General features: G+C 39.3%; 2 protein-coding genes across 2 annotated transcripts; one reads left to right on the forward strand and one right to left on the reverse strand.

Moving 5' to 3' along the window:
- Nucleotides 1–1,550: 1,550 nt before the first annotated feature.
- Nucleotides 1,551–15,011, reverse strand: psmc6.S (proteasome 26S subunit, ATPase 6 S homeolog). The gene is given in 14 exon segments (NM_001097000.1): nt 1,551–2,012; nt 2,851–2,922; nt 4,584–4,664; nt 4,756–4,876; nt 6,263–6,324; nt 6,849–6,972; nt 7,261–7,322; nt 8,026–8,113; nt 8,368–8,482; nt 9,432–9,499; nt 10,854–10,906; nt 11,275–11,314; nt 11,708–11,787; nt 14,921–15,011. Coding segments are annotated over 14 exon segments (1,170 nt in total). The 5' UTR covers nt 15,006–15,011; the 3' UTR covers nt 1,551–1,893.
- Nucleotides 15,012–22,801: 7,790 nt separating this feature from the next.
- On the forward strand, nt 22,802–23,657 carry arf6.2.S (ADP ribosylation factor 6 S homeolog; the record flags this gene model as incomplete). The annotated part of the gene is given in 1 exon segment (NM_001090625.1): nt 22,802–23,657. A coding segment is annotated over 1 exon segment (528 nt). The 5' UTR covers nt 22,802–22,941.
- Nucleotides 23,658–72,089: the final 48,432 nt, after the last annotated feature.

The raw sequence follows: 72,089 nt of genomic DNA on the forward strand, positions 1-72,089 counted from the left end.
TATATAAATATTTTTTTTTGGGGTTATAGAACTGCACATTATGCCCACAGTGAAATGAAGGCACATCTTAGACTTGGAACCTCTCTATGTCTGCGTTTGACACAAAAAGTTCTTTCAAGACCTAAGGCAGGCACACAAAGACGGGATTTCATGGCATACTCTTTTCTGCTTTATGCAAGCTCCTCCCATTAAGGCACACTCTATAAGGGCTTAAGGAGCCTCCTGGGCTTTTAAGGCTCAAGCTATATTGAAAGAACATCTGTAATGCTGCACCATGGTCAACCATATATCTCAGCTTTAAAAACTAGATATAGAAGCAGCAAAATGGGCATCTTTTGGTCATAAAGCATCGTCTTCAGAGTCCATTGTCCTTCTATATGGCAGTGGTCACCAATCAGCAGCAGAAAATTCTATTCACTTGAAACTCTGTGGCTCTTCCTAATATCCCAGTGTTCCCCTCAAGTTGGTTGGCCTGAATGGAATAATAGAAAGGTGGCCATATATGTGTATGGCCCCTAAGGTTTCCGCCTGTCCGGATACTGTACAGGCCATCTATACCAGGTTGTCGGTGCATAGCCACCTTTAATTACCAGATCATCTAAACAATCAGATGCTAAGTGCTCTTTGTAGGGCTATACTAAGTGCAAAGTAATCAGTGCAGCCCAGTCTGAATTTTTTAGAAGCGTTCCCAATTTTTCTTAAAGGGCATGTAAAGTCTAAAATAGAATAAGGATAGAAATGCTGTATTTTGTATACTAAATATAAACATGAACTTACTGCCCCATAAGCCTAATCAAACAAATAATTTATGCTTTCAAAGTTGGCCACAGGGGGTCACCATCTTGTAACTTTGTTAAATATCTTTGCAAGACTAAGACTGTGCACATGCTCAGTGTGGTCTGGGCTGCTTAGGGATCATCATAAACAAAGCTGCTTGAGTTCTGCATGGCTGGGAAGTAAGGCGGGGGCTCCCCCTGCTGTTCATAAGTCTGATTGTTTCCCTGCTCAACAGTTAGGGACTGTCTGACAATTCCTATCCACAGCAGTAAATGAAGGGGGAATTTCACTGCATACAGTCAGGTTTCTTATAAAAATGGTGCACATTTTTTAATTAAAGTATATTGGAGATAGGTTTCTTTTTCATTAAAGAAAGTAAAAATGGGATTTTATTTTTTTGCCTTTCCTTGTCCTTTAAGCTACAGTTCTTGACCAAATGGGTCAAATTGACCCAGAACATATGAATGGGCATACGTGTGTCGCCAGAAAGATCTGAACAGCAAAAATCAACAAACACATCTTTATTTTGGACAAAATTCGCAATCCACTTGAATCGCAGGTTTATAGGTTGAAGTGTGACCCTGATTTTCCATAAATGGCCAGATGCTTGGGAAGTAGGATATAAAGTGGCCAAACTTCCTGATGAAATATCAGCATGTATGGGCAGCTTTACAGGAGGTAATTTGCAAGTGGTTGTCTTGGCTACTATATCACATAAGAATAAAATTCAAGTGAAAAAGAAAAAAAAAAAAAAACTCAATGCACACAAATTCCGCATTTAAATGTTATTTATTTTAGCTTGGAAAGAAAAAGACAAAAGTCAGTCGATATAAAATACTTCTTACGAAACACATTAACTTTCCTTAAATCTGCAATGATGTTTCCCTTTTAGCGCATCTCTAACTTGATCACCCAGTGGTTTGCAAAGCAAATCATTCTGTAACAGGAACCGCAGTGGATGCGCAACTACTGGAATACAGACACAATAAACATTCTGTGGCAGACTTGTTCCAGAAATGATTGGATTACTAAATCGGATAATAAAGACCAGACCCAGGAGGAACATATGAACCTCTAATATAACCACATATCACCCATGCAGTCTTTTGTCTTATCTTAGACGGGTTTGTAGTCTAGTTTCGACTCTAGTTTCTTAGAATCTGCAACTTTTCGAACGGCTTTCATGAAGTCTTCCTGGACAACAAAGTCATGATCTGCTCGGATTGCAAACATCCCTGTTGGGAGATCAAAACAAAGTAAATTATAGTTTAAGGGAGCTCTTTGGGGAAGATATGATTCTTCTTCTTCATATAAATGTGGGATTTAATTACAAAATGTCACATTGTATACTAAATAAGGCTCAAATCCTGTGTCTATACCTAACAGAATTGTTATCAGAGAATTCATGCCTCGTCACAACAGAGATATATAGAAAGCTACGGCAATGATACACAGTGCTACTTGTTGTCTGTGATTTGTCATGGCTACAAAACACCAGATTATTCAGTGCCAAATATAATACTGTGAATTGTTTCTGCTAAAACAATAAAATGAGGCTTTGTATGCATTTTAAATAGGGATGCACCGTATCCAGGATTCCGTTCTGGATTCGGCCTTTTTCAGCAGGATTCGGATCCGGCCGAATCCTTCTGCTCGGCCGAACCAAATCATGCTGAAAAAGGCCGAACCGAATCCTGCTGAAAAAAGGCCGAACCGAATCCTAATTTGCATATGCAAATTATGGGCGGGAGGGAAAACAAGGAAGTAAAAAAAAAAAAGAGTGAGACAGCATAGAAATGATGGTGGGTGCTCTACATATTTTTGATCAATCCTTAAATGGGTATTTCACCATTAAATGGTGAATTTAAGTGGTAGGTGGGATTGCTATTGAATCTGTGCCCAGATGGCAACAAATATGGAGCTATCTCTGAGCAATTAAGCTGAAACAGTTGGCTTTCCTGCTATATAACTCAATGGGCATCTTCAAAACACAACTGGTGATTTCATAAGCATCTTTATAAAGTATTTTTTTTACATGTTTTTATATACTAGCTTTTACAAAATCATTCTTACCCGCTTCTGTGCAGACGTTCCTAAGGTCGGCTCCATTAAACCCATCCGAAAGCTTTACTATGGCTTCATAATCTAGAATTGGCATACAATTAACTTTCTTGCATATGTATCATTTTAAATGAAAAGGAAAAAAATCATTAGCATAGGTGTGTAAGATTTTATATCTAACTTTAAACGTGGATATGTTTTAGGTTTTTCCCCCACAACATGTATTATGGAAGGGAAAGTAAAATAGCAGTGGATACCTTATATGAGCAAAATGGGTTTAATTGTGCAGATTGTGTTAAAATAATTTTATGATATTACATCACATTGATGCCACAGTCTTATTCAAATGTGATTAGTGGAGCTCAGTAACTTCTTCTGAAGAGTCACTGATAGTTCAAGTAATCTGATAATGTTACTAGAAGAGGTTTATTGATGGTACTCTGTGCATAGAGCAGTGGTTCCCAAACTGTAGGTCTGGCCTCATATGTAACAAACAGGTGTAATATAAATACACAACATACACAAGCTAAGAAAAGTTAAAATATTTATAATTAGAGTGATACCCTTTATAGTACTTCCTAAATACACAGTTGCGTGTATTTACAGCATCTGTTATCCTACAAAAGGAAAACTATTAATTTCTTGATAACTATAAGGGTGGTGACACCCAGCGACAAATCTCCTCTTCTTCGGGGAACGAATCTCCCCAAAAAGCCTTCCTGCCGGCTAGAATGTAAATCGCCGGTGGGATGGCACTCGGAGTGCTTCGTTTTCCAAAGTCGCCTGAAGTTTCCTCGTGAGGCAACTTCGGAAAACGAAGCACATAGAGTGCCATCCTGCCGGCGATTTACATTTTAGGCGGGAAGGGTTTTCGGGGGGATTAGTCGCCCGAAGAAGAGGCGATTTGTCACTGGGCGACTAATGTCCCCAGAATCTTAGCATGTGTCCCCACCCTTAAAGGAGAAACAAACCCGTATTAGAAAAAAACCCTACCCTGTGTAGACAAACTTCCCTGTTCCTCCACAGCCTAACTGCCCCCCGGGCAAATGCCCCTAATTTTTTTTACTTACCCTTCCGTGCAGATCTGGCCTCAGGAGTTCACAGGGGCCATCTTCTTTTTTCGGTATTCTTCAGAATCTGAACAGAGTTTCCAAAAATGTTTGCGACTTTTGGCGCATGCGCAGTTGTTCGGGACTGGAACTTTACTCCAACTGCGCAGGCGCCGAAGCTCCCTTCAGATTCCAAAGAAGACCGAAAAAAAGAAGATGGCCCCCGAGAACTCTCGAGGCCAGATCTGCAAGGAGGGGTAAGTAAAAAATTAGGGGCATGAGGGAGGTTGGTCTACGCAGGGTAGGGGTTTTTTCTAGTACGGGTTTGTTTCTCCTTTAAGGTGGATAATATCCCTTGTTTAATATGAGTTTAATGAAAAGGATTTGTGCTGAACATATTTTACCTGTTTTAATCACAAAAAAGGTATTGAGCTAATGAGATAATTCTCTCTCAAGGACAAAACATGGAATAGCTTCAATCTCCTTGTTTGCCCTGTTAAACCAATAAAAAATATATAACAAAAGTTGTTTAAAAAAAAAATATGTTCAGAACAAGTCCTATTCGTTGAACTCATGCTGACCAAGGGGTACACTATCCATCTAAAAAAAAAAAAACATAAAGGTTTTAAAATAATGAACACAAGAAGTATTATATTTAAAAATTGGATCAGAAAAAAATGATTTTACAGCACTTACCAATTTCACCATGTTTTGTTATGGGACCAGCATGGATTTTCAAAATATCTAACCTTGCCTGCTCATTGGGCAACTCAATATCTGTATAATGATTACAAGAAAAATACAATTAAAACCAGGAGGGAAAAAAACCCCTAGAACAATACACAGAAACAAAGGGTTTCAAACTCACGTATTTTTCGGTCAAGTCTTCCAGGACGCAACAAGGCCGGATCCAAAGTGTCAGGTCTGTTAGTAGCCATTATCATTTTTACTCTATGCAAAGTATCAAACCCATCCATCTGATTCAACAACTAGAAAAAAAAAAGCACAAAATGATACAGAAGAAAAAAAAAAACCAGAGTAACCAATCTATAAACGTGTATAGATTAAATATTGATTTTGTGGAAGATGTATCAATGAAGCAAGTGATAAGCAAGATATTGTAGTGCTGATACTAAAGGTGTATACTTTGTGTCAACATTGGTAGATCAGTACTGTACTAAGTACATTTATAATACCATATATTATACAAACAAGGGTAGCACCTTCCATTGGATGTAATATACAAAAAACAAAAATGGGGTGTGCAGGGGTCAAAAAACGATAAATCAAAAATCAAAAGAAGAGAAAGAATGACCCTTGTAGTTGACCACCCCACAATATATATGTCAGCTCCCTTGATGAACGCAACTGCTTCAGATGCCTTTATTAGAAACTGATACTTCCTGCCTATAACTGCTTCTAATAACATCGATCAGCGCAAGAGCCGCCCTTCCTAATAGTTTAAAAAAAGGTGTCTAAACTTTTTTTAGGCTCTTGCGATGATCGATGTTATTAGGCAGAAGCAGTTATAGGCAGGAAGTATCGGTTTCTAATAAAGGCATCTGAAGCAGTTGCGTTCGTCAAGGGAGCTGTGTGGGTGGAATATGGGCAGTAGTCTAGCGATATACGGGCTCATTAATTTACCCAGCAGGACTTTACCACTCTGCTCCGATCCTAGCATTAAGTATATGTATTAACGCTGCAATCCTATACTGATAACATCTCTACCCACAACCGCTCTGTTAACCAAGCTAGGTCACCTGCACTGGGAGATCCCAGTTTGAACAGCCATGTTTGAACACATGCGCATAATGAGTGAATGCTGCACGTGATGTCAGAAGAGCATTATGCACAACAGTAACATGGCCGCTTGCACCAGGAGCTCCCTCTCACTGCGAGTGTCCTAGCGCTGGTGGGGGACAATTTAAAAAAAAAAAGAAAAATAAAGAAAAAAACTAATGTTACCCCCAACCGGAGTAGGGGCTCTATTAATAAAATGATCTCATCCAAAGAGGGCAATGGAGCTCTTGAGCAGGTTGTTTACTGCAATCTTGGGCAAAACCTTGTATATCAAACAACCTGAAATAGTGGGCAGCCAGTTTATTTTTTTTTTTTAAATGACAGCAGGAGCTACACTGCCATTTAGCACAGAGGTCAGTATTCTAAGAGTCAGATTCTGAACAAGGTGGGGAAAAACAGCCCAATTTTAGGGCAATGCCACATGAGGAAATTGCCAGTTTGGTGAGTGGTTCTTCAAAAATGCACTGGCAGGGTCCAGGCAATTACAATTTTCCCCATATGCCACTGCCCTTAGGGGAACACCCCCCTTCCACACACCCCCCACCAATCAAAAGTGTTTTTTTAAGATTTATTACCTCCATTAGAGTTCTCTGAATTTCTCTGTCAGCTGAGGTCCCTTCAGAAAACCGCCGCCCACCTTTAAATAAAATATTGTTGAGATATGACAAAAATGTTTTTTTCTACAGATGTTTCCCCCCTCATAAAATTTGTAAAAAAATAAATAAATTATAAATACATCTATATATATATATATATATATATATATATATATATATATATATATATATATATATTTCTACAAAAGTAGAAAGTAGCGACACTCACAGGTTTTTTAGAGTTGCAAACGAGTGTATAGGCACTGTATACAGTAGCTGATTGACAGCTTACACGGTTGCCTAGCAGCAGTTCTTGGCGCCATTTTCTGAGATGTGGGTTTAAATTCAGGGGAATTATGGGTTGCCTGAATGTTTGTTTGTATACTCCTGACGAAGATCCCTGTGGGGGATCGAAACATTGAGCCATAACAAACAACTTTTTTGTTTTTGCAACTCTAAAAAAACTTGAGTGTCGCTACTTTCTACTTTTGCATTTATCCCAAATTGGCAGGCACCCAGGTACTTTAATACGGAATAAGCACAAGATACATTGCAATATGCTTACCAATGGCATCAATTTCATCCATAAAAATTATACATGGCTGGTGGTCCCTGGCATAGTTAAACATTTCGCGAATTAGTCTTGCACTTTCCCCAATGTATTTGTCTACAATTGAACTAGACACAACCTGAAACAGCAAAGATATAAGTTATTTTAAAATAAAAAGTGTTATACGAGATATACAGTAAAAAGATCCTCTCATTGGATGAGGTCACAAAACAAGCAGAACTTTGTCTTGGCCCCCACAGGGTGGGCTATAAGGGTCCAAGTTTTGTTACCACAATCAGATCATAAACCGACCAGATATTGCTTTACATGCATTCATTCTGGCCCCATGCTACAAATGAGATTTACAAACAAATGTAACACGTTGATATCAAGTTTTTATTTATAAAAAAAAACTCAATGATTGTACCTTTAAGAAATTGCAATCCAGTTGACTGGCAACAGCTCTTGCAAGTAGAGTTTTTCCAGTACCTAATAAAGAACATTCGGTGGGTTAGGCAGGTAATAATGCAAAAAATAAACAGAAATATAAATATATATTTACTCACTACCTTACTGTTACTTATATTGTTCTGAACCAAGAAGAGCATTTATTAAGCAAACAAGTTTTGCTTCACTCCAAAAAAATTCAGATTTTCACAATTTTTTCTGAATTTTCTCCCGAAAACACTGGGGGGTATTGCACGAAACCCAGGGCACATCAAAAAAAACATTGGGACTTATGCAACCTCGACAGGTCTGAGATGATGGATTTTCAGATTCAGTCTTTTCCATCCTCAGGGTTTAAAAATCCTGAAGAATTCGTGATATTTTTTTTAAAGTCTGATTTTATAAAAAAAAGAGTAAATGGCCCCCTTAGTGTCTTGCAAAGCTAACACACTTATAGCAGAGGGACTTGATTTTAGATCCCAACATATAAAGGCAATTTTTTAAAAAAAAATTTGCTTGATCATGGGGGGGGGGGTTAGAAATTTGCATCAAATTTCCTCCAGAACAATTTTTTCCCCATGGTTTTCATATTCATGTACATTCTTGCTGAATTGCTGAAAACCCAACTCTCTTTTTTTATATTTTTATAGAATCATAGCAGGTTTTACATGGCGGGAACTTGTCTCTTAATATTTTCTCAATTTACAGCAAAGCAAAAAGAACCGAAAGAGCCATAACTACATACCTGGTGGGCCATAGAGAAGACAGCCCTTTGGAGGTATAATTCCTACACGCTGAAACAATTCAGGGTTTGTAAGTGGCAACTCAATTACCTGAAAATGCAAAAAAAATTTAGAGGTGTTCATGGATTCCAGAAATCAAAATTACATTTTGGAAACTTGTTTGTATAGTGAAACATTTACAACAAGTTTACAATGAGAACCATGGTGCTTCACATGAAATATTTCTAGGGACATTTATTTGCCCTATAAGAAAAAAAAAAAAACTTGTAGCAGCAATTAGTGACAAGTGAAAAAAAAAATCCACACCAATATAACATATTATATAATACACAGTGTTAGGATACCTCTCGAAGTTCTCGGATTTGTTCAGAAAGTCCACCTATTTCAGAGTATGACACACTTCCAGGGTCCTCATGAGACATGTTGTACACAAGAGGATCCACTTCTCGTGGTAAATAACTGCAAGACAACAACAAGCATAGCACTAAAAAATGCACGCAAAATGTACATCAAACCAAAGCACCAGTACTGGAAACACTAAGATCTTTCCCCCCCACATACTGCCTAAATGTGGCCTTTTTCTGCAGCAAAAAAAAACAGAAACCCATTATACAGAAAGCTCTCAATTATGGGAAGGCTCCCACAGAATCTATACTTCAGATTTTTAAAAATGATTTCCCAAAACAGTACAGTACCTTGTACTCAATTCCATTGAGTAATAATCCTTATTGCAGGCAAAATACCCCGATTGGGCTTAAAAGTGTTTCACCTTTGAGTTTTCGTTTAAGATGGGGGTCAGTGACCCCCTTTTGAAAGCAGGAAAAATTTAAAAGAAGGCAAATAATTCAAAAACCATAAATAATGAAAACCAATTGAAAAGTTGCTTAGAATTGGCCGTTCTACAACATAAAAGTTACCTTAAAGGTGAACCACCCCTTTAAGTTCTGTACATCAATTAAATCATCTCTAGCTTTAAAGGGGTGGTTCACCTTTGGTATGTTATAGAATGGCCAATTCCAAGATACTTTTCAATTGGTCTTCATTATTTATGGTTTTTGAATTATTTGCCTTCTTTTAAATTTTTCCTGCTTTCAAAAGGGGGTCACTGACATCCATCTAAAACGAACGCTCTGCAATGATACAAATGTATTGTTAATGCTACTTTTTATTACCCATTTTGTATTCAGTCTCTCTTCATATTTCAGTTTCTTATTCAAATCAATGAATGGTTGCTAGGGTCATATGGACCCTAGCAACCAGACTGATGACATTTGCAAAATGTCTCAGAATATCACTCTCTACTCAAAGGTGAACAACCCATTTAATATATTTTAGACTTTAATTCTCCTTTAAGCTCAATACACACAGCACGATATTTACAGGCGAATAGTAATAAAGGCGGTCTTACCGCATTATAGTCAGAGTAGTCATATCTAGTGCAACTCTTGTTCCAGCCTTCAGTTTACTTTTGTCAAGCTATAAGAAAGCAAAACAAACCATTTAATGTAAATTAAAAGGCAACCCAACAATAACAATATATATTTAGAGTAGAAATGGAATGGAATTGTTTCATGTTTCTAAAGGTTTAAAACCTCCTGTACATTATAGGGCCCTTTCACTAACTTGGTGTAGCTGCAAGGATGTTAAAGGACACTGGCAGTTAGGCAGGTTAAAAAAAGTTAAAAGGTTGAACTTGATGGACACGTGTCTTTTTTTCAACCTAACTTACTATGTTACTATGATACCTGTGGGTTCACAGCCCAATAATAAACAGAAAGGAGTTCATGTAATTAACCAGTACACAAGTTTCCGTAACTATTTTTATACCAATATTGTGGTGCAAGACATTTAGGACAGAGACACATAATTCGGGGAGATTTAGTCATCCGGCGACAAATCTCATCTTCTTCAGGGCGACTAATCTCCACGAACTGCCTTCCCGCCGTCTAGAATCTAAATCGCCGGTGGGATGGCACTCAGAGCACTTCGTTTTCTGAAGTCGCCTCACGAGGAAACTTGGGGCCATCCCGCCGGCGATCTACATTCGCCGGGCGACTAAAGCTCCCGAATCTTGGTGTGTGTCTCTTCCCTTAGTGCCTTGCAAATTCATTTATGAAATATTGCGTAGTCCAAGTTTTAGGTGAAACCTCCCATTATAAAGTAGCACAGGGAACTGTATTTATACACAAGTACAAGTACCCCTGAAAGCTATACTGCCCAAAAGTGCATGAAACACACTGGAGCTCATTTATAAACAATGGGCAAATTTAGGGATGCACCGAATCCACTATTTTGGATTCGGCCGAACCCCCGAATCTGGCCGAATACGAACCCTTATTTGCATGTGCAAATAAGGGGTGGGAAGGGGAAAACATTTTTTACTTCCTTGTTTTGTGACAAAAAGTCATGCAATTTCCCTCCTCATCCCTAATTTGCATATGCAAATTAGGATTTGGTTCAGAAGGGAAGAAGGATTCGGCCGAATCCGAATCCTGCTGAAAAAGGCCGAGCCCCAAGTCGAATCCTGGATTCTGTGCATCCCTAGTAAGGCTACATATTTATTATTGCTCATTTTTATTACTCCTCTTTCTGTTCAAGCCTCTCCTATTCATATCCCAGTCTCTTATTCAAATCAGTGCATGATTGCTAGGGGAATTTGAACCCTAACAACCAGATTGCTGAAACTGCCAACAGGAGAGCTGCTGAATAAAAATCTAAATAACTCAAAAACCAGAAATTGCCTCAGAATGCCACTCTCTACATCATTTAAAAGTTAATGTTAAGGTGAACAACACCTTTAAAACAAAAGTGGATGAAATTCTAATATTACCTGCCGACGACAACCAACGACATATCTTGGACCGTTTGTTGCTTTAACAATAACTGAAAAAACAAAACCACATTCTGATGAAAACTTTAAATAGAAAATGCCAAATGTTAATTATCATGTGTTAAAGAGGTTCTCCTCCACAGATAAAGTTTTTTGCACAATAAAAGAAAATGCGATTCTAACAAATGTTCAAATATGAATTCATTTTGTTTGGAATGGTTTCGAAGTTATATGTGACTTTAACTTCAACTCAAAGCAGTATTTGTTTGCCCCTTTCTGTTCATTGTTTTTGGGTGGAAATTGCCTTTAATATTTGCAGCTCTGAAACGTCTGCTAACAAATGAACAATGCTGGAAAAAAAGTTAGCATGTGTATTTATATATTACAAGTATACAATAATAATAATAAAAAGGAAACTTACATTTTTCTTCAGTTAGCTGCTTTAGAACTTCCCCAACAATCTAAAACAGAAGGAAAGAAAATTATACAATCATAGGTATTGAATCCATTATTCTGAAACCAGTTATCCAGAAAGCTCTGAATTACAGGATGGCTCCCATAGCCTCCATTATTATGAAATAATCCAATTTTTTTTTCTGTAATAATAAAGCAGTACCTTGTACTTGATTCAAACTAAGATTAATGTTAATTAATCCTTATTGGAAGCAAAACCAGCTTATTGGGTTTATTTAATGTTATATGATTTTCTATTAGACTTAAAATATGAAGATCCAAATTACAGAAAGATCCATTTTCCGAAAAACTCCAGGTCCCGAGCATCCTGGATAAGAGGTCCCTTACCTGTACCTTAAATATTAATATCAATATTTCTGCATACAAATTTGCAGCCATACCTGCCCAACGCTCTGCAGTGCTTTAAGGTCATTCTCTGACTTCTCGTACTGTTTGGTGAGCTCCTTCAATTGTTCTCTTACTGCAGAAAAAAAAAAAAAAAAAAAAAGAGATGTCGTTTTTCCCCTTTAAATAGAAACCAAAAACCCTACAGCTTAATCTGATTTAACTTGTAAACTACCCGGAGGTCATTAATGAGCAACCTGGTTCTTGTTAGCATGTTTGGGGAATGCCAGCAACAGAAGTGTTAATATGACATTTGCTTACAAGAAAGAGCAAGTGAGCTTTTGGCACAATTAAAATAGGAACTAACAGCACAGTAGTTATCAAATTTCAAAGAAGAAATGGATTACTTGATCTTTCCCAAGAATCCCCTTTTAATAGAATTAAATGCCATCACTACCTGTACACAAGTGCACTCCAAGCAACTTATCACAACAGTGATCCACTGTGTAATGTAAAAGTAAGTCTGCGTCCGAGGCACCTGACTTGGGCTTTAGGATGCTGATGTTCTAGGTTCCGTATGCTGTTTTGGAAATATATTTGTTACATTTCTGCTGTCCCACTGGACTCAAGCTTTACAAAAACAACAGTTTAAAGGGGAACTATTGCAAAACTGAAAATGTAATATAAGCTTCCTCATACTGAAGCAAGAAACTTTCTAAAGACAATCAATTAAAAATTCTGTACTGTTTCTGAAATAATCAAGTTTATATTCACTATTCAGCTCTCAGCATCTGTTTCTCTTCATTCTGTCTTCATGCAGCAGTTGGGTGTCAGATGAATGGTCCAATATATCTTACAGCGGGGGGCTTCCTTTCCTAGCAGATAAATTAGAGCTCACTCAAATAACTGATTCCAGTACAAAAAAAAAATCTAACAAAATAACTGCCTTTTGCACAAATTCTGCATGTAGAGACATGATGTCTGGTAATTTTAATAGAGTGAGCTCTAATACATCTTCTAGGCAAAAGGAGCCCCCTATAAGATATATTGGATCATTCATCTGACACCCAACTGCTGCATGAAGACAGAATGAGGGGAAACAGAAGCTGAGAGAGGAATGGAGAATATAAACTTGATTATTTCAGAAACAGGATTTTTTTTATTGATTGTATTTAGAAAGTTTCTTATTTCCATATGCTGAGGTTAATATAAAATTTTCATTTCTGTGATAGTTCCCCTTTAAAAGGAGAATTCAACCTTAAAATTAAAAAAGCCTAAGTGTTAGCCCGGGCAAATGCCCCTAACATTTTACTTACCCCTCGGTGCAGATACAGGCATCGGAGTATAAGAGCGCCATCTTCTCTTCAGAAATCTCCAGAATGAGACCGGAGTGCTGGCGCAATCGCAACTTTCTGTCTAGCGACAATTGCGCATGCAGCCCAAACTCATGAATATTCCAGAAGCGCAGGTCTCATTCCGAAGATTACAGAAGCGGCTAAAGATGGAGCCCGTGAACTCCGACGCCTGAATCTGCAACGAGGGATAAGTAAAACGCTAGGGGCATTTGCCCGGGGTAACACCTTTGTTAAGGGAGGGGGGGTCTATGTAGGGTAGGGGGGTAGGGGTTTAGGGTTGAATTCTCCTTTAAGGTTTTAGTTGCCATTTTATGAAAAAACTCTCTTTGCATAAGAGAGAAACAGAAGCCAAAATTAATAATTTTAAAATAAGCCGACAATTTAAAAAAAAAAAAAAAGCACAAGGATGTGTTATTAGAAAACTATAAATGAGACTGATAGTAGGAGGATGCAGTGACTTTAACACATCCCTATTTAATCAGGACAACTGGACACAACGAGATGAATGGAAAGTGTTTGTATTGAGGAAATGTTGCCTCTAGTGACAGCAGCGAGGAATTGGCCATGACAAGCCATTCACAGACTGACTGGGACCAGGAGTTCCTTGACACAGGGATAAGTGGGGTACAGCAGGGACACGTGGGGTGACACAGAGAGGATAAGTGGGGTGACACAGGGATAAGTGGGGTACAAAAGGGATAAGTGGGGTGACACAGGGATAAGTGGGGTGACACAGGGATAAGTGGGGTGACACAGATAAGTGGGGTGACACAGGGATAAGTGGGGTGACACAGATAAGTGGGGTGACACAGGGATAAGTGGGGTGACACAGGGATAAGTGGGGTGACACAGGGATAAGTGGGGTGACACAGGGATAAGTGGGGTGACACAGGGATAAGTGGGGTGACACAGGGATAAGTGGGGTGACACAGGGATAAGTGGGGTGACACAGGGATAAGTGGGGTGACACAGGGATAAGTGGGGTGACACAGGGATAAGTGGGGTGACACAGGGATAAGTGGGGTGACACAGGGATAAGTGGGGTGACACAGGGATAAGTGGGGTGACACAGGGATAAGTGGGGTGACACAGGGATAAGTGGGGTGACACAGGGATAAGTGGGGTGACACAGGGATAAGTGGGGTGACACAGGGATAAGTGGGGTGACCAGGGATCAGGGGGTGACACAGGGATAAGTGGGGTGACACAGGGATAAGTGGGGTGACACAGGGATAAGTGGGGTGACACAGGGATAAGTGGGGGTGGGACACAGGGATAAGTGGGGTGACACAGGGATAAGTGGGGTGACACAGGGATAAGTGGGGTGACACAGGGATAAGTGGGGTGACACAGGGATAAGTGGGGGTGACACAGGGATAAGTGGGGTGACACAGGAATAAGTGGGGTGACACAGGGATAAGTGGGGTGACACAGGGATAAGTGGGGTGACACAGGGATAAGTGGGGTGACACAGGAATAAGTGGGGTGACACAGGGATAAGTGGGGTGACACAGGCATAAGTGGGGTACAACAGGGCAGTTTGTGGCTTCCCGAGGGGAGACTGCTGTACAGTAACGCTGTGTGTGACCGGCCGGAGCAAGAAGCCGCTATCAGTTTCCCAGAGCTTCGCTCAGTTGAGAGAATCAAAAATCTCACCTCTCTACAAACAAAGTGCGGCTTTACCGGAATAACAACGGGCAGTACCTTCGTATCTTTCACGACTAAGTAGGCTGGAGCATGAATAGAGCCCTCAGATAAACTATACAGCTGTTGCCACACTGTGGTTCTTACTGACAGTACAAGGCCCAGGCCGCCATGACAAAGCGAGAATGAGAAGAAGCGCTCACACAGAATGGCAGCTTCACATTAGCTTTACTTAGATCTGCGGTTCCCTGGGCTTTACCAGGCACTTACATTCCTTCAGCCGGCCATCTATCTCCTTGTGCTCCAGCAATTTCTTCCTGTAATCCTGCAGCGCCTTCTCCCGAGGGTCCGCCATGATGAGAAGCCGCTGCTCATAGGGAATGCCGGGAAGGGCCATAGCCTGTAGGGGAGCTCAGCAACAAACGAGAAGCGAATCTCAGCGCATGTGAAGCTAGAGCGGCCCTTTCAGTGTAAATGGCATCGGTTTATCATTGCGCCCTCTCTGGAAGGAGGTTGTATTACATGGCAGGGAAGAGGGCTTCTGAGGTCTTGGGGCGGTTTTTTTTTGCTGAAAACTTGTCCTGCAGAGACATCAGCCGACTGCGTCTCCTCTGGGACATAATACTGCAGTACAGGCATTTGTGACAGCACAGATTTCTGAGACAGTTTCAGCTGGGCTTCAATCTTTATGTTTTTTTCTCATGCTCAATAGGCTCTGAGCAGCTGTTGAGAAGCTAAGCTGAGGGCTCGTCACTAATTATCCAGCAGAAAATGAGCTTCCCCTGTAATATAAGCTGATGCTACAGGTCTGCTGATTATTTAATTCTGATGCTAATTGCACTGGTTCCTGTGCTCCCATGTAGTAATTATGTGTATTAATTACTAATCAGACTTATATTGTGATATTTCTATTCTATGTGTACTGTATATTGTGAGTGGGTCCCTAAGCTCAGTAAGTGACAGCAGCACAGAGCATGTGCAGTGAATCAGCAGAAAAGAAGATGGGGAGCTACTGGGGCATCTTTGGAGACACAGATCTTTACTGCTAAAGGTCTGTGGTTGCCTTGGGCTGGTACAGAAGCACAAAACATAATGTACAACATTTCTACCTACTTCTTTAGTTAGGCTTTAGTTCTCCTTTAAAGGAATTGTTCAGTGTAAAAATAAAAACTGGGTAAATAGATAGGCTGTGCAAAATAAAACATGTTTCTAATTTAGTTCGTTAGCCAAAAATGTAATGTATAAAGGCTGGAGTGATTTGATGTATAACATGTCAGTCAGATCACTACTTCCTGCTTTTCAGCTCTCTTGGTTTCCACTGACTGGTTACGCTGGTTACCAGGCAGTAACCAATCAGATACTTGAGGGGGGGCACGTGGGTCATATCTGTTGCTTTTGAATCTGAGCTGAATGCTGAGGATCAATTACAAACTCACTGAACAGAAATGTCCCATGTGGCCCCCCTTCAAGTCGCTGACTAACTCAGAGTTATAGAGCTGAAAAGCAGGAAGTTGGATTCTGGCTGTTTTATTAGACATCTGTCCACTCCAGCTTTTATATTTTTGGCTAACTAACTATATTAGAAACATTTTTTATTTTGCACAGCCTATCTATTTACACAGTTTTTATTTTCACACAACTGTTCCTTTAAGGAGTGTTTGGCAGACAGTTCCATAGACAGGTAGAAGCTTGAAGAAAGTCTGGAAAGGGATGAAGTGATGAGAGAAGAAGAGAGGTGAAGGTCAGAAACAGAGCATAGTTTGCATAAAGGAGTGTTATTTTGAGCTCAGAGCTGAGCTATGAGGAGGGGCTTAATTGTTAAGGGCCTTGAATATATTAAAAAATTGAATTTGATTCAAGAGGATACTCGGAGCCAGTGAAGGTGTATGCATAGGGATTAAATTGATGAATAAACAATTTATTAAAGATGAAAGCATACTGGATTTTTTTTATCTAGATACTACTGTTCCTAAGGGGTTAAACTCTGCTCGCTACATTGTCATATTGGTATGCCATTAACAGATGTGTAGAAATGATTGAAGTATATAGTTACAATGTATTTTGTGTTTATATGAAAAATTGCCTTGAGGCATGCTTATTGTAAATAGCAGCATATTAAGATCTGTCTTGGTGGGGTTTCCCTGCTGTAGTATTTTAACTTTTGTAAGTGTTTTAAAGGAGAAGGAAACCCCCTGGGTGCAAAACCCCTCCCCTGTGTTGTCCCCCTCCCTCCTCCCCCCGGCCTACCTGTCCCCCTGGGCAAATGCCCCTAACTTGTTACTCACCCCTCTGCGCAGGTCCTGTCCACGGAGTTCACAGTCGCCATCTTCTCCCACGCACGTCTTCTTCCTGCTTTGACTGGCGTCTTCTGGCGCATGCGCAGTAGGAACATTTACCAGTACGGATCTACTGCGCATGCGCCGAATGTCACGAAGTTTTCCGATTTCACTTTGTGACATTCGGCGCATGCACAGTAGATCCGTACCGGTAAATGTTCCTACTGCGCATGCGCCAGAAGACGCCAGTCAAAGCAGGAAGAAGACGCGCGTGGGAGAAGATGGCGGCTGTGAACTCCGTGGACAGGACCTGCGCAGAGGGGTGAGTAACAAGTTAGGGGCATTTGCCCAGGGGGACAGGTAGGCCAGGGGGGAGGAGAGGCAACATAGGGGAGGGGTTTTGCGCCCAGGGGGTTTCCTTCTCCTTTAAAGTATGCATGTATGCTGGTAGTGTCTTTTTAATTCATTTCCATTTCAGGGCCATGTCAGATGAGGCATTTACTCTGCCAGGGAGTAAATATAAATCCATTTTCCCCACCCAAACATAACTGTACACAGATCTTATCATCCTGAGAGTTGGATTCCAGAGCAGAAACATTAAAATATGCATTTGCGCATGAATATCTGCCCCATCTGTGCACTAACGGGCCTTATTATTTCTAAAGTTGAGCGTTTGAGGAAATGCCATGCAGAAAAACAAGTCGGGAAATTGGATATCTTGTTTAAATAAACCTGTATAATTTGATAGTGGTCAGTGTAGAATCACTTTGTATTGGTTGTACATTCCCAAAGCAAGATAATGCAGCACTCCATTAATTCTGACTATATTTCATACTAGCATAATCATGGTGGGCACAATCCACTGATTGCAGCCAAAATGAGAGTTGTATTTACAGAAGGAATGCTTTCGTTTTTTTCTATTGTTTATACATGTCCAGATGTTCAGCCAAACCGCCCCAACCAATTGGCGTCAGTAACAGAACATATTGCTTTCTTTCTTAGCAATCTGGCCAGTCCCTGAGTCAAAATCGTTCAGTAATATCATAACCTGAACAGTTTCTCACTTTTTAAAAAAAGAATCCAACCCCTTTGTGAAACTATTTAGTATATTTACAAAAGCAACCACTTGAGGGAGTGAACAACTTTCTACTCTTGCTGTAAAAAAAAACAACCCTTGTCTTGTCACACCTTAAAGGGGAACTATCGCGAAAATTAAAATTTAATATTAGCTTCATCATACTGAAATAAGAAACTTTTTAAATACAATCAATAAAATAGTCTGCATTGTTTCTGAAATAATCAAGTTTATCTTCACTATTCCTCTCCCAGCATCTGTTTCTTCTCATTCTGTCTTCATGCAGCAGTTGGGTGTCAGAGGAATGATCCAATATATCTTATTGGGGGGCTCCTTTTGCCTAGAGGATGTATTAAAGCTCACTCTATTAAAATCACCAGAAATTTTTGCAAAAGGCAGTTATTTTGTTAGATTTTGTTTGTACTGGAATCAGTTATTTAATTGAGCTTTAATTTATCTGCTAGGAAAGGAAGCCCCCCCCCCTATAAGATATATTGGATCTAACTGTCAATGACTATCTGACACCCAACTGCTTCATCAAGACAGAATGAAGAGAAACAGATGCTAAGATAGGAATTGTGAGCATAAACTCGATTATTTCAGAAATGATGCTGAATATATAATTGATCGTATTTACAAAATTTCTTACTTTAGTGTCAGTATCACTTTAAAGTGATACTGACACTAAAAAATGAATTTTTAGCATATGAATGTACATTAACTGTTACCTATAGGTCATGGTGATCATTTTTTGCTGAGAGGTTTGTTTTTGTATATAATTGTTAGTTGAAGTTCCTAAGCCTGACTCTCTGACACTCTGACTTTGCCAACCTGACTGTCCCATCTCAGCCTGTTAGTTACAGTTTCTAATGCTAACGGACTCCTGCTGCACAAATATGGCAGCCCCCTCATACAGAAACATGGGGGATCAGACAGGTAATATAAAAGCTTCATGCAAATACTTTATGGCAAAGTTAGAAGTAGCTTGCAAAGCCAATATTATAATAGATGTAAAAAAAAGTTTAATTTCAGGTGTCAGTATCTCTTTAAGTTAACTTTTAGTATGGCAAATTCTAAGCAACGTTTCAATTGAGCTTCATTTTTTCTTTTTGTAGTTTTTTAATTATTTCCATTCTTCTGACTCTTTCCATCTTTCAAATAGGGAGGGGGTCACTGACATTTAAAAACAATGCTCTGTAAGGCTACAAATTTATTGTTAATGCTACTTTTTATTACTCATCTTTCTATTCAGGCCTCTCCTATTCATATTGCAGTCTTATTCAAATCAATGCATGGTTGCTAGGGTAATCTGGACCCTAGCAACCAGATTGCTGTAATTGCAAACTGGAGAGCTGCTGAATAATAAGCTAAATAACTCGAAAACCACAAATAATAAAACATGAAAACCAATTGCAAATTGTCTCTGAATATCACTCGCTACATCATACTAAAGGTCAATGTAAAGGTGAACAACCCCTTTAAGAGGGAATCTTTTTCTAATCTCACGGGAAGCTTGTGCATCAAATGAAAAGCTCCTAAGTGTGTGGCATTTTCACACTGCATTTTTGTCAAGTCCAAAGCCTATCCTATGTCATTCAGAAGTCAGGGGTGGTTTTGAAGTGCTATAGTACATACATAAATTCCTTGCAGTATCTAGTAGAATTAAGTTAAAGGCAACTGGACATTAATGGAAAAAACTTCGAAATTCGAATTCAAATAGACCAACCAAAATAAAGTCAAAGTTTTTTTTTTTGGTCGCATAGGGCCGTTTTCGATCAGATAGGTCCGTATTCGGCCGAATTCGAATCGTACGCATTGATGGAGTAGCGCATTCTATCGAATTCAATTAGAAGGTTTTACATAAAAAAAAAGTCCATCAATTAACTCCAAATAGGTTCTACGAGGTCCCCCATAGGCTAAAACAGCAACTCGGCAGGTTTTAGATGGCGAATGGTCGAAGTCGAATTTTTAAATAGACAGTACATGATAAATTTTGATACTCAAATTTTTTTCAAATTCGAATCAAATTTGGTCTATTCCCTAGTCGACAAAAATAGCTCAAAATTCACCTCGACCTTTGATAAATCTGCCCCTACGTATGTCGTGCCAACATCATTTTTAACAACAAAATTTCCTTACCACAAAGAATGTGTCAAGGAAAAATGACCCTAGACAAGTATAGAGAAGAATTTTTGGCACACATGCACAATAACAAATATTTACAGTTTAACAACATCTACATATAATCTGTCAGCATTAGGACAAAGCCATGAAACAATAATTTACTTGCGGTCATACTTTTAGACTACTACCAACACTTTTGTGATTTACCCCCAAAGGATTACTGTCTAAAAATTGGCTAGGAAATTTGTATATGCAGGAAATTTAGACAAATGCCTTATTTATTTGTTTCTTGATAAATAATACAACTGCTCCCATATCAAGGGGTGCTGTATATAATAATGGAATGCCTTGGTAAGTTAAAGCTGTCATTTCTCCTACAACTGGTAGGTGGCATCCTACAATCGCATATTGTGAAGGAAGTTTTCAGTATTTCATTTTCCAATTTTCCACTCCTTCAAGTAGTTTAAATCTTGTATATTTCAAAACCAGCCTATTGATGCTTTTGACGCTTCCTGCAATAAAAAAAATAAAATATGTTTAAACATACACTGTCTGGAATTTCAACCAAAGCCTGCAATAGGTAGTGAATGAAAGCTTTTTTTATTTTATTTTAACTAAAATGCACCTGTGTAAATAATGGGGCAGATTTATTAACGGTCGAATTTGCGAATTCATAGGAGTTATTTAAAACGCCCATGACCTCGAAATTCGACCAATTGCAATTTATAAAAAAAATAAATTTTTGGAACTCGGGTGAATAGGATCGACACGCATTTGATTCTAGGTTTTAAAAATTCATCCCAGGACGTCCTCCATAGGCTTAAACAGCAATTTGGCAGGTTTAAGGTGGTGAATATTCAAATTCTTAAAGGGCCAGTGTATGATACATTTCGAAAAATCTAATTAAAAAAAAAACGAAAAAAACAAGAATCGAATATAACCATTCCCTAGTTGAATTTTGCAGTTTTGGCCATAAAAAATAAACAAAAAAAAAACAAATTCAAATTTTAAATTCGACCCTTGATAAATCTGCCCCAAAATGTCGGATGCCTGCATAGTAACGTTTTGTTTTCAGTGATACAAAGCGATCAAAGGGGTGGTCCACCTTTAAATTAACTTAAAGTATATTATAGAATGACGAATTCTAAGCAAATTTTCAACTGGTCTTAAACATTTATTTTTTTTTATAGTTTTTGAATTATTTGCCTTCTTCTCCTGACGCTTTCCAGCTTTCAATGTGGGGGGGTCACTGACCCCCATCTAACAACAAATGCTGTTAGGCTGCAAATGTATTGTTATTGCTACTTTTTATTGCTCATCTTTCTATTCAGACTCTCTCCTATTCATATTCCAGTCTCAATCAAATCAGTGCGTGGTTGCTAGGGTAAGTTGGACCCTAGCAACCAGATTGCTGAAATGCGAAACTGGAGAGCTGCTGCATAAAAAGCTAAATAACTCAAGAAACACATAGGGGCAGATTTATCAAAGGTCGAATTTCGAGGGTTAAAAAACCCTCGAAGTAAAATCCTTCGAATTCGAAGGATTTTAGCGCAAAATGTTCGAATCGAACGATTTTAAGCGATCGATCGAATGATTTTTATTCGATCACGAAAAGTGCACAAAACCTATCTACAATGTCCCCATAGGCTAACATTCAGTTCGGTAGCTTTTATTTGGCGAAGTATTGAGTCGAAGGATTTTTTAAAGAGACAGTACTTCGATTATCGAATGGTCGAACGATTTTTACTTCGAATCGATCGAATTTGACCAATTCGATGGTCGAGGTACCCAAAAAATTACTTTGAAAATTCGAATATTTTTGGATTCGAACTATTCACTCGAGCTTAGTAAATATGCCCCATAATAAAAAATGAAAACCTAGTGCAAATTGTCTCAGAATATCCCTCTCTACATCATACTAAAAGTTAACTCAAAGATGAACAACCCCTTTTAAGAGAAATAACCATAATACACCCCCCTCCCCCACACACAGAGCACTTCCTTTCCCATTGTCAGACAGAGACATAAACTGCTGACAGGAGCTGAAAGCCATTTACACGTCACGCCAGTAATTCAATACCAGCTGACGACATGTAATTGTCGACAAATGAGCGGACTAATGCGAGAGGAAAGTTTACTGCGACCGAATACTGATTAAGACGTATACTCTCTGCGCGCCATTTCAAACTGGCAAAGCCTATATGTGAGTGGTCAACAAACTCTAAGGGAACTATTGGCTGTAGAAGGCGGGACCTGTCAGTAGTCCAGACGTGAGCTACTACCGACCACTCACAGGGCAGTATATTAGCGAGGAGATAGCGCGCTCTCGGCTTTTATATAAACCCCAGTCACGTGGCAGTTCGACTCTTTCTTCCGGGTTTGAGTTTAGCCGCTCACGCATGCGCAGACAGCAAAAAAAAAAAACCCGGCGCAGCCTCGACAGCTTATTCTAGTTTGCTGAATGGTTCGGAAGCGGCCTATCCCTGTAGCGGCGTGTGTAAGTAAGTAAGGCTTCCCCCACATGCCCGCCCACAGCTCCTCCTGCCAGTCACTGAATCCCTGAGCCTACGGGACCCCTCCTGTCCGCAGGCACCGGAAGCGGCCCGTGAAGGAACGAATGACTGGCGGAAAGAAGGACTGCGCTAGTTTGATACTTTGACAAGAGGCAGTGAAAGTCGACTGAGGGCCGCAACTTCTCTCCACCTGCCACGGAAGTATTCTCTCTCCCCGGACAGCTTCTCATGTGGCTCCGACATCTCCACAGCCGCTTCAGCGCAGCCCAGACGGTTTGTTTTGCTTCTGTTTAATGCGCAGCCATGGGGAAGATGTTCTCCAAGATCTTCGGTAACAAGGAGATGCGGATCCTGATGCTCGGACTGGACGCCGCCGGCAAGACCACCATTCTGTACAAACTGAAGCTGGGCCAGTCCGTCACCACCATCCCGACCGTGGGCTTCAACGTGGAGACCGTCACTTACAAAAACGTCAAGTTCAACGTATGGGACGTAGGGGGCCAGGACAAGATCAGGCCGCTGTGGCGCCACTACTACACCGGAACTCAGGGCCTTATATTCGTTGTGGACTGTGCTGACCGGGACCGGATAGACGAGGCGAGGCAAGAGCTGCACCGTATCATTAACGACCGGGAAATGAGGGACGCCATCATCCTAATATTTGCTAACAAACAAGATCTCCCTGACGCCATGAAACCCCACGAGATCCAGGAGAAACTGGGACTGACCCGGATCAGGGATAGGAATTGGTACGTGCAGCCCTCCTGTGCCGCCAGCGGGGACGGCCTCTATGAAGGACTCACATGGCTGACGTCCAATTACAAATCCTAATGACTAATAATAACTGCACAGTGATCAATCTGCTTCTCAGAAGAGGGGTAAAAGCAATGGCATTGGATTTTGCCGACCCCCACCGCTTTCTGTTGGAATATGGGCTGGAATACTTTTACTTTTTTGTTATGTTAGGATTCCAATCTCCTTGTCAAGATACAAATACGTTTCAATACAAATGATCTGGGATAAGCCTCGCTCTTTTTTTTGCTTTGTAGGGGTTTGGTTTAACGGGGGTCGTCGGTTCTGCTTCTCCGCATTCTTTTCCCCTCTATTGTCGATTCGCCTTCACACGGGGTGTGTCGCTAGTAAACTTTGAAAGTCTTTGATACTAAAGCCGTTTGTAATAAATTGTTAGGTGGATTATAAAATATTAGGGATGTACCGAATCCTTCTGCCCGGCCAAACTGAATCCAAATCCTAATTTGCCTATGTAAATTAGGGGCAGGGAGGGAAATCCCATGACTTTTTGTCTCAAAACAAGGAAGTAAAAAATGTTTTCCCCTTCCCACCCCTAATTTGCATATGTAAATAATAAATATGTAGCCTTACTAGGGATGCACCGAATCCAGGATTCGGTTTGGGGTTCGGCCTTTTTCAGCAGGATTCGGATTCGGCCGAATCCTTCTTCCCTTCTGAACCGAATCCTAATTTGCATATGCAAATTAGGGGCAGGGAGGGAAATCCCATGACTTTTTATCTCAAAACAAGGAAGTAAAAAATGTTTTCCCCTTCCCACCCCTAATTTGCATATGTAAATTCGGTTTGCTATTCTGCCGAATCTTTCAAGAAGGATTCGGCCGAATCCAAAATAGTGGATTCTGTGCATCCCTATAGAATATATTACTGGGTTGCTGGCCTTTTTATTTAAAGGAGAAACAAACCCTTGCTACTAAAATTCCCTACCCTACATAGACTCCTCTCCCAGCCTAGGTGGTACCTTTGCTAAATACCCCTGACTCTTTACTTACCCCTTGGTGCAGGTTCTGTCCAGCGGAGTTCACGGGCGCCATCTTCAGCTGCTTCGGGTCTTCTTCCAGCGCTTCGTCAATTTCCATGACTTTCGGCGCATTCACAGTTGTCGCAAAACTGCAACTGCGCATGTGCGAATATGGCACTTATTTCACAAAGATTACCGAAGAGAAGAAGATGGCTGCCGTGAACTCCGCTGGACAGAATCTGCACCGAGGGGTAAGTAAAGGGTTGGGGGCATTTAGCAAACGTACCACCGAGGATATGGGGGTGCTTGGAGGGGGGTCTATGTATTGTAGAGGATTTTATTAGCAAGGGTTTATTTCCTTTAAGGTCTACCTAGTTATAAGACCCATAAAAAAAGAATGCCACAAGTATTTTTTTAGATGCAAATCTTGGACTTTATTCTCTCTGCATGAGTAGAAGGTATTCTGTTTGTGCTTAAGATATTTATCAAAACCATAGACTGTTTTCAATAGTATAAGTGAAATACAAACGATCCAAGCTAAAAAAATAACCTGCCTTTTGGGACAGGTGGAAGGGAAAGCACATCAAAACCTCCTGTAGAATGACCTTCGGCTACTGGAGCCAAAATAATTACGCAAATGTGTACTTAGGCTGTTCATATAAAAGTTAAAACAACACTCGGATATCTTGACAAGTTAGATGCAATGGTTAAGCAAACTTAAGCAAATCGGGGCACTTGTCTGCTATTCAGGACTAGCAGCCTTAATAAAAACTAAAGCAGAGTTGACAGGCAGGAGCTGGGTGGGGCCCTCCATTAGGTAAAGGAACCCAGTCTACTTTGCAATCCCATAGACATCTCATTCATGTATGGGATCTGCTATCCTGAATGCTTGGGGTCTTTCCATAATGTGGAGCACCATGCCTTAAGGTTACTATATGTTAAAAAAAAAATGAAATGTGCTGTTTTGCAATTTACACAGATTTATTCTAGCCTGGAAAACGTATGCATACTGTTTTACTGCAGAGGGGAAAAAAGTCATAAATGAAGATTTGCTTGTTTAAATAGAATATTTTTTTTCTTTTGGAAATGTCATGACAGTATTTTGGAGCGTTCTGGGCAGTGGATACCATACCCGTTTCCTGGCTTGGCATAACATAGTCAATGAACATGTGGTTTATTATATTTCCACTATATGGAGAAATAAATGAACAGTACTGTTCTAGTGCAGGAAGAATATTCAAGTAGATATATGCTGGGTAGTAGTATTTTTTTTTTTTTTGTTTTTACAATGATCCTTATAACACCCCAGATAATGAGAAGCTGTTCTGACTGCAAAATTCCATTTCAGGAAGTTCACCTGCTTCTCTTGCTGTACTATGTTCTTTATTAAGCAGCAGTTACCAAAACCTGTTGCATCTATTTTTGAACTGCAGTAAGTTATAAGAAATATTTACTATTGTTAATATTGTTTACACCAAAGGAAGCAAGAACATTGCAATGTCTTGCAACCTGTTGCTGCCCAAAACTGGCTGCACCAGTCTCATGGCTTAGGGTTATTGCTGATGATAAATATCTGTAGAGCAAAATGCATTTCGCACAGTAGCTCTGCAAATAAGAGTTTTTGCATGTGTTCCTAAATCAGCTGAACTTTATATCTGTTTTGTAACTGCATTCACAAAGTAGTTTGCTGACCCACTTTTCTGAAAAACAGCATGTTTCTCAAGTTATATGGAAACATTTATAGTACTTTTTCCATTTTCCCCGACTGCAACATTTATCACTTATTTATTAGAGCATTCCTTTGCATCATTCTGAAATTGGTTTCGTTTTCTTCAGAATAGTTGTTGATCGGTATTGGAAATAAAAATAAGAAAAAATGGTAGTTCATAAATACTTTCAAGAAATCATAAACCTAAAAATATGCCAAGCAACACTACCCTACAGCTTAGCATATTCTTTTTTGTTTCCCAGAAAGACATGCTAGATAAAGTACTACATTTAGTAATAGATCAGTTACTTCATGCTGGAAGAGGAACATAGAAATGTAGGGCTATTGGCCATTTTAAAAATATTGCCTGCATTTTTTTTGATCAAATAAAGGTTTTACACTTATGCGAGGCTGTGTTAAAGGGGTTGTTCACTTTTAAATTAACTTTTAATATGATGTAGAGAGTGATATTCTAAAACAATTTGTATTTGGTTTTAATTTTTTATTTATGGTTTTTGAGCTATTTCGTTTTTTATTAAGCAGCTCTCCAGTTTGCAAACTGGTTGCTAGGGTTCAAATTATCCTAGCAACCATGTATAATTTGAATAAGGCACTGGAGTATGAATGGGGGATGGAGTGAATAGAAATGAGTTATAAAACAATACATAACAATAATAACTACATTTGTAGCCTTAAAGAGATTTTTTTTTTTTTTTTAGTTGGGGTCAGTGACCCCCTTTTGAAAGCTGCACATAGTCGGAAGAAGAAGGCAAATAATTAGTAAACTATAAAAAATAAATAAGACCAATTGAAAAGTTGCTTAGAATTGTCAATTCTAGAACATACTAAAAGTTGACCTGAAGGTGAACAACCTCCTTTAACGCCAGGTTTATTCTGGTGAATAGGCTGGGTACCTCCCTGGCCAACTGTTAATCTAGTAAATCGTAACCATTGAGTGGAGGGGGGGGCGGCATTTTTAAGGTTGCACTGTGGTTAAGACTTATTCTCTGTAACTAAAACTGTCATTTTATGTTTATATAAATTCCCTTGTACTTGGAGCAATACAGAAAATTATGCAAAGAGCATCACCTCGAAAAACAGATTATGCGAAGCACAACTTTGTAATTTAGAAGAAATTGCAAAGCAGATTTGGCATTTAATTCGTGTGTCTGTTGGAAAGGTACATTGCTCGAAAACAGTATAAATATATGCCTTTATAAATAAAATACCAATATTATTTCTGTAATTTATCACTCTTAAGTAGTTTCTTTTCTATTCCTTTTCGTATTATTCGTAATAAGTTGAATAGTTCCCATTATAGCAATCTGTGTGGTTCTTTTCTGTCATAAATGAAATCAATGTAAAACCTATCGCTGTTAAAAATGGTACAAATATGACTAGCATGTTCTATTCGCTTCCAGAAGTGGCATTTTCCCCAAATTCTAAGAAATAGTCTTTCTAATACTAATACAGGTATGGGACCTGTTATCCAACCAAAATGTTCGGGACCTGGGGTTTTCCGAATAAAGGATCTCCATAATTTGGATCTTTATACTTTAGGGCTACATGAAAATCATGGAATCATTAAATGAACCCTATAGACTGGTTTTTCTTCCAATAAGGATTAATTATATCTTAGTTGGGATCAAGTACAAGGTGTTGTATTTGATTAGAATATTATAAATAATATTATATTATAACACTATTATTGGACGGTAATTCTGAGCTTTCTGGATAACGGATCCCATACCTGTAATGACTACATCTGTTATAATTTGTATTTGTTATTCTAAATTCAGAAGGGTCGAAACTTGCCAAACATGGATCCTATGTTGTAGAATTTAACCAAGAATGGCTAAACCCATTGGATTTTCACTGCTTGTTTACGGACAAATGTATAACATTTGTCCGTAAACAAGCAGTGAAAATCCAATGGGTTTAGCCATTCTTGGTTAAATTCTAATGACATTGCCTACACATTTTAATCTTTGATCATAACTTATGATCTAAGATTAAAATGTGTAGGCAATGTCATTATGGGAACACTACAGAAATTCCAGGTTAGCTGCTGCATATAACAGTGGTGGTCACAAACCAACCTTGTTTCTTTTTTTAGTGTAATCATTTAAAACTTGTGACTTACACATTCTTTAATGGTAATATAATTCAGTCTGAAACAGTTCTCAATGTACCTTTAGGCTAGAGCAGGGGTGCCCAAAAATAGATTGGGATCTACCAATAGACCTTTAGCTGATGATCAGTAGATCTCAAGACACTGTCAACAAACAAATTGTCTATATCACCCTCCTATTTCATTCTTTTCATTCAGATATTTATTATGTTACAATTACATAAGAAATAGTTGTTTGTTATATATAACTATACATTTTCTCATAAATCGATATTTAAGAAATATTTTTCCATGGAACAGTGCCAAAAAAATGCTTTTATGGATGTAGATCATAACATCACGGGGAGGCCCATTTATCAAAGTCCAAATTTTTCTCTATTTTCTGAAAACAACTCTCCCAACTCTTTTCCGAAAATTTTGTTTGCAGGGAAATGTACAAATCTTTAAGATTTTCCATCCGAAAACGACTAAATCTTCCGAATACTGTTTGAAACGCTGCACAGATCAAAATATCTTTGGGACTTCTCCCATTGACTTATATGCAACCTCGGCAGGTCTGAGATGCTGGATTTTCAGATTTCAACTTTTTCCATCCTCTGGGTGGAATAAATCCTGAAAAATGTGCGGTATTTTTCCACTAAAAATTCTGATTTTATATTAAAAGAAACACAGTTTTTAGCTTTTTTTTTTTCACCCAAAAAAAATCGAATATCCGGAAGGGAGCAAGCAACTCCAAATTGATCCCAGGACGTCTTCCATGCACTAAAACAGCAATTCGGCAGGTTTTAGGTGGTGAATAGTCTAATTCAAGTTCTTAAAGGGCCAGATTATGATAAATCTCGAAAATCTAATTTGTATTTTTAAAAACCTCGAATCGACAATTCCCTAGTCGAATTTGACAGTTTTGGCTATAAAAAAAACTTGAAATTCTAATTTTGAATTCGACCCGTGATAAATCTGCCCCTTAACATCAGTTAAAGCAGATGACTAGATCTGTAGTTTTTAAGGCTATGGGCACACGGGCTATCGGGCTAAGAAGCAGATCTGCTCCATTGATTTGAATCTGAGCAGCCTGTGTGTTGTCACACAAACACTGACCTCTGCTTCAGCTCCACTGTGTGTGACCACACAAAGGCTGATTGGATTCAAATCAATGGAGCAGATCTGCTTCTCTCAGCCTGCAAAAGTACAGACTGACAACAGCCTCTGTGCCCATAGCCTGATCCTTGCTTTATACTTGCTGATACCTGCAGATAAGATATGTTTGGTTTTTGTTACCTGTTACAAAGTAGTACCAGTAATTTGGAAAGTTACAGTTGCAACTGAAACTTGTGTACTTTTCTTTCTTTTTCAACATGTTTTATGGTGGTTTGAGTGCTAATTTTCTCTCCCTGCACTCATGTATAGCCAACTTTTTTTTACTTAAGGGCAGAGACACACTTGGAGATTCGGGGAGATTTAGTCGCCCGGCGCCTCCTCTTCGGGCAACTAATCTCCCCAAATTGCCTGTCCGCCGGCTAGAATTGAAGTCGCCTACGGGATGGCATTTGTAGCGCTTCGTTTTCCAAAGTAGGGCGACTTCAGAAAAGAGCTTCAAGTGCCATCCTGCCAATGATTTAGATTCTAGCCGACTGGAAGGCTATTCGGGGAGATAAGTCGCCCTGAAGAAGAGGCGATTTGTAGCCGGGCAACTAATCTCCAAAATCTCCACGTGTGTCTCTGCCCTAAAGGAACAGTAATATCAAAAAAATGTGGTTTAAAGTAATTAAGATAATGTAGTGTTGCTCTGCCCTGATACAGCTGGCGTGTTTGTTTCAGAAACTCTGCTATAGTTTACATAAACAAGCTGCCGTGTAGGCATGGTGGCAGCTATTCAAAACTGAAAAAGAAGCAAAGGCACAGGATACACAGCAGATAACAGATACGCTCTGTAGTATACAATGGGATTCTTCAGAACTTATCTGTTATCTACTGTGTATCCTGTGCTTGAATGGCTGCCCCCATGGCTACACAGCAGCTTGTTTATATAAACTATTAGTAGATTATCTGAAGCAAACACTAGTCTTACTAGTGCAAAGCAAGTGTACATCTTATTATTCTTACTTTTATCAAATTACATTTTTTAATGTTGCTGTTCCTTTAATGTGGCTAAAACCACTTTCCATCAATAATCTAGGACTTCAAATTTAAAAGTAAAGAACCAACTGCAGTAATAACAGCAACACAATTGAAATACACTTCTGTATGAAATGGATAAATGGACATGCAGCGTGATATGTATTCAGTTAGTGCATTTCTTTCTGTAAATTTACAAAGGGGCTAATTTAATAAAAAATAAATAAATATATATATATATAATATACACAAAAGCCATGAATATCCTGTAAATTATATCCTTATAAATGGTGAGTTCTGATGTAATTTCTGTCACCGAAACTTGTGTATTATAATAAATAAAGTACCCCCAGTTGCAAAATATGAGGATATTAGAAGTTACCTCGGAGTTCCATGACCTGTATAAAAACACTCGGCCTTCGTCCTCGTGTTTTTATATGGTCATGAAACTCCTCGGTAACTTATAATATCCTTATATTTTACAAAAGGGGGTACTTTATTCACTATATATATATATATATATATATATATATATATATATATATATATATATATATATATATATATATATATATATATATATATATATATATATATATATATATATATATATATATAGCAAAATATTTTACACCAAAGTAGCTGAGGCTGCATAAACAGATGGGCTTTTATAATCTAAAAAAATTGCCTTTGACCTTGTGCTATTCTATGGCCATGTATAGTATCATTATATTTTACAATATGGGCTAGATTATGCATTATATATAATACACAAAAGCCATGAATATCCTGTAAATTATATCCTTATAAACGGTGAGTTCTGATGTCATCAGTTATAAACGGTGAGTTCTGATGTCATTTCTGTCACATGACTGACTAAAACTTGTGTATTATAATAAATAAAGTACCCCCAGTTGCAAAATATGAGGATATTAGAAGTTACCTCGGAGTTCCATGACCTGTATAAAAACACTCGGCCTTAGGCCTCGTGTTTTTATACGGTCATGAAACTCCTCGGTAACTTATAATATCCTTATATTTTACAAGAGGGGGTACTTTATTCACTATATAATCTATACCCCAAGCTTCACTACTGGATTTACAAGAAAAGACTGGGATGGATTCATCTCGTATATGGGCCACCCCCTTAACGCTGCCTTCCAAGTCAGGGTACCTATATATAAATACAGCCATGTAGGTGGGCATTAATCATGTATTGGATTTCCTTTGACATCTCTCTACTTTCCAGAGAATCTGTGCACCAACTATTATGGAAAGTAGAGGGATTTCAAATCGCAGATTCAATCACCAAACAATGGAAGAAGGTGAGGGAGCGGTTGAAAGACAGAGTATAAATGGGGTTGGGTAATGGTTTCTATATGTTGTAGTTGTGTAGATGAGTTTATGCAATTTCTTAACATAAGCCCAACTGAATTAATTTATGTCATAAAGGGAGCTATTTTTACCCTTTAAAGAAGTATACCCTAAGACCAAATATGGGTCGAAAAGCCATATTTTATATCCTGAACATACGGTAACAGCGTAAAGGTTCAGAATATCCATAGTAGTAATGGTTCAGGTCTTCAAGGTTGTGAACAGGTGATCACCATCTTGGATTTTGGTTGGTTGATTTTTGGTTCCTTTGCCGTCATATAATTTAATCAGCCTTGCATTGTGACTTTTAAATTCTGTAAATGCAGTATAGGTGAATCGGTATTGTGCATACTGGGGCATCTTCCGATTCACATATCCCTACTAAACTGTAGCTGTTGCCTTAGCTGGTACAGAATCTCACAATATGCAGTATTTTTAGCCTATTTCTTTGTTAATCTTTAGTTCTCCTTTAAGGATGATTTCTGTCTTGCCTAAGACTCCATTATAGAATAGTTCACTTTTTTTTCTCAACTACCTTTATTTCACAGTACTCCTACAGAATAATGGCAGTGGCAAATAACTATGGTAAGTATTTGCTATTAAGTATTTAAGGAGAACTAATGTTTAACAAAGAAGTAGGCAAAAAATGCAGAATTTAATAACCATTTAATAATCTGCACTGTAGCTTCTATGAGAAAATAAATTTATTTTTGTAAATTGTATTCAGTTGTATTGAGATTAGGCTTGGACTAGGCCATTGTGCTACATTATATTCTAAAATCGCTTTAGTGTTTCTGTTGCCTTGTCTTTGGGATCATTCTCTTGTTTCTCTTAGGGCAGAGACACACGCTGCAATTTGGGGAGATTAGTCGCCCGGCGACAGACCTCTTCTCCTCTAATCTTCCTGAACTGCCTTCCGGTCGGCTAGAATGTAAACTGATGGCGGGATGGCACTCGAAGCGATTCGTTTTCCGAAGTTGCATCATGAGTAAACTTGGGGTGACTTCGGAAAACAAATAGATCCAAGTGCCATCCCGCTGGCGATTTTCATTCTAGCCGGCGGGGAGGCATTTTGGGGAGATAAGTCGTCCAGAAGAAGAGGAGATTTTTCTCCGGGCAACTAATCTCCCCGTCTCAGCCCTTACAGTATTCCCTCATCCATTCATCTATAGCAAGATTTCCAGTCCTTGAAAAGGAAAAGCAGCCCCTTATCATTCTTACATGGGGGCTCGTATTGGAAGGTGGCACAAAAACACAATTTAAAGGACAAAAAAAGTATCACTGAGGGGCAAATCATCATTGTAATCTGGGTGCATTCACATTACAGCAGTTCCAACTAATTTTAATAAACTATGTATGTATCCACACCAAACCCACTCAAGAATTAACTGGAATTTTATTTATAGAAGAGGCATACTAGTTGTATAAGGGCTTTGACTGATTGAGGAGGGGTGCAAATTTGTGAGTTTTTAAGCCTTACTCAGGCCGTATAATTGCCAAAAATAATGAGACAACGTGGGACGAAGAATACCTAATGCAATGTGTGTTGCACAAATCTAATCCTGACTACACAAACGCCATACCCTGACAACAAAAAACTCCATACCTAAAGGAAAATATAAATCTAACCGTGACTACACAAACACCATACCTAAAGGGAAGTACAAGTATAATCGGACTACTCAAACACCATACCTAAAGGGAAGTATGGTAGTGGTAATAATATTGTGGTGCTGCTTTTGTCATGCTACAGGGAAGTACACATGCAACTGACTACACAAACACCATACCTAAAGGGAAGTGCAAATCTACACCTGACTACACAAACACCATACCCAAAGGAAAATGTAAATCTAACCCTGACTACACAAACGCCATGCCTAAAGGAAAATATAAATTAACCCTAACTTCACAAACGCCATGCCTAAAGGAAAATATAAATTAACCATGACAACACAAACACCATACTTAAATGAAAATATAAATCTAGCCCTGACTACACAAAGACCATACCTAAAGAGAAATATGGTAGTGGTAATAATATTGTGGTGTTGTTTTTGTTGTTGCTACAGGTACACATGTAATATTGGTGTATAGGCAGCTATCTCATGTCATTTTGCCTGGTCATGTGCTTTCAGAAAGCTTACATTTAGGATGGAACTGTTTTCTGGCAGGCTGTTGTTTCTCCTACTCAATGTAACTGAATGTGACACAGTGGGATCACCTTTTCTTGAAAAAAATTCCGGCCTTCCTGTATATTTATCCTTTTTCCCTTGTAAGCTGTGGGATCCACAACAGACACTTTTTCTCCTTTTTAAGGCAGGTTATTTACATACAGGGATGACCATTTCAGGATACAAAACAAATCATAAAAATAAATTCTGCCCACTGGACGCTACCTTCACACATGAAGAGTTCCCTTACTAAACTGGGCCCCTTGTGGACTACCAGTAAGTATAAGGTCACCCCTATACTCACGTTCTCCTGGGGGATTGCTCAGCCTCCTGGCTTTTCTCAGAAAGACTCTGTCACTATGTCTCGGCTCTCTCTGCATCTTGCAGTGGCAAATGGCACCCCAGGGGGTTCCTCACACAGGCAGGTCTCCTACCTGCTCCGTGCCCTGCTCTGAGAGAGCCCTAACAGGCTCACTAGGACTAAATACCTTTCCACAGGACAGCCTTCCTGTGGAAAGTGAGCAACAATTCGTGAGCTGGACTTCTGGATCGGAGTACCTGGCTTGCATGTTCTTTCCAGAATACTTCTCGTACCTGGCCACTAAAGCCTTTAAACAGAGAACATATTCTCTGTTTATAAACACCCTTCCTGGTGCCTACCTCTCCCACTATGGAGACCCTTAAATGGAAAACACACCTTTTCCCACATCGTTTTGGTTGCTCTACCACACCCTATTAATAACATTGGGATCAGCCATCATTTTTACCGGCCAGGTGGCAACCCTAACTGGGACCTGGGTTTTACTATTGAGTGCTGTTCTTAGATCTACCACTCGGCTGTTATCTTGTTTTAGGGAGCTGCTATCTGCTTATCTTCCCATTGTTCTTTTGTTTGGCTGCTGGGGGGGAAAGGGAGAGGGTGATATCACTCCAACTTGCAGTACTGCAGTAAAGAGTGACTGAAGTTTATCAGAACACAAGTGACATGACTGGGGGCAGCTGGGAAACTGACAATATATCTAGCCCCATGTCAGATTTCAAAATGAAATATAAAAAAATCTGTTTGCTCTTTTGAGAAATGGATTTCAGAGCAGAATTCTGCTGCAGCAGCACTATTAACTGATTTTTTTCCCATGACAGTATCCCTTTAAGTGCTGTTTATACCTGCAGTTAGAGGACCACATCCATTGCCCAATATAGTTCTCAGCCAAAAGGATTTTCCAGTGAAGCTGATCAATAACTGTATGAGTTAAAACTAGATCAATCTGGGAGGCTTTTTAGCCACATTCACTGCCAACTTTTAAGTCCAAATGCTAAAAACTTTTTTTCTACTATAAAATTTCATATTTTATACTCCGGGGCTGCAAAAAGTCAGAATCTGAAAATCCGCTATATCAGACCTGCCGAGGTTGTATAAAAGTCAATAAGAGAGGTCCCTATACTATTTGGAAGTTTTTGTGGTTTGTTCTGTAATTAGCCCGAAAATCCGACTATTTCAGGCAAAAATTTGGGCTTTTAGAGGAAAAGCACAACAAAAATTAAGCGATTCTGGAAAAACATCCGAAAAAATTTACAATTCGGGTTTTCACTCTATTTTATCGAGTTTTTCCCCAATCCGATTAAACCAAACCTTTTTAATAATAAACAGGTTCAAATCGTAGATTCTTTTTTGCTGTCTTCGTAACTATGGCCATAGACCAATTGCTTTTGGCTACACAAAGGGCCTGAAAAGGCAATATAACGCCAGAAATACTGCTTGTTCTTTGACCACAAATAAATATTTTTTTTACTATGCAAACTGCAGTGCCACAGCATAATTATATCAAAACAAGTAATATTATCATTATTTGTCCTAAAAATAAATATTCTTACTGAGAAGGTAAATTCCGTACATTCAGCATTACTTGTACTGCTGGCCAGCTCATGTTCACGTAGAGAAGATTCCAGTATTTTATTCTGTTATACATAAAAACATTTCCCATGGAAATTTCCTGGAGCAAATTGTGGCTGTTCACTGCCTTCAGATAATTTTCCTCCTAATCACATCACATTATGCTTTTCACGACATAGGATTGTACATTCCTCATATAGAAACTGCAACAACAACTTGAGATGCATCGTTGGAATAACAGTTTCCACATTCAGTGGTTGCCCTCAGAAGCCTCCAAGTGCAGATCCAGTCATTCTGCAAGTTGATGTTGGCACTGACTCTCAGGATAGTTTCCTCTAGCAAACAACTCAAGGTTTCCGTAAAACGAGTTTTCTCAGACTGATGTGCATGTCCAGGCAAGTTGGCATAGAAGAGTCAGAGCTGTGCTTTGATATTCTGTAATTGCAAGCTCTGTGCAATAGAATAAAAGGATCCTGCGTGCTTGGCTAGAGACAAATTTCAAACTTTTGAAGGTATTCTATCATCAAAAGAAAGATGTTTCTGTTTGTAGTTAAAAAAAAAAAATATGTCTTCTAAATGTATTGTTTAGACAGCAGTCTGATGGTTCTTGAAGTTCTGTTGACAAAGCTGTCATGTTTCAAGAACAGACTCTGTTACAGTAATATTTGGAAGTTAATCCAGTTCACTTACTTTGAATAGTATGTGTTTAAAATTTTCCTTTGAATTTCTCTGTTACTTTTGGGAGTGGGTATGAAGTAGGTACCTGAAACCAAAACATACAGTATACGCCCTGTCCTAAAAGCTATTTTTTATGATCGCCGCCTATCCATATCCATCTTCTCTCCTTTTGGGCCATAAGCAGTTGCAGGCACGTTTCAGGGGCTGCTGCCGCCCCTCCTCCTGCTCCGCTCTTCTAACTTCCAGCGTCGGAGCAGATGGAGGAGGGGCCACATCGCTAGTGCAGTGAGCGCTATTGCGCTCGCTGCACTAGAAGAGACAAATTTCCGTTTTAAAAAACAGAAATTCGTATCTTAAAATTACCAAAGGCAGCTTTTTGCCGCCCTTAGTAACTGGCCGCTCCGTGCCGCCTGATGCAAGATTCTCCATCATCTGAATGCATTGACAGGTATGGCATTATGGATTTCAGTGTGAAAATGTATACTTTTTCCCATTCCCCATTGGAATGAATGAGTTATCAACTTTTATCGGTTAACTTAATACTAATAGTCAGTTCTAGATAATGTTCCTCCTATGTGTAAGCATATTAGCTAGGGATGGGCGAATTTTTTGCCTTGTTTCGCTGCAGAAATGATGCCCATAAACTTGTATGGCGTTGTGCGACAAAAAAAAAAAAGAGGCAACATTTTTTTGACGCCCATAGACTTTAATGGGCATCTGCAACATTTCGCTGGCAGCAAATTTTTGGCAAAATGAAACGGGTCAAATTCGTCCATCCCTAATGTTAGCCAAAAAGGCTGCATATGTCACCCTAAATCAATCAAGGTGGATTCTCTACCAGCAGAGACTTTAGTGGGAAATGCTGAAGTGAACACTTTTGTACCCAAAAATGCACCACTAAACATTTTAAAATCGCTCACACTTAGGGGCAGATTTATCAAGGGTTGAATTTCGAAGTAATGGGAGATTTTTTTAACTCTCATAACTTCGAAATTCGAATAAAAAAAGACCAATCTAAATTTATTTACTTTGGGTAAATAGGCTGTATTCGATTTGTCAAATCAAAATCAAAGTTTTAGTGCATTGGATCGAATCCGAATCGAAGGATTTGCCCCAAAAAAACTTTGATTTTTCAAAATCCACCAAATGACTCTAAATAGAACTCAAAATTTAACCAATTTAAATTTATTAAAAAAAATCTAATTTTCAAAACTCGGGTAAACAGGATCGACCCGAAAACTCGAATTCGAATCAAATTCGATTTGAGTTTTAAAAACTTGATTCAAGTTTGTTCTCCAAAAAAAAAAAACTTGAATGTCAGGAAGGCTGCAAACAACTCCAAACTGATCCCAGGGCGTCTTCCATTGACTAAAACAGCAATTCGGCAGGTTTTAGGTGGCTAATAGTATAATTCGGGTTCTTAAAGGGCCAGTGTAGGATTAAATCTTGAAAATTCGAAGTCCAATTTTTAAAAAAACTCGAATAGAATTTTAACAATTCCCTAGTTGAATTTTACAGTTTTGGCCATAAAAAAAACCTTGAAAATTTGAATTCAAAATTCTAATTTTCACTTCGACCCTTGATAAATCTGCCCCCTATACTTCAGTGCAGTTCCCCTGGATTTCAAACTGGCAGATATATTTGATAAATAGTAAATTACATGTATGTAGTATTATAAGAAACACAGGTTTTTCAAATGTCACACAGTTAAGGTGACACTCACAATTATAGCTCTACACTTATGTTTGAAAAAATATATACTTTCCAGGTCCCTTCCTGTCAGCAAACTAATTAGCCAACTAATTGATGATCATGTATCTTCACCAGTCAGGTTGTAGCGGTGACCTAGTAACTGCAAACTGACTTTTTCACAAACATTCCTCCATTACCCACAAGCTCTGCAGTGCAGTGATTTTTGTTTTGTTTATATGGCACTCAGGTAACAGGCAAGGGGGCAAGTGTGGATTAGGAAAATCTGGATTCTGTCATGATTTTTATGGTGTAGTTTTTATTTCTAAATTACACTCTTTAAACTGCAAATAATTCACTCTTTCCGGTAAAATTTAATTCCTAACACAAGTGTATTTTTTTTACTTGTAATATTGGTGTGTAGGCGCCATCTCAACTTGCAGTGTAACAGTAAAGAGTGACTGAAGTTTATCAGAGCACAAGTCATATGATTCGGAGCACCTGGGAAATTGACAATAGGTCTAGCCCCATGTCAGATTTAATTATTAGATATTTTAAAAAAATCAGTTTGCATTTTGGAAAAAACTAATTTTCTCATGACAGTATCCCTTTAACTCATTTATGGAAGTATGTTGGTTCTTGTTTCAACCTCTAATTTTGACTGACTACAAGTAAGTCATCTTGGCAATCAGGAAAACATCAGTGTAAAAAAACTGGGTAAATAGATATTATGTGCAAAATATAAAATGTTTCTAATATAGTTAGTTAGGCAAAAATGTAATGTATAAAGACTGGAGTAACTGGATGTCTAACATAATAGCCAGAACACTACTTCCTGCTTTTCAGCTCTCTAACTCTGAGTTAGTCAGTGACTTGAAGGGGGGGTCACATGGGACATAACTGTTCAGTGAGTTTGCAATTGATCCTCAGCATTCACCTCAGATTCAAAAGCAACAGTTATATCCATGTGGCTCAAGTCACTGATTGGTTACTGCCTGATAACCAATCAGTGGAAACCAAAAGAGCTGCAAAGCAGGAAGTAGTATACTGGCTATCATGTTACACATCCAGTCACTCCAGCCTTTATACATTACATTTTTTACATTACATTTTTGGCTAACTAACTATATTAGAAAGATTTTTGATTTTATCCAGTTTTTATTTTTATACCCGAACAATTACTTTTAACAATTTCTAGAAGGGGCAGAATAGAATGTCATGTGGTTCCAATGTGGTTCCAAAGCAACAATAATATACAGTCCAACTATAACTCAAAATATTGCTGTCTAAATACTAAATGCTAACTTAAACTTTTCCATGGGCTCACTTCTTCCCTGCAATTTACAGCAATTCCCCCCCAGGAAAATGTTGTTAAACGTGGGTTATAGTATCTGCTTAATACTTCTAGCTTATGACACTTGGGTTCGTCTTACTCTACCAATATTCAAAGAATGTTTTATTTGATCTAGAAAGGCCTCTCTCAAGAATGCAGGGTACTTCCTATAATGAAATAACAGCATTCTCTAATAGAGCATGGGATGTAAACATTGCCTTTAAATGGAAGGAAACACAAGTATGCTTGATGTAATCAGACGTGTAGTCCTTTGTGAATTTCCACTCGGCCTCCAGCCATTTGTTAAAAACAGACAATTTCCTTTTTTAAACTTTTGTTAAGCATGCTATAAAATAATAATTATTTTAAACTTATTAAGTAGATTGCTTTGTTGCCACAGCGAAATGCCAAGCAGCCTATGGCTCTCTGGATGTTTTTAAATTACAACTACCAACATATCCAGCCACAGGTTGCCCGATCCTGCTACATACTATATATGCTTCATATAGTTTCATAGGCAAACTCTGTGAATAATTTTGTTTCCTTCAACCATTGCCTGAAGTCTTCCATCAAGTGAATTACTAATACTAATAATTACTAATTAATACTGAAAGGCAAACTATTCATAGAAACACATGCAGAGACATGCCCCAGTACACCAGGGGGCAGATTTACTAACGGGCGACTTTTCGCCAGCGACAGCTGCGCTCAGACTATGCCAATTCACTAATATGCAGAGTTTTGTCATGGGCGCTGAACGCTGGCGTTACTTCAGCTGTGCGAGCATTTCATAACAAAGATGCGCTAGCTTTCATTTTTGCCTACCGAAAATTCGCTAGTGATCTTGCGCTTAGGTAAATTTGCATAGGGTGGGAAATTTAAAGTTGTATGGATGTCTTTGGTATAACTTTTGGTTGGTGCAAATGATTTAAGTTAGCGATTTATAATACACATGTCCAGGGAACCTTAATAAAGACAAGAGTTAATATAATGCCCGACACATGAGCCCACTGTATAGTTAATGTTCCATATGTTGTGGAATGTATGGGAAAACCGGTTACCCAAAAAAGGATCAAGTTAGGACTTTTGCGGGCAATCACGCTGAGAAAAGGAAAAGTCGCCAGCGTTTTTTGAGTTTTAATGTATTTTTTCGGGTTCACAGGATATGATGTAAGTGACAGAATATTGAGGAAGATCTAGCTTCTTTATTGCACTTCAATGGTCTGAGGTGGTGAAGGCAACTCTGGCAAAAGAGTTAACGTTCAGTAAAATCCGCACTTAAGTGAATTTGCGGTGTAACGACCATTCGCTAGAGCGAAAAGTCGCCTGGTGATAGAATGTGAATGACCGCTAACATCGCTAGCGAATTGGCGTCTGCACTTATTAGTAAATCAGGGATGTCCCTGCGGGTGGCAACGCAAGCGAATTGTCACTAGCGTTAGCCACTTCGCTCTTAAATCAATCTGCCCCCAGGTCAGTTTACCAATAAAATCTTCTGTCCCAAACTACCAGGGGTCTAAAAGATTGCAATAAAACAAGGGCCCTAATGAAATCACTTTGACCATTTCTGTACCGCTAAACGATGGAAATAATATCAGTATAAAGAAGGGAGTTCTAAGATGAATGCAATTTTCTTTTTAAATATTGATACATACAGTATTATATGCAATGCCCAACTGGGGTCTTCAGTGGAAAGTGTAAGTTATAATAATACACCCTGTGCTGTAGGGTATAGAAAGTCACCAAGCTTTCCCATGACCATATAAACTCACATGGATGCAGTTCACCCGACCTACATGAGTAATCTTATTTCTTCCTCTCAGATGATATACTCTATCCTGTAACTCTCAATGGTTGAAGGCCATTTAACTGAAAGCAGGAGTGGTTAGGAGCATATTACTGCACAGTAAACTCCACAAAGCGTGATGCAATATACATTTAATAGACCTGTTGAGTTATGATGGGTGTGTACTCCAAAATGCAAGGCTTCAGATATAATAGCACAAAGAAGTACAACACTCCTCAACATGCCCTACATTATCTTTGCCTCTTCACCCTCAGTGGACAGAGGCTTGGAAGCAAGAAATAGAAGCCTGCTGCATATGCATATAGATGAAGTAACTTTTACATAGTCACATGGTTCATCCAATAATGTTATCACACCTTCCTTGCATTTGAATGTAACTAGAAGCATGACTGGAATACTTGCACTTGTTACTTTCTTTTCCAGCAAATTCCGAGCTTTAGCTATTCATTAACCCTAAAGTTAATATTGATTTCAGTTTTTTTGCAAACATAAGGAATATTTCTGAGCATTCCAAATGAAGAGTAGTCAGAGGGACTAGGGGGCAGATTCCCTAAAGGGTGAAGTGGCTAACGCTATCGTCAATTCGCTAGAATTGCCGCCTGCAGGGACTTTGGCAATTTCCTAATGGGCGCATGCGTCACTTCGCTAGCGAAGGATATAGACGCTAGTGTTGCTTCTCGCTCTAACACCAGGCGAATTTTCGCCACTTGCCTTTGCCAGCTCAGACCAGGCGAAGTGCAATGGAGTACAAAGGTCAGTAAAATTTTTTTTGGGTAACTGGGTTCTCCCCTCCATTTTCTTACATATGGAACATAAACTATACAGTGGGCTCATGTGTAGGGCATTATAACAACTCTATTTTATATATTAAGGTTCCCTGGACTTGTGTAATGTAATGTATTTGCTACAACATATACGTCCATTCAACTTTAAAATTTTCTGCCGTATGCAAAATAGACAACGCTAGCGCATCTTCGCTTTTATTGCCGAAGTAACGCTAGCAAAAATTCGCCAGCGTTCGGCGCCCCGGATGCAACTTCGCCCTTCAGTGAATTAGCCTTTTCCTAGCGAATTTTCGCCTGGCGAAGTGTTGCGATGGCTGTGAAGTCGTCACTGGCGAATTGTTGCCGGTTAGGGGATTTGCCCCTTGGAAAGGTTGTAGATGGGCATTACTTTCTTTTTTTTAGCTCAGAAGTTTCATGAAACCAAGCCAAGGTTAAGACTAAGCAGAAAGGTGTTGAGTTGTGGGCAATATAATATTATAGAAAGAAACAAATACAAAGACTGGAGGAGAGGAGGCTATTTAAAGGGCTTATAAAAGGAAGGAAAGGGAACATCACCAGTCATAGGAATCTGTCCTTTTATTCCTAAGAAGGGTATTCTCCATACCCAAGTGTAATAAAGAAATGTTGAGGGAGAGCGAGATGTTACTGTTCTGTTTCTGAGAGAAGCGTCATGGCATCGCCCACTGATAAATACCAATAGTTTTTTATCAGTGGGCATATTTATCAAGGGTCGAATTTCGAATTGAAAAAACTTCGAAATTCAAATTAAAAAAGACCAACTGAAATGAGGTTAAAGTTTTTTTTTTTGGTCGAATAGGTCCGTTTTCGATCGAATAGGCCTGTATTCGGACGAATTTGAATCCTATGAATTGGAGGAATATCACATTCGATCGAATTTGATTCAACGTTTTTCCCAAATTAACTCCAAATAGGTTCTAGGAGGTCCCCCCCCCATAGGCTAAAACAGCAATTTGGCAGGTTTTAGATGGCAAATGGTCGAAGTCGCATTTTTAAGGAGATAGTACATGATAAATTTCGATATTCAAATTTCTAATTTTTTGCAAATTCGAATCGAATTTAAACTATTCGAAACCTAGTCGAAGTACACAAAAATAGCTCGAAATTCTAATTTTTTTTCAATTCAAAAATTCACCTCGACCATTGAAAAATCTGCCCCTTAGAGATGAGTGCTCACGCAAACTGTGTTTATTTCACTGCCTCTTTAAAGGTAAATACAAGGACCATAACCTCAATTTTCTGCCACTAAAAGAAAAAATGAGTACAACAGAGCACACATTGTACAGACCATTCATTACTTTTATCATGAGCAGTGTGTAATGTCAGTGAACATGCTTGGTGTTAACTCCCTGCTGAGCAGACTGTGGTACAGGAATGAGTGATAGGGAGTGATTCAGAGTGACTGTACTATATCATTAACTTAGACATCTTGTCATGGCAACAAAATAACCTCTGGCAACCTCAGGCTTTCCAAGCAAAAGGCAGCCGGGCACAGGGATCGTGAAACCTGCATTTCCTGCCTAGCAAGTCGAATGCATTACAAAACTTTATAGATGGCTGCCAATAATAATTAAAATTTCTTGCAAATTTTGATTTGCCAGGGTAAGGTAAAACATGATTTTCTGTAGCCTCCTTTCTCTTCTGACAGAGCTGCCAGAAGAATGACATTATGCACAGGATTTTATTTCCTTTTGCATTTCCACCCACATACAACATGATATTCCAGTGTTTTAGGTAGGTGCCACGCTCAGTTGTTTCTTGGCCTGTATATAAGAGTAACAGCCCCTCCTCTTGCATCATCGCCTGTGTCTGCATCCAGAATCACTACTGGTCTGGTTGCATAAATACTGATAGGGCCACCAGAAATCATCAGAAATCACTGCCCATACTACAAAATTTTCTCGGGCCCCTGGTCCCCGCCCACCCCAGCCCATCCCCCAAATCCCACCCCAGATCCCACACCACAGTAAAAAGGCCACACAGACATTAGCGCTAAAAACCGTAAACCCCCTCCCACAAGTTATAAAAAGCCATTGGTGGTCAGGACCCCATTATGAGTTAAAAAAAAAAAACATTGGTGGCCAGGTTCCCACATAAAAGTTTTTTTTAAAAAATTAAAAAAAAAAATTATTGGTGGTCAGGGCCCCCCATAAAGGTTTTTAAAAAAACATTGGTGGTCAGCCTCCCCCTACAGATTAAAAAAATAATAATTGGTGGCCAGGGCCCCCCTATAAATTTTTTAAAACAATTGATGCCATAAAAGCTTTTTTAAAAAAACATTGGGGGCCAGGGGCCTAAATAGTGTTAAAACGATACAAGGGTTTTGAGAAGTTAAAAAAACAGATTGGTATTCAGAGGAATTTACAGGGCCTGATTTACATAGTGGGCGCCCCTAGTCCCACTACCGTTCGTTGCCCCTGTCCCCTCCAAAAAATTTCCCGTGCATCCCCAGTATTTTTGAACCAATGTGGGTGTGATTGGACAGCCACCCCCCTAAATTCCTGCCGCCCTAGGCCCGGGCCTAGGTGGCCTTTCCACAAATCCGGGCCTAGGAACTTACATTAAATTCCTTTTGTGGCTTCAGGACTTAAACATCCGGGCTTTTTGTGGCTTTGTATCTTTTCGCGGCTTCAGGACTTCAACTTCGGGGCTTTTCGTTGCTTTGGGTCCGTTCGCAGCTTTAGGTCTTCGGTGCTTTAGATATTTTAGCGGCTTCAGGTCTTCAGTGATTCAGGTCTTCGGGAATTCAGATTTTCGGCTCTTCCGGGGTTCAGCGGTGCCGTCAAGGGCCTGGTACAGATGTACCTCCTGTGTACCCCTGATGGGCAACCCTGCATACTGAGTAGGTTCAGCGGTGGATCTGCACCCAGGCCAACATAGTGACTCTGGGTGCAGGCACAGAAGAGTGCTGATGCCAGTGAATTGATTGATTCTTGCCATTGATATGCAGGCTTAGATTCAGTTCTGTGTGGCATTTGCCTTATTTAAAATTATAGCAGTGTGTTTCTTAAACTTTTTCTCAGGGCACCCAAATTAAACTGTAGAATCGGCATTGCGACTCAGTTTAAATACTATTATCTGTTGGATGAAATTTGTTATTATTGCTATAGATCAATGAAAGTTAAGTAAAAGTTAGGATCTCTACCCTTTACCCACATGTACAGTGACATTTGGATGCCATTGATGCCAAATATAAGGCCGAATCTGACAATGTTGGCATTTTCTCAGCTGTTGTTTTTAGCAGAGAAACCATCTGGGATATTAGCCCTATAACTGGATCAAGAGGATCGACCCTTGGATGTCCTCCACATTGGACCATCTCAATGGCATCATTAAACTGTTGTCATAATAATGACCTAACCAAACAAAAACACCTCAAAGGGCAGATAAAAGTCATTTGCTTCAGGTTTCTGTAAACTACGGAAAGTTGATGCCATAGTTAAAATATATCTTGGATTAACGTTATTTTAGGTTACCAAATGAATGGCCAAGACTTTAAGAGTTTGTAAAGGTTTTTGTGGTTATAATAAACTTATTAAACTATTATTTATTAGTAACTGTTTGGCAACAAAAGTCTCGCCTTGAGACTTATTTAACAACACTGGGAATTTTTTTCTGTGGGCAGTAAATTATCAACAATGGGCCTGTTGGCAGTAACCCGCAGCAACCAGTCAGGGATTGGCTTTTTTAAGGCAGCTGCAGTTAAAGCCATGAATGCAACAACATGACTGGTTGCCATGGGTTACTAGCCAAGGGCAAATTTGCCCAGTGTTGATAAATGACTCCCCCCCTTGCCTCGTGGATGAAAGCACTGGGCACAAAGACACACTCAGCATTACAATTGTGCAGCAAGCAAAGCCTCTGTAAAACATAGGCTTATAAAAAAAAGTGTGAGTAATTACATGGTGACAGCATCCTATAATTACTCTGAGTTCCATTGCTGTACATTAAAGTATCTAAACTTTGACCTCTTCCAGTTCATTCCCTCTCTGTAACAGAGTTATAATTATTATCAGTCGCTTTGTGCATCTCTATGTGTTGCAACATAATTGCTGACATGCACAAATTCTTGGTAGAATTTTCAGAACACACACCCCTTATATTTTGTCCCCCCCAAATTCAAACCAGCAAATTTGCATTTGTATCAAAATAATGCATTAACAGTCAGGGCGGCCATTAGGGGGTACTCCTGTACTGGGCCCAGGCCTAAAGGGGGACTTCAGAAGAGGCGGCACAGCTTTGTCTCTGTCAAGGGGGCCCAGCTATTTTGAAAGCTGCAGCACAGTCGGGCCCCCCTTGACCAGGGTCGGACTGGGGGGCCCGGGGCCCACCGGGACTAATGTCCAGGGCCCCCTCCGACCCCCCCTGCCTCCCTGCTATGACGCGCCGAGCACGATTGCACGAAGGCGCTGCTCGGCGCGCCTGCGTGTAGGCGCCGTTCCTCAGTAAAAGGTGCCGCGCGCATGCGCAAATGGCGCTGCGCGCCACGTAAAAAAAACTTTTTTTCTTTTAAGGACGATCGGGATGGGGGACTGGCCCGGCGGGGGCCCATTAGGGGTCGGGGCCCACCGGGTTTTTTCCCGGTATCCCAGTCCGACACTGCCCTTGACAGCGCCAAAGCCATGCCGCCTCTTCCGAAGTTCTGAACCACCAAAGTCCCGAAGAGCCAAAAAGCCGAAGTCTCGAACTGCCAAGTCCAGAAGCCGCAAAGAGACCTGAATCCATGAAAGGAGCCAAAGTTGAAGTCCTGAAGCCGCGAAAAGACCCGAAGTCACGTAAAGAGCCAAACTTAAAGTCCCGAAGCCGCGAAAAAACCTGAATTTACGAAAAGAGCCGGACTTGAAGTCCTGAACCCGTGAAAAGTCCCAAGTTCCCGAAAAGAGCCGAACTCGATGTCCTCAAGCCGCGAAAAGACCCAAAGTGACGAAAGGAGCTGAAGTTGAAGTCCTGCAGCCACCAGTTCAGTTCTACTGAACAACAGTTTTTTATATTTTTAAACCCCTAGCCACCAATGTATTATTATAATATTCTATAGGCCCCAGCCACCAATGTTTTTTTAAAAAAAAATATTCTCAGGCGCCCCAATGGCCCTGGTGCCAACATTTTTTTTAACTTTTGGGGGGCCCTGGCCACCAATGATTTTTAAAAAACTTTTATAGGGGGCCTTGGCACCAATTTTTTTAAACTTATAGGGGGGCCCTGGCACCACAGTTTTTTTAACTTATAGGGGGGCACTAACCATCGATGGCTTTTGAGGGGGGTTTACCATTTTTAATGCTGATATCTGTGTGGTCTTTTAACTGTGGTATGGGGTGGTTGGGATCTGAGATGGGGCTTGGGGGCTGCACCAAAATTTTTGATCTACTGGACCCCGGTGATTTCTTATGGTTAACAGTCGTGCTATTTAAAGTAGAAGGAAAGGCATTTTAACTTGTGATTGTATTTGCTTATCTAACACCCTGGGCCGGTGCTCTTATCAGCAGAAATTTGCACCAGCCCGGGGTTCTTCCAGCGAGCACCACAGAACGATTGTCTTCCTGCTTCTTCTTTCTTCAAATATTTAATGGCAGACTCATGCGCAGTAGAATGAAATAGCCTGCCTTTTCATTTAAGTTCAAGGATCACTTCATTGCACCCGCTGGAATAACCCTTGTGTATGTTCAATTCTCATCTTTTTATAATGGCAATGTGCCATTTTGGCATGATGTAAATATGCACATTTAGTACAATACAGGTACAGGACCTGTTATCCAGAATGCTTGGGAACTGGGGTTTTCTGGATAAGGGGTCTTTCTGTAATTTGGATCTACATACATTACATCGGCTGAAAATCATTAAAACATTCAATAAACTCAACATGATTGTTTTGCCTCCTCTACAGATAAGATCTTAGTTGGGATCAAGAACAAAGTACTGTTTCATTATTACAAGGAAAAAATGAATCATTTTTAACAATTTGAATTGTTTGATTACAATGGAGTCTATGGAAGATTTCCTTGCTGTAATTCAGAACCTTCTGGATAACTGGTTTCCATATAATGGATCCCATATAGGTCTGGAGTGAGAATTAAAATAGGCCCTGGCATTTCAGGTACACAGAAGCCCAAGCAGCCCACACAGAGGCCCAAATAGCCTCCACCAGCCCACTAAATAGTGACTTTCTATGGCACCTTATAGCAGCCCCTCTGGCATTTGCCAGAACTCACAGATTGCCAGTCCGAGCCTGATCCCATACCAGTAAAACAATAAAAAGAAGGTTTTTTTTAATGGAACACCAATCTTTTTACATGCCTCCCTCTTAAGGTTTGTAGAAGTTCTGTTTGCAACCGGGATCCTTGTACCTTAACCCCCTTTTTTTTTTAGACATGTTCTAAACTAACAATGATATTCTGCACTAAAATAGGCTTGACTTTGAGATTTCGTTACATAGGTGATTGTTCCTACAAGTGTGAAAAGCTAATTCTAACATTTCTTTTCACTTTGTAAACTCGCTAATAGGTGTGAACCTTGCCCCTGCGTGTGTATCTGTTTCTGAAAATGATATGAGAAACAACTGGTTATGTCTATCAAAAGTGCCTAACAAGTTTATTGTGAGTAAAAAAGGCAAGTGTGCCCCCCATTAATTCTATAGATTTTAGATATTGTATGTACTTTATGTATATCTTGATTCATTCAGAGCTATAGTATGCGCAGCTTTATACAATTTTAGTACAGGTATAGGATCCCTTATCCTGAAACCCGACATCCAGAAAGCTCCGAATTACGGAATGGCTGTCTCCCATAGACTCCATTTTATCCAAATAATCCAAATTTTTAAAAATGATTTCCTTTTTCTCTGTAATAATAAAACAGTAGCTTGTACTTGATCCAAACTAAGATATAATTAATCCTTATTGGAAGCAAAACCAGCCTATTGGGTTTATGTAATGTTTAAATGAATTTCTAGTAGACTTAAGGCATGAAGACCCAAATTACGGAAAGATCCATTATCCGGAAAACCCCAGGTCCCGAGCATTCTGGATAACAGGTCCCATACCTGTACTTTTTTAAATTTTTGACAGAGTTTGTTTTGTTACTTCTAGTACTATGCTGCCCATCAAAATAACCTCTAACAAGTCTATCTGCCTTATAAAAAATGGTTTGCAAACAGGCAGTAACACAAACACTGATGTTACAAATTGTAACAACTTCTCCACAGCTTACAGACAGCATGCTGGAACTACATAACCCACAATGCATTGCACTGTGATGTTCCGTTCCTTATTGAAATCACGTATGCAGGGAATTGTGGGGTTTGGAGGATGCAGACTGAGGACAGATGGCTGTTGATACAAAGTAACAGTAGTCAGACAGCTCAGCAAAGTAGTCAGAGAGATCAGCAGCAGAGCAGGGGGCTAGGCTTAGGGAACTGTCAGAAACCATTAAAAATCATCAAAAGTCTGCATATTTTTTTTAATTAAGGTATATTGCAAAGTTGCTTAAAATTATGTTTATTTTTCAAAAAGCTTAAGTTATGTTTTTGTGGAGTCCCCCTTTAAGTTAAAAATGTTCTTTTGTAGAAACACCCCAAAAATGTCATATTACAGTGTGTATGTCAATAATAGCATTAGTTGTAGAATCCTGTCTGCTCAGCACAAGAACCTATAGGAGTATATTTATCAAAGAGTGAAGTTAATAGAGAAGTTCCTCCACTAGAGTGAAATGCCGCCACTCCCCATTCATTTCTATGGGATTTTTAAAGGCGTATTTATCAAAGGGTGAACTTTCACTTTCACCCATTGATAAATACGCATTTCAAAATCCCATAGAAATGAATTGAGAGCTGCGGAATTTCACTCTAGTGGCGGAACTTCGCTCTTTGATAAATTTACCCCATAGACTCAATGGGGCTCATTTATCAACACTGGGCAAATTTGCCCATGGGCAGTAACCCATGGCAACCAATCAGATTGCTGCATTCATTGTTCTACTTGCAGCTGGTTTCAAAAAGCAACTCACTGATTGGTTGCTATAGGTAACTGCCCATGGGCAAATTTGCCCAGTGTTGATAAATGAGCCCCAAATGTCCTCAATGTGGTGATAATGGCTTGCACGCGGAAAACCTTTTTTTATATATATAAAGAATACAAGGTGATGGCACTCACATGATTTGTAGAAAAAACAACTGGAGTTTAAAAAAAGAAAAGTTTATTAATCCAACGTTTCGGTCCCACACAAGGACCTTTTTCAAGGTGGGACCAAAACTTTGGATTAATAAACTTTTCTTTTTTTTAACTCCAGTTGTTTTTTCTACAAATCCTGTGAGTGCCATCACCTTGTATCCTTTATCAATTTTGTATGCATAAGCACCCAGGTATCGTCCATTCTTGGGGTGTGCGGCCCATACATGCTGTTTCCTATATATATATATATGTACACACACACACGTATTTGTTCCCTTGAAGTGAGTTGGAGACACGAATTTGGGTGCAGCTAAGTACATGAACTAATTGATTGCATTTTATACTGCCTGTCTTGTTTTTCTTCAATGCAAAATTCAACATATGTTTTCACAGTATAGTATATACATTTTGAGAAATGCATGAACTAAAGCTATGAATGTACTTGTGTTCAAAATCAAAGTATGTGCATTTTGATGCATTCCACATGCTTTTCAATAGACACACATTTGAGCGCTCTTTTTTTCTTGTTGCGTAGCATCCCAGAGCAGAAAGTGGTGCACTTTGGTCAGGGAGTGAGCTGCTGCAGGCCAGGTGCAAGATTTTGCTGAGTTAAACAGGAATAAATGTAGAAAGACATTCTTTAGTTCTAAGCTAATTTTGCATAGTGGACAGTTTATCGCCACATACGCAGCCCAGATACTTTGGCACCTGTGATTCAGTCAGTTCTTTTTTACAAGCTTTTTTGTGATCGTATTCATTCTTTGGGACGCTAGTGAAACTCTTCAGAGGTGACCTTGAATTGATATTACACATTTCGTGGATAAGGAAAGCTACAGCTTAACCTAAGTGCACGCTTTTCCTTTTTATTGCAGTTCTGAACTTTTTTGCCAGTGGCAACAACAAGAGGACGGCTGTAGTTAGTGTATTTACAAAATGCATCATTTTTTGTTTATCAGACTCTGGATACAGCATTTCCCCCCAGAATTCCAGTGTTATTGCAGTCTCCAGCATGAGTTGTGTATGACCAAGTTACCGCCAGTGTGTTATACTTGGCGCAATTGCACTCATATTTTAACACAAATCAGATGCAATTATATTGACCACCAAGTCCAGTTTCCACATGATATGTGTGCCCTATTCATTCTCTGAACTTAACAAAGGTTCACAGGTGGCAGTAACTTCAGGGTTCAGCTGCAGCAACTGCACTGCATTCAGAACAGGAGACAGGAGGTACCTATTACCACCGAGCACTGCCTTTAATTTTTGAGATGGTTCTAATAACTGACTCCAGGAAAATGATTGTGACTTAAATTGTGCATGTGGTCATATATGGCCCCTAACATTTTTACCAATGTCATAAAACAACGTGTAAAAAAATATTTTGGATCAAAAAAAGGAACTTTGGCTTGTTAAGGGATCACATTCAAAATTTTGTCCTAGTGAATAGCAATGTTAGCAGGAATCAGCATGGCTTTATGAAGGATAGGTCATGTCAGACAAATTTGATTACTTTTTATTATGAGGTAAGTAAGATGCTGGACAGTGGGGGGGGGGCAGTAGATGTGATCTAAAATAATTTTGCCAAAGTGTTTGATACCATGCCCAACAAATGACTGCTTTCTAAACTAAGGTCTATTGGGCTTAATGTCGTTTGCAAATGGTTAGGAAACTGGCTACAGGATCGGGTACAGAGGGTGGTTGTTAATGGTACATTTTCTACTTGGAGTAAGGTTCTTAGTGGGGTCCCTCAGGGCTCAGTATTGGGTCCACTTTTATTTAACTTGTTCATTAATGACTTAGGGGAGGGTATTGTAAGTAATGTATCAGTGTTTGCAGATGACACAAAACTATCCAGCCCAATTAATTCCATCCAGGATGTGGCACTTGCAACTGGATCTTGCAAGGATGGTCTTTCCAGCTGACACAAGGTCACCCATTCCGATTAGAAGAAAAGAGGTTCCGCCTAAATATTCGGAAAGGGGTTTTTACAGTGAGAGCTGTGATAATGTGGAATTCTCTCTGAAGCAGTCATACAGGCTGATAGATTAGATAGCTTTAAAAAGGGGTTAGATGGCTTTTCAGCAAAGGAGGGAATACAGGGTTAAGGAAGATCGAACATAGTACAAGTTGATCCAGGGCAGGGTTGCCAGGTCTAGTTTTCAAAACCAGCAAAAGTCAGATACAAAACAAGCCCAAGAGCCAAGAGTCAAAAGTAGCGCAAAAATAGCACAATATCTGCAGTGAAAAAAAAGTCTAACAAATAAATGAATATATATGAAAATATGCCTTTTTCAAATTGTTCTATGAAGCAAAATGGGACAGATTCGCCCCTCACCAGGGGCATAAATACAGAGGGGGCCCAGGAGGTATAGTTGCCCTATAAGGCCGTAATACATATATGATTTATGCTTAAGAGTGATGGGAGACTGGGGTAAAGAGCCCAAAATCTGGTAACTTCCCACGTCTACACAAGTTAGTCCCATTGCATGCTGGGTACTGTAGTCTTACATTAAACTTGCCAGTTGGCAAAACAACATTACCCAATTGCGAGACGCAGGCTTGGCACATTAGGGCAAGAAACATCTAACATTTTGGTTGCAACAACAGCCTTTATCAAAGTGATAAAGGCTGATAAAGACTGCCGCCGAAACGTTAGACATCGTTTATAATAAAAAAAAAAATATTTTCACTTTAAGTCCTCTTCAAATGATATATATATATCATATATATATATAACACTTCAATATATATATATGGCCTCATGCTGCCCCTATACCTCCTGGGCCCCCTACAGCCACAGAGTCTGCTTCCTCTGTAGTTATGCCCCTGCCAGGTCTGAACAGCACTGTATATGCATATTTTAGAACCAGAGCAGTTGCTTCCAATAGCTATATTGCTCTATATACTAAGTAAATCCACCAATGCAGATAGGGGGCGGATCGAGATAGCAGGCATCGAACCAGGTAAAAGTGCAACCACACCTGGGCTTGAAAGTATCATACCTCATTGACTAGAACTGTGAGTACAAAGCTCTACAATTTTGCATCCATATGAAAGTAACAACTCATCTGCCCGCACACCAATGAAGCTCAAATATATTTGGCACGGAAGGGCATATTTTACAGCTTCAATAGCAGTTGCCACAGTAAGAAAAAACACTTCAGAGCTAATAGCTCAATAGGAGAATATATGGTAACACAGGTCATAGTGGCAAATAAGATGAGCTGGGTAATAGAACACCAGAAACACCTTTATGGATAAGGTGAAATGTACTAATAACACATAAAAATGCTGCATAAAAAGGACTATATATGTATGACTGAAAACCGGCACCCAGAGACTAGATGCAGTCAATAAGTATATATGTTACAATCTTGCTACGAAAATCCACACTCACGGAGCTTATAAGATTTTAAATGAGCATTTATTTGGGAGACTAAGGTATTGGTTGTGTTCCCATTACTCATCTGATGCAATAATCTATTAAATGCCTTTTAAATACATTTTGCAGAAAGGAATTAATAAAAAACGTAATCTTTAATGCTTCAGTAACTTATCATGAAGCATCATATCTTCTTTTCTACTAATATACTGAATATCAGTACTGTAGGCTGCTGCCGTCCCTAGAGGTCTAATTATAAGGCTTCTATTTTAGATCCTGCTTACAATGAAAACTTGCTGTGAAAAGCAGTTCACAGGCTGTACTGGAATGTCTAAGGGTCGGATTCTAATGCATAAATAAAGAGGCAGCTAATTCACATCGTTATTATAAGGCTCAGCTGCATATTATTATTATTAAAAATAAAATACATTAAAGTAAGGTCAGGTCAGACCGCAGCAGACTTCTGCAGTGCATATTGAGTGTAAAGAAGGGATTTCCAATCAAATGGTTTTCAAAAAGAGCTAGAATCAAAGGGGATTATTGTGTAAATGAAAATTTAACATAATCTTGATCTCATAGAAATAAAAATCAATTGATCAAATCTGACTCCTGCATGATGAGACAAACTGCTGAAAGGGGGATACTGAAGAGAAACTTGATTATTGTAGAAACAGTGCAGAATTTTTAATTGATTTTATGTGGAGACTGGAGAGTTCCTTATTCCATACGATAAAGCTTTCATCACATTTAATGATAGTTTCCCTTATGATAGTGTAACAACAAAACAAAGATTAGTTAGAATTACTAAACAAAAATACAAGTAGATATTGGAAGTTACATACATAGTTACATAGTTCCAATATTTATTTTTTAAATATGTAAATATTAAAAAAATGAAACAGGAACGGGTGGGACCATTAATATCAGAGAGAGGTCAACTGGTTGATAAGAACAAAAAAAAAGCTGATATTCTGAACTGTTATTTTTCGTCTGTTTACACAAATAAGGAACCAGTTTATGAAGGTTTCCTTCTTGGTAGTCCCAATTCTAATCCTTCACTCGAGCTAAGAAAAATCTTACATGTTATGTAAAATATCAATTATGGGGGTTATGTAAAAAAAGACACTATGTTTGCTCAGGAGCAGTAACCCATAGCAATCAATCAGCAGAAAGCATTTACTGGTCACTTGCTTAAAAGCAAGCATCTTATTGGTTACTGCTCCTGGGCAAACAGTGCATATGGGGATATGCATCTTTCAACAGGCTATCTAAAAGGAAACTTTTTCTTCCACCCATCAGTTCCCCCTGGCTAGAAGTATAAAATGAAGTCACATCCCAACCCTGCTAAAACTGCTTCTTTGCACCAGAATAAACAACAAAACATTCCCTTGAAACTGAAGCATTGGATGAATGAAGAACGAAGAAACCAGGAAGTATTATTATAATTATTATTATATATTGCTTTATTTCACCATATACACAAAAAATACGGAACAATATATCCCAAACTTCCCAACATTCCAAAATGGTTGAAGCTCACTAATGTCCACCTAGACTCTATCCACTGTGACCTGAATCAGGTCTGTACCACCAACATGGGATAATTGGGATCTTATATTTAAGTTACTTCTTATGATCAAAATAATGTAGAGTGGGTGTAAAATAGCTAAAATCCATACGAATACTTTGTTTTGAACAAGAATTTTCTTGTGCACATAAACAAACAATTCAAAAGGAACTTGGCTTTCTTTCTCTTAGCCATGGTGGAATTGCTAGTACTAAAATGCAGTGTTTCAGATTAAGATTGCACTACCGTATGAATCATCCTGTGTCTTGGTGACCTCATCCTTAATGAGTAGTTGGTTATGTTACTACAGATGGTTAAATGGGCAGTTCCTCTTTATGTTCCAGATGGAAAAACAGAACAATGCTGAAATCAATAGTAAATGTTTTAAGATCTTAGTGGAAGATATTAAAAAGCTGAACCACCATAAGCAGGATATAAAAGAGGACCTTCCGACCAAAACATAAAAAACTGTATAATAAAAGCCCTTTTCAAAACATGAAACACAAACTGTTTTTTTATTTAGCTATCCATAACATAAAATGTATTTAAAGATCACAGTTGTCAATCAACTTTTGCATTCTGCATTTCTATGGCATTGGCAAGGCAATTACTTCCATACTTCACTACCTTTCCACTTTTCACATTCACCCTCCCTTCTCACTGTTTATAATGTAACATAGTCTGTGTTTGGGCATGGTTTAGGCACATGCACACAATTTAGGGAATATGCCAAGCTTGCCTTACTGACATTATTTCCATGCAAATAAAGTTTATTCTGCTTGAGTATCTTGAAAGAAGGGGACTCTCAACTCTCAGTGATGTCTTCATGTAGAGGTCTGGGTTAGATTTTGATTGACAGGTAGGTTTAATATAACTTTTAGGGGGGTTCCCTTTCCCAGTAGATGTTTTAGAGCTAACTCAAATAACCAACTCCAGTACAAACAAAACCTAACAACATAACTTACTCTGACAAACACCATGCATGCAGAGAAACTGGATTTCTATCAGAGCTGGTTAACTTAATAGAGTGATAATACATATTCTAGGCAAAGGGTGCAATCACCCCAAAGGATGTATTAGACCTAATTGTCAATCAAAAACTGACTCCGCCTACTGCATGAAGAGAAAAGAGAGACAGGTTGCTGAGTGCGGGACAGTGGAGAGTAACTTGGTTATCTCATAAATGGCACACAAACGTTTCTTATGTCAGTGAGATTAAATTATTTATTTTCACAATAGATCCCCAAATCTTAATACAGGGAGCACATCAATTATAGCTGGAGAAATATGGCTTTAATGGTAAGCTGCTTTGTAGCCATGGGGCTGCCACACAAGTTTTTCGAGCCCGTCTTTTTTGGGTTGTTTTTTGATTTATGCAGTGGCACAACCTAACAGGCAAGGGGTTAGAGTTACCGTGATGCATTTTGTTTTTCTGTTTGTCCTCTATCTTATTAATCCAGTAAAGTAAGAAAACCATAAACAAGTACAATTTGTAGGTGTACTGCTAGTAGACCTGGATTCACTGTCTCTGCTAGCCTGTGTAGCTGGCCACACATTACCCAAACTCTTGCCACTTCAGTCGCCAGACCATTTGGAGCAACCACAGGGTGATCATGTAGTCCTATTCCATTTAGTAAAGAAAACATTTGGTTGTAGTCATGCTGTATAATGCACCATATCAAAGATTCATTTCTGCGCATAAAGGACAGTAATTTATATTGCTGCAGAAAAGGGGCTTAAAAATATGCTGATGGTTACTTAATCGTTGTATTTTATTCCAGGTCACAATGGGCATTTCAATGGGTACTACACCCTCTTTCTATGCCCTTATACTATCTGTCTTGCTATGAATGGAAATTATCCGATTATCTTTAGGCGTGGTCTTCACTACACATTTGCTAACAAAAGCAATATGTAATGTTTCATACATTCTATGATATTTATAGCTAAATCTGGAACAAAAGTGGAGCTATGTCAGACTGTGCAGGACTCAGCTACAAAGTGCTGAGCAATATTTCTTCTCTGCGCATTGCTAATTCCAGCTGGACCCGTGACAGGTACCTAATCGATCCCATGCTTGTGTCCTACTAAACTAGTTCTGGCCAGCAGCAGCACCATCTACAGTAAATGTCCATGATTCATTCGTAGAACATCTGGATAAAAACTTAATCGGACGAGTAATGTGTATAATACTTTGACTTCTTACATTGGCATTTGACTTTCTCTGCTCTCTTGTTACCAAAAATACCCTGTGTCGTTTTTAATCAATTGTTTAAATATTTCTAATTAAAAATATCATTAAAGGAAAGGCTAAAATTAAGTAAGCTTTATCAGAAAGGTCTATATAAATTCACCAGTAACCCTCAAAGTAATGCTGCTCTGAGCCCACTGTCAAAAGAAACACTCCATTCCTTTCCTTCTATTGTGTACACATGGGCTTTTGTATCAGACTTCCTGTTTTCATCTTAAACCTCCAGGGCACGGGCTTGAGCATGCTCAGTTTGCTCCTCTCTCCCTCTCCCTTTTCCCCCTCCCTCCTCCCCTTCTTGCTGTAATCTGAGCCCAGAGCTATGAGTGAACAGGGATGGATTAAAGAAGGAAGTGATGTCATACCAAGCTAATATGGCAGCTGCTATCCTAAACAAACAGAGAGAGCTTCTAGAGTAATTTATCGTAAAGCATTCTGCAGAATAAATATAGTGTTATAGTTTGCACTATTGTTTGAACTCTATTGGCAATAAACTGCTTCTGTAGCTTTCCTTCCTCTTTAAAAAAAAATAAAACTGTGGTTTTATGTATAGTTTTATGTGCAGGGTGTGTTGAATGAAGTGGTTCTTTTCTCTGCTGGTCTGCCTAGGCCCCTGTTAGGATCTGATTGCTGCTCCAGAGTTCTCACAATTAGATCACCACAATTTGTCATAGAACATGGATGACCCAGTTGGTGCTATTATGGTGACCCCACCAAACTAATGGATCCAACCCAGTATCGCTAGCTATACAATGCAATAAACTGATAACTTTTCCTTGAAAACCTGAGAATGTGTTCATAGAGCTGTCAACTCCCCCGATAGGGAAGTACCAGATTTTCGGCTCTGTTCCCCGTTCTACCGTGCATTCCACCGATTTCTGACAATCTCTGGTGATTTCTAACGAATTCAGGTGTGGCATGCGCAAAACATTTCAGAGACGTCTGCGTGGCTTTGATGGCTTCAGGAGAGATTTTGTGTACTCGCATGATATAACTTCAGCTGGTAGCATGTCTGTCCTGTGACGTCAGAAACCTGGAAATTTTTCAGCTCAGCTCCCGGCTGTTGCATTTTAAAAAATTGACAGCCCTGTGTTCATTACTTCTCTTTTATATTCATTGTCTATGGCATCTCACTCAGGTAGAAGTTGTTACTCCATGTACACATACTGCAATCCTCTTTGCTTTATTTGTATGTGTATATGTATACTATTTATACTAAATCTTGCTGTCACTGTCTTAAGGTGGCCATACACTGAGAGATCCGCTCGTTTGGCGATGTCGCCAAATGAGCGGATCTCTCCCCGATATGCCCACCTTGAGGTGGGCAATATCGGGCTGATCCGATCGTGGGCCCTAGGGCCCAACGATCGGATCCTAACACATGGGAAACGGGGGTCGGATCGCGGGACCGCATCAACGAACAGATGCGGCCGCGATCCGACGGGATTTTTCGTCCCATCCGATCGAGATCTGGCTGACTTTCGGCCAGATCTCGATCGGTGAAGCCCGTCGGGGGGCCCCATACACGGGCCAATAAGCTGCCGACGCGGTCTGTCGGCAGCTTTTATCGGCCCGTGTATGGCCACCTTTACTCTTCTGCACCATCATCCCCCCAGTTCTCCTACCAATTGGTGCTCTGTTGGACCCCACATCAACCATCACAATTTGTATGGTAACTTTTTGCAATTCTGTTTAAGAAATATGCAATATGTAGGTTCCATGGAATGAGCAGGGTGACCAGAGAAAACATGAAAGCTTACCTGCTAGCAGCCCTGCATGACCTGCCATTGGTTTTGCACCAAAAGCCTGATGTGTAAGTAAAAGTGAAATGCGGCTTTTTTTGTCTGCCAATGCCTCTAGCTGCAATAAATGTACAGTATTGGACCATAAAGTCACTGATATATGGTTTCTAATATGGCTGGACACTGTGATCTATAATGATGTCTATTATCTGCATTTTTAAAGAGCATTATCACTAAAACCCTTGAAAGATGAATAAAAATATAGTTAGAAAAAGGGAAATGTGCTTCTTTAAGATTCCTAAATACTTCAAATGGAGAACATGAGCAGAAAAGCTCTTGCAAGGATTATCATAGCTTTTTTTTTATAGTACAGGTATGGGATCCATTATCCTGAAACCCATTATCCAGAATGCTCCGTATTATGGAAAGGCTGTCTCCCATAGACTCCATTGTAATAAAATAATCCTAACTTTTCAAAATGTTTTCCTTTTTCTCTGGAATAATAAAACAGTAGCTTGTACTTGATCCCAACTAAGATATAATTAATCTTTATTGGAGGCAAAACCAGCCTATTGGGTTTTTGTCATGTTTACATGATTTTCTGGTATGGAGATCCAAATTATGGAAAGATCCGTTATCCAGAAAACCCCAGGTCCCGAGCATTATGGACAACCGGTCCCATACCTGTATTTAACCTGTATTAAGACTGATTATTTGTGATACCAAATCATTTCAAGATAACCTGATAAATCATTATAATAATTTTTACATGCACATTAATTCAGGGCCAGGGTACATGCAATGTTTGGGTCGTAGAAGCAGCTACTTATTTGCTTTCTATTCGCTCAAGTAGCTGGATATTTGAACGGTGGAAATACCATTCACTATCCCTTTTGCTAGCTGAAACATTTTGCAAAGTTAAAATGAAACCCTACAGGAATCGGCATTTCCTTTTTCAGCTTATACAGCTGATTTGTCTAAAGAGAGGTATGTGAATGGCTTTGTAAAAAATAAAATAAGTAGCAACCTCTGCTTAAGGAATTATGCAGCACCTTTTGTTATTACAAAACATTATTTCTCAGTTCTGTAATGACACTGAATGGCAAAGAGCCAGGCTTTCTCCAAACAAGTGTATTGTATCTAATAAACAAACCCTTTTCCCATTAATTTGTCATCAGACCAATCAGTCCTCACCCTGCATTGTGCAAGTGTTGTATACAATCCCTTTCAGGTTGTTTATTTTGTGGTCAATAAATTCCAAACATAAATCCACATCATGTCTGGAATGAGAAACAAAATAGTCCCTGGAATTAGTAGTATCACATTTGCATATGTAACCCAGATATGGACATGTCATTCTATTGTGTAAACATAAATGGCTACATTGGAGCTGAGAGAGTTTGCTGTAAATAACTGTGGAGTGGTTTATGATGATAACTAGCTCATTTGTACACATTTGTAGTTGTCCTCGCACCCACTTTTGCGGTTGGCGGGCACTAACGGCTTCCTTTTTTTATAGACGGCGCCTGATCGCCCACTCCTTTTGTGACATCATCAGTGGGGCAGGTTGGAACGGGTCTATAAATGGAAGCCGGAAGTCAGGCTCATGCAGGCGAGGGTGGAGGGAGGGTGGTTTAGGGTCGGGTGTGGGTTAGCTTTTACCCGACCCACACATCACTAATTCCTATTAACTGTTTTTGGGTTCCAGTGTATAGTTTATGTGCCATATGTTAAGAAAATGTAGGGGGGAAGTGGGTTACCCCAAAAAAATGTTACGCTCTTTTTCAGCCTATCACCCTGAAAAAAGGTAAAGATGCTAGCGTTTGTTGGGACTTGGGAGCATAATTGTTGTATTTAGGGGTGTGGCCAAAAAAGTGAGCATGGTTTGGTTGCCCCGCTGCACACAGCAGAAAAATGAGGGCTCACCAAGGCCTTAAGTCGGCCCTACCTTCATGTATTAACCATCCAGCTGTACAAACAGGAGCTGCACACATGTTCGCTTGGCACCTGATAATTTCATATACATCATGGGTCTTGTTATAATGAAATTATGTCACACAAAGAAATATTTCCACTCTTACTGCAGAATAAACTAAAATGGGTCAAAAACATTTCCTTTCATAACCCCATCATTCATTGAGGAGGACTGATATCTTTATACAAAATGTATACATTTTAGTTATACAACTTTTAAACAAAGCATTTGATTGCAACAGTGATTTTCCAGTGTAATGCGAATTCGGTAGTTGCATAGGGACCAGTGGAAAGGTTACAGTTAAATCCTGACAGTTTACAAAATTGTGGTTGGTCATCTTAGTTATGCGTAATTGGGTTGATTGACCATTTCACACTCTGAGTAAGATGTTTTATGTGACACTGCATTTTTATTCTATGTGTATTAAAAAATCTGTCATTTACTATCTATAAGTTAGACAATGAACGTGTTATACCTACAGTGCATTTTATGTAGAATCCATGCCTTTTGCTATTAATGGACTCGTATGTTATTATATATGCAAAGAACACAAGGAAGCTATTAGACACAACAAAGGAAAGGTTGACAGAGCACAGACATGACAAATGCATTTAATTAAGTAAGGGAACCACATAAAACACATCTGATTCATCTGTTCCACTAGATAAGCCTAATGCAAATCATTATTTATTATTATACACACATACCTTAGCTGATATATATCTCCTATAAATAACAACAGATATGGCAATTTCTGTGTGCAAAGGTGCTTCATAGCTTTAAATAGTACTTATATCAGTTTTCAGGGGCGATCTTGGCCCATCCGGCGCCTGAGGCAGCTTGAAGTTGCTGCCACTAGGGATGTAGCGAACTGTTCTGCGGCGAACTTGTTCGCGCGAACATCGGCTGTTCGCGTCCGCCGCAAGTTCGCGAACGTCGCGCGACGTTCGCCAATAGGCGTTCGCGTCAAAATCGTTCGACCATTCGACCATTCGATCGCTAAAATCGAACGATTTTCGTTCGATTCGAACGAAAATCGTTCGATCGAACGATTAAAAATCCTACGATCGTTCGAATCGAACGATTTTCGGATGTTCGAAGTTCGCGAACAGTTCGCGAACTGTTCGCATTTTTTGCCGGTGTTCGCGAACGGCGTTCGCGAACACATACTCGGCGGTTCGCTACATCCCTAGCTGCCACCCCCCCTCCCCCGTGTCCTTACCTTTTTGCACTGGAGGGGGACCGAGGGGGTCCACAAGGGCGGCAGAGAGGGCCAGGACTTAAGCGCAGAGAGCAGGGGCGTAACTATAGAGGAAGCAGACCCTGCGGCTGCAGGGGGGCCCAGGAGGTATAGGGGCCCCATGAGGCCCTAAGTCATATACAATTTCAATAAATATTGGAGAAACAAGTCAACCTCTAAACATTTTGGGGGCCTGAAAAATAATTTGCTGTGGGGCCCAGTAATATCTAGTTACGCCACTGGCAGAGAGCATAATTGAGCTCTCTGCGCTAGAAGACCGGAACCGGAACCGGAAATTCGGCTTTTAAAGTACCAGGAGCGGCATTTTTGCTGCCCCTGGTACTTAGTGGGGCGCTGCCGCCTGAAGCGAAAGGCTCAAGTCGCCTCATTGATGAATCGCCCCTGTTAGTTTTACTTTTCTTCTAGAAGTATTTTTGCTCTTAGGGGGTTATTTATCAAAATCTGAATTTATCTCAATATTTTCTGCTACAAACTCTGATCAAATCCGCTCGGGTTTTTTACTCTTATTTATTATCACATTTTCCCGAAAATTTGCTTTGCTAGAAAAAAAAATCAGATTTTCACGTTTTTTTCGGATTTTTTTTCCGATTTTCACGAGTTTTTCGGATTTTTCACCAAAAAACGCAGATTTGTGCACGAAACCCAGCGCACGTCAAAAAATTATTGGGACTTCTCCCATTGACTTATATGCAACCTCGACAGGTCTGAGATGCCGGATTTTCTGATTCAGACTTTTCTAATCCTCGGGTTTAATAAATTCCCAAAAATTCGTGATTTTTTTAAAAGTCCGATCTTATAAAAAAAATCATGAATTTTTTGGGATTTTTGCATTCGGAGTTTAGTAAATAACTCCCATATTGTATTGTGTTTGTACCTTTTATGAAGGTAAAGTGCTGAAATTCACAACATGTAAACCAGCTAAAATGCTTCTGGAACATTGAGTACAAAATAATATTCCACAGCTGCTCCTTTCTTATTGGTTTCATCATAGATTTGCATACCTACAAACTAGATGCTTTTGGCTTTATGCTTCAGGAAAAAAACAACACAAGTGCAGGCAATGGTGGAAATTTACTAAAGGGCGAAGTGGCCGTCACTAGCGAAAATTCGCCACAAATCCAATCCGCAGGGACATCGCCAATTTACTAACAGGCATAGAGGACAATTCGCAAGCGAAAGAGTATATCGCTAACAAAGTTTCGCTCCCTATTACAAGGCGAATTCTCGTTCAGGCGAATGATTGTTACTCCGCAAATTCACTAAACTGGGAATTTTCTACATCCTCCTCAATCTTATGTCAGTGATATCATATCCTATATGCCGAAAAGTCATAAAAAAAGTTAAAACGCTGGTGTTTTTAAATAAATATTTAGATGTTTATTTTATTTACTGTATATAAATATTTTAAATAAGTGGAATTATTATGTGTAAAAGCTGTAACTGTTAAATATATATATTTTTAATTTTTTTTAACCATTTGAGGCTCATGTCCCCAACAATAGAGGATCTCTTTTGTCTTTATTTTTCTTCCTTGGACATTTATTTCACAATTATGTGGCCGCTTCAAACATTTGCACCAACATCTCTAATGGCTCTTACACACGGGCGTTTTTTCCTGCGTTGTGCTTTCTTCCGTTCAGCCGAAGGGGAGCGCAGGAGTAGACGCACTCAATTATTGTGAAGGGGGCTGTACTCACACAGACGCATGTATGTGCTGAACGCAGGTGAAATGCAACATGCTGCGTCCCATGCTGCGCAGGAAAAAACGCCCGTGTGTAAGAGCCCTAATAAAGACATATATGAGCTATATGTACCCGCCCTATTTAAATTGACGTAAGTGTTCATCTGCTGCATTTTGATAAATTAGTATATGCGATGCAAATTAACATCTGACGAAGTGCCATTAAGTGTGGCGGAGTCTTCCGAGGCAAATATTTGCACATTAGTGAATTTCCCTCAATGATTCTAATTTATTTCACAAATATGTGAAATGCACAAAAAAATAAAGGTCATGTGCAAAATAAAGTGGACAGAAGGGGTAAATTTAATAATATTTCCTACACAACAAACAGGAAACGTTGAGCCGTTAATGCATGAATTGCATTTTGATAAACACCCACAGAGCTACAAAATGCCTGGATATTTTGCTTACTTAAACGATTGAACTGTCAAATCTGGCGAAACTTTCAGTTTGAATTGGTACAGGCTGGCTATGAATCAGACCTGAATGATTATGATTCATATCGACTTGTGATTTACTCCTTGCAGATGGCACTGATCCATGATGAGCGGATTCAAATGAACGAAATATCTGTTTACATAAACATTAGCTAAAACTAGACATATTTGCATATTTTTCCTGAAAAATAGGTTTTGTATGCATATATAGTATATATGGGGAATATTGCACTAGTGTAAAATATAGTGAAGTATATCAGAAGTCACTAAGGAGCTCCATGACCATATAAAGGTATAAGGTTGAAGGCCTAAGGGCTATAGGGCCAACATTTGTATTGCAGATATTGCATACACTGTTGTATTGTGTAATGACCGCATATGAGCTGTAGAAGTCTGTGTTAGGGGGTAATAATTGGCTTCTGACTAATGTGAATGATGAACAATCTGCATATTATTGTAATAAAATAGCAATTATAATAACGGTGTAAACTATTACCATGTCTAACGGGGGATCAACTGTATTTATTTCACAGCATTATCTAAATAATACATAAAAGGGACAAATGCAAATCATATATGATCTTTGTAAAATACTGACCATCTACAATATCTATTTGATTGCCAAAATAAAGTTCTCTATATGGGACCTGCACAGGGCAAACCACAACTGCAATAATGACATTGAACAAACAATAATGACTTTGAACAAGCACACACACACACACACACACACACATAGACACACACACACACACACACATAGACACATTCACGCACTTTCTTTGCTGCATGTTCTGCTGCTAACAAAGGTTGTTTCTACTTTGCCAGCTGTGCGAGGCCTGATTATTCAGCTGCCATGTAATTTCACAGCTCTGGCGGCTCAGTGACTCATTTTCTTCAAGTAGTGCAGGAAGAAATGTGGAGTGAATAGGCGTGGAAATTGTGTTAACATGGGAGATTCCTTTGAGGGGTGAAATGTACACAGAAAGAATAATATCACTCAGTCTCTTCCTCTGGCGGAGCAGCAATATTTCTGCTGTACAGATACAATATTATGGACCACTTTTCACCCAGGTTTCAGTGCATTCCCACCATTTTTTCATTCATGAGGATATAGGATTAAAATGTTTTAAAAAAAAAAAAATATAATAAAAAAAATAATATATATATATATACCCTGTGTCTGTTTCTTGCTACATTTGGGGCTTCTGGGAAGAATTACTGGGGTAATACCACAGCTGAAGTTAAGACTTTCAGTCTTTTTGTCTGCATTTCAATTTTTCTCTTTTAATTTGTCTCCATAGTCCTAGGCAACTTCTCACTTCTTCTATGAGCCAATGTCTATGGCACTAGCACTGCTATTTTCCCTAAACGTTCTCAATTGTTGCTCCATACATTTGGAATGCCATCCTTGAATTCCTCTCTCCCCCAGTCTCTGTAAAAATAAACTTAAAGTGGACCTGTCACCCAGACACAAAAAGCTGTATAATAGAAGTCCTTTTCAAATTAAACATGAAATCCAGTTTCTATTTTTTATTAAAGCATTCATAGCTGTTGTAAGCTCATTTAAAAATCTCAGCTGTCAATCAAATATTGCCTGCTCCTCCTCTATGCCCTAGGCATCGAGGCGGGCAGACAATTACTTTCACTTTCCATTCAGCACTTCCTAGATGTCACTGCTCTTCCTACATTCCCCCGTTCTCTTCACCATTGAATTGTGTAACCAGGGCATGGGGATGGACATCAGGTGCACAAACAATATTCTGAGATGATACAAGGCTTGCCTTAATAACAGTGTCCACAAAATGGCTCCTGCCTGCTTACTATAATTATGAGTTCCCAGACTGAAGGAAACAAGATTCTAATAATTTATATAGTGGAATTAAAGTTCATTTTGCTTGACTAATGTGATAAAATAGGATTTTGAATAATTTTTTTTAGGTGAGGGGTCCCCTTTAAAGACTACTTCTTGGAGCAGACGCATAACATATGACATGAGTGAGCACTTATGATGCAGTGACAGCCATTGTAGACTTCATCACTTATTTTCTCCCTATTGTGCCTGTAAGTTACCCTCCCACTTAGATTGTTTGCTCTATAGCAGTGGTCCCAAACCAGTAGCTCGCGAGCAACATGTTGCTCTCCAACCCCTTGGATGTTGCTCTCAGGGTCCTCAAAGCAGGTGCTTATTTTTGAATTCCAGGCTTGGAAGCAAGTTTTAATGGCATAAAAACTAAGTATACTGCCAAGTAGAGCCCCTTGTTGGCTGCCTGTCAACATAGGGGCTACCGAATAGCCAATCACAGCCCTTATTTGGCACCCTAAGGGACTTTTTCATGTTTGCGTTGCTCCCCAACTCTTTTTACATTTGAATGTGGCTCACAGGTAAAAAAGGTTGGGGACCCCTGCTCTATAGCATGTCAGGGTCCCCATTCGTCTTGTCTCTTCTATTGGCCTAGCCCTTAGTGGTAAGATATTCCATTGGTATTTGATCACTCAGGTTGAAACAGAAGGCTTTGTTTTAGTGCAGCATATATTGTTGTTAAAATATTAGATAAATATTAAAATATTCACATCACTTTGAATAGGAATTTAATTAATTAATGAATAAAATCTACCCATTCAGCTCCCATTAGACTAAACAATACAAGGCTATGGGAACAGGGTCGGACTGGGGGGCAAAGACACCACATTCCCCCGTGCATCCCTTTTTTCTTGCTCGTGACTGCGACCTGGAGCCAGGAGGGGGGGTCAGGGGCAGTGGCAAAAGTGGGTCTGGGACAGTGGGTTCCATGAGGGCCAGTGGGTTCCACAACGGCTGGTCAGATCCTGTATGGGAAATCTCTGCAAAACAGTTTATTTTTTTAAAAAATCTATTCACTGAAGAAATATATAGTAAATCTCCTCCCAAATAATGCAGGGGCCATGCACAGTGTAAATGGATGGGAATACTGGTACTTCTGCAGCAGATGGAGCCCAGTCTGTCCCTGTTTCAGCCACACCTACTGTATTATATGTTCTTTTCTAATTATTTTGACATGTTCACCAAAGGAAAATTTCATCGGCCTCTGTTTACTTCTACAGATATGGGACCAGGGGTTTTCCGGAAAAGGGGTGTTTCCATAATTTGGATCTCCATACCTTAAGTGTACTATTAATCCCAATAGGATTGTTTTGCCTCCAATAAGGATTGATTATATCTTAGTACAAGGCATTGTTTTATTATTACAGAGAAAAAAGGTAATTATTTTTAAATATTTGATTAAAATGGAGTCTATGGCAGATGGCCTTCCTGTCATTTGGAGCTTTCTTCATAATGGGTTTCTGGATAACGGATACCATACCTGATTTTTTACGGCATATTTATCAATGGGTGAAGTTCACTCATATGTGCCACTTTTTTAATTATGCAGTTTTTTTATTAGTGCAATTAACATGTTTTATTACTTACAATGCAGCATTTTTTCCTACAATACCAGTATAGTTGCAGTGTAGGGGGAGTTGCATCTGGCACAATTGTGGCCGATGCATCAGAACACGCACAATTGCATATGTGTGCATTTTGATAAACAGAATGCTATTGAACTGATATATTTTGGAATCAGTTATTTTATATCATTTCCGGAGCATCAAAATGAGGTCTGCGCATTATTCTTCAGGGTCAAGTGCATTGTGGAAACTCTGGAGCTACTGCTTTTTGAGTTGGCAGAAGCTCCAGTGCCCCTGCGACAGCGGGTTCATTACACAAGACCTGGAACCGATGCCAAGTGCAAATATAAGGAAGAGCAAGCAGCATCTTGGCAACACATACTGGCACCGACTCTCACAATGACTACATCAATTTTTATGCAACAAGGTTGTAAATGGCCCCTTTTATATGAAACCACAGTAACTGTAACTTTTGTATTTGTGATTCGTTCTTTTATTTTTTTTTGTATTAAATTGTTTTAAATGCAAATGGACAAACCTGTGGTTAAGTTCTAAAGGGAAACTTTGGCAAAGTGTATATCGGCTTATATGTTTTTGGTACTATGCACCACTCCACTATGGAGCTTTAGTAGTACTGTATTGAGCCTGGGTTTGTGTATTATACAGTATGATATAAATCAGGGGTCCTCAAACTTTTTAAACAGGGGCCAGTGCACGGTCCCTCAGACTGTTGGGGGGGGCAGACTATAGTGCAAAAAAAGTTACGAAAAAAAAAATTGGTGTTCGCATTGGCTTGGCTCCTACTTCGGCGCAACTCTACTTTGTGGCCTTGTTAATCCCGGAAATGCAGCACAGCCGGGCCCCCCCTTAACCTATAGAAGCCATCGGGCCCATGACAATTGTCCCCCAGTGCTCCCCTGATGGCGGCCCTGCGCAACGAACTACTTATCTGTGTCCCCCTGAGAGCGGGGGTTTGGTTGATGGTTCCCCTGTTACCCTAGCTAAGACGGCGATATGTGTGGAGGGTGTGTGCAAGAGGAGTACCTGGACTGGGTAAGTGGAACATTTTTATGAAGCTGCTACTCGCAGATCCTCGCTTTTCCTAGGCCCCAGTGTGTCATGTCACCGCGTCCCCCTGGCTGACGCTTATGACGCTGGAGGCAGGGGGCTGTATCTGGAGGGCCGTATCTGGCCTGCAGGGACATAGTTTGAGGACCCCAGATATAAATGGTCGACTTGGCCCCTCAAGACAAAGTCAGCAGCTCATTACATCTATTGGGCAGGTTAGAAAATCCCATTGGAGGAGTGTCCATTGATGCAGTCCTCTTTCAATAGATGTGCATAAGCCAACACTATGATATGAGAGCTGGTCAGCTGACCAAATGATGCGATCGATATAGTATGGCACAGCGTATGGGTAGCAAAATCAAGCAAATATTTATATTTGGCTAAGTTATTGAAACATAGGGGCAAACACTGGCATAATTGCACCCCTCAAAAGAACACCGTTCACTTTGCATAAATGCCTAAACCTTAAACAGTCAAAAAGTGTTCTGCACATTGGCAGCTATTACTTTGTTGACACATACAGGACAGATCATGGAACAGATCTTGAAGCATAGAGCTCAGAAGACGAAGGAAACCCTATACTTAATGGCTGACCTAACAAACACTCCTTACCCTCACAAATGACATGCAAACTTTCTTTACCAATTATTTTTTTTTAAAAAAAACCCTGAATGCGGTAGGCGCAAAAGTAGAAGCACGGGGAATTATGGCAAAATAACATGGTGCTTTGCAGTTGGGATGCACCGAATCCAGGTTTCGGTTCGGGATTCGGCCTTTTTCAGCAGGATTTAGATTCGGGCAAATCCTTCTGCTTGGCCGAACCGAATTAGAATCCTTATTTGCATATGCAAATTAGGGGCGGGAAATTGCGTGATTTTTTTGTCACAAAATAAGGAAGTAAAAAATGTTTTCCCCTTTGCATATGCAAATTAGGATTCGGATTCGGTTCGGTATTTGGCTGAATATTTTGCGAAGGATTCGGGGGCTTGGCCGAATCTTTCGCGAAGGATTCTGGGGTTCAGCCGAATCTTTCGCAAAGGATTTGAGGGTTCGGCCGAATCTAAAATAGTGGATTTGGCGCATCCCTACTTTTCAGATTCTGAGGTCTCTAAACCCAGGTCATAAAGTCAACAACAATGCTTAACTAAATGTTTACAAAACATTTTGCAAAAGGAGCTTTATCGGTACTTGGGGTACACTGGATGATAATGATGATAATGCCCATATTCCATGGTCGATTGGAAAAAGTCAATCAATAAGATTCTTCTAAAGAATTAATTCCTAAAAATGTAATTTCTTCTAAATATAGAATTTATTTGAACATTCGTGCTGGTGATGGAATGGATTGATAGACTTAAACTGGCAAAAGTCAAAAAGGTTAAAGCATGGAGGAATTTTTGATTTTAAATTCATCCAAATAGACGATGTTTTAATTGAAGCCTGTCACAAGAGTTAAGGAATAGTTTTATGGAGCCATAACATTTTAAAGATGTGTTGAATGGTAAATAACACTCAATAAACATCATCCAAAAAGGCAGTAGAGCCATGTGTCCGCTATGGTCGGATGAGTTCTGTAAATGAAAATGTCTAATGATTAAAGGTATGTGGGAGCTCAGTTACACTTGCTGTCAATTTGGATTTTAAGCAGGGATCCCAAGCTGGCAAAACATTGCCCAGACATGAAAGTTACAGGTCAAGAGTTTAAGTGGAATTTCATCTAACTTTATTTGCACAAATATACAAATGACTCCATCCCACTTGCCCTTTGCCTCCTGTGATTAAATAAAAATGTGAAGCATGCAGATTAACCCTTGTAGAAACAATTGAGAGAATCCAACTGCACATCAGTAAGGATGCTCACTAATGTGCAAAATACATAGAAGACACAGCTAAGAAGCATCAGCTCAGCACAATGTGTTAAAAGCGATCGGATACTCTCTAGCTTGATTTGAGTTCAGTGAATAGGGCTTGTGCTGAACATACATTTTGCCTATTATTTTAATTAAAAAAAAACCTGTGGTTGTTGTATTTCTAGAACTAAACATGGCAAAAAGGTGAAATATATCGCTCATCACTATGACTGCAAAACAGTCACAACAAAGGGTGAGATGAGTGGTTTTATACTGCCAATATAAAAGGATCTACTTCCCAAGGGCCAAATATGGAGTAGCTTCAGTTTCCCCTGTTTTAAGTCAAGAAATAACAAAAAAAATTTCATGATTAAAAAATAAAGCAAAAACTCTATTCAGCACAGGCCCTATTCAGTTGTTACTGTTTAACTTGCCAGCAACCAATGAAAGAATTACATGTGCCAGCAAAAACAGTTTTTAACCAGTGTAACACTGAGTTAGCCGAAAATATCATCACTCTGATATGTAAACATTTTTTTACTGCTGCTTTCAGATTGCTGTGTCTGTGTCCTCAAGAATGGAAGTGAAGTCATCTGTCAGGCAGCCAGTGTGTTCTTAATATGATATAAAATTCAGTACAGAGCAAGGTGGTGTGACTTTCAGAATCGTTGCCAAACCACTTCTTCCTGTCTAAATAACGTAATGCTTCAGAAACAAACATACTGTACATATCCTGCATGTGTTGATTTCTAAATCTGGATACTTTTCTGGATGCCTACCCTAAATGTATTCTCTAAAACTCATTAGCAGGGTACTCTTTTGGCCTTGTTCATATAAATTTAGCAGCTGCTGGGGAAATTTAATAAAAGGTGACATTTTCTACAGGTCAAGTAGCTAATATCAAACAATTAGAAGGCGGCAGGTACTGGTCAGCGATTTACAAACAAACATATAATTGGTTGGGGTGGTAGACCTGCACAAACTGTGCACCTTTTATTACATTGCCTTATTATTATTTTTCCTATTGCATCAGCTCACCACTGATATTAGCACTGAAATTCCAGTTAACAAGAAGGTGGCCCTTGATGGTTAAGATAGTACTTTTTCTTTCCACT

Source organism: Xenopus laevis, chromosome 8S (assembly GCF_017654675.1).
Source record: "Xenopus laevis strain J_2021 chromosome 8S, Xenopus_laevis_v10.1, whole genome shotgun sequence".
Taxonomy (NCBI): Eukaryota; Metazoa; Chordata; class Amphibia; order Anura; family Pipidae; genus Xenopus; species Xenopus laevis.